The following is a 60,948-nucleotide window of genomic DNA, read 5'->3' on the forward strand; positions in this document are numbered from 1 at the left end:
AGAACTGCCTGGATTTTCCATTTCTAGATACAGGCATGCCCATAAAAACTGAGCAAACCCAGGCCTTGTGCTGGTCCCTCGCGGCCCGAGCTCTGCCTGTTGCCGGAGGCCAGGGGTGCAGCCCGAGGGGAAGGGGTCGGCCGCTCTCCTAAAGCCAGTTGTCAGGCCACTGACCCCTGGGAGGCAGCATGGCGCCTGGAAGGGCTTGCTGGGTGCTGACCGCCTTGGAGGAAAGGGCTGTCAGTCACAGTGCTGGGCGGTGAGCATAGAGAAGGGGCAGAAATAGTCCCAGCCTGGGAGAACATTGTGGTCCTGAGGTGGCAACAGCAAATTGGTAGAGGATTGAGACAAAGAGGCCAGGGCAGAGGTGGCCCAGGGGAGGCTGGGAGGATTTGGGAAACCCACCCCCACCTGCGACCTTAAAGCAGAAATCAGACTGAGCCACTTTCTGGCTTAAACTCTCACTAGTATTAAAGTGTGTAGTTGCTCAGTCGTGTCCAGCTGTTTGCGACCCCACGGACCATAGTCTGCCAGTTTCCTCTGTCCATGGAAATTTCCAGACAAGAATACTGGAGTGGGTAGCCATTTCCTTCTCCAGGGGATCTTCCTGACCTGGGGATCTAACCTGGGTCTCCCACATTTCAGGCAGAGTCTTTACCATCTGAGCCACCAGGGAAGCTCCCTAAACTCTCACTGGCATCCCTTAAAATGGAACCCAAGCTCTTTCTCTCATCCTACAACTTGGGTCTGCCCTCTCTCCACCCCCCCAAACACACTGAGCTATTTCCCACCTCAGGTCAGTTACCATCAGGAAATCTCCCTGCCCTACACTGTGCCCTCATTCAGGGCTCTTATTAAGTGTCACCTACTTGGAAGGGCCTTCCTTGGTGACTCAACCCAAAGGGGTTCCCCTGACATTCTCTATGTCAGCCCCATCCCTCAATGGATAAAACTCATTGCCATGTATAGTTAGTTCAATCATCTATTTAATTATTTTTACCTGTCTCCCACTATACTGTCATGTAAAACAGGAGCTGTGTGAGTGCTTGATAAATATTTGCTGATCATCAGAAAGATTGTATGTAGGAGGGATAATGGCTCCTCTGGCTTCGGAAGGTTGTGTGGGAACTGGGGAGGTGAAGAAAAGACAGGCTTAGCTGTAATAATAGAAAACCCAACTATCAGTAACTTAAACCACAGGACATCTATTGCTTACTTAGTGAGATGTCTGAATGTAGATTGTCCTAAGGTTGATTCTGCAGCTTAATAATGTCATCTTTCCATCTGTCTTAGTCATTCAGGCTGCTATCAAAATCCCATAGCCTGGGCAGCTTATAACAATAGTCCAGAGGCTGGAAGTCCAAGATCAGAGTACCAGCATGCTTGGGTTCTGGGTGGAAGTCTGTTGACTTCTCCTCATATCCTCACATGGCAGAAAGAGGGCATGAGGTCTCTTGGGTCCCTTTTGTAAGAGCACTAATTGCATTCATGGATCTCCATCCTCATGACCTAATTACCTCTCATGGTCCTAACCTAATTCTATCACATCGGGGATTAGGATTTCAATATCTGAAGATTTGGGGGATAGAAACATTCAGTCCATTGCATTGTCTTCCACTCTAGTACCCTCAGCATGTTGGTACTTGTCCTTAAGCTTGATCTCTCACGGTCACAAGATGACTGCCACAGCTCCAGGCATCACATCCTCATTCAACAGTGTCCAAAACAGGAACAGAGGGAAGGGAGCAAAGGTGGCTTTCTCTTCCATCAGAGAGGAGAAACTCTACCTTGAAGCATCCTGTTACTCACCACATGCTTCAGGGATTCTTCTTTATATTATTATGACTCTGAATGGCACCACATGCCCACTCAAGACCAATGAATGGTAAAGGACAGAGACCGCTCTGAGAGCCTTAAACCAAGTGGGATTCATCTAATCACCTCTTAGGTTGTGTGCGATTCAATCTGAGAAGCTTCTGTCAGTGGGAAGGAGGGCAGACAATAGCAGTGGCTGCTTCACTGTCTCTTGGGAGCCTCCCAGTGCCTCATAGGAGGCAAAGGGCTACCTACCCTGGTCCCTAGAGCTTTAAATTTTTTTGTCATTTGGGAAAGCAAGGTTCAGAAATGTGTTCAACATCACATAGAAAACTAGAAGGAAATAGAACTTAGCCTCTATCTCTTATCCCAGAGCCTAGGGTACCACCCAGGGTGCCTGTGTGGCCCCTCTGAACACTGTTGCTTGTTTAATTGGCATCCTTCCCACTAAACTGTGAGCTTCCCAAGTGCAAGGACCTTGAGTCTGCCCACACTCTGCCCCTGGCCTCTAGAACACAGTTTGCTGAATGGATAAATAACTGGGTCTTCTGTGTATAGAACAGAGGACATCCTTGACCACGGTGTAACAGTCCTGGCAGCAGGCACTTAGTGTGAAGCCTTTGGGCCCTTAGCTGGTACAGGATGATGGCATGATGATGAATTTTACTCATGTAAATCTGCCCCGTGGAAGAGCGTAAGCAAAAATGGAAGGTACGGCCAATCCTCACCGTGGGTAGAAGTTTCCAAGAAGGCGTCAGCTCTCAATCAGAGCTATTTGAAAATAAAATTGGCTGCCTCATGAGGCAGTCAACTCTGTTTTTGGAAGTGATAAGCATCTCTTGGGCTGCATGCAATGCAGAATAAGGTAGAACCAAAGACCACCTGAGGATTATGCTTCTGAGAAACGTTGACTTAAGAGTATGTCACAACAGTATGTTACACAGAATTCTCATAACAGGCCCCTACTTTGATTTTAACAGCAGAGGAAACTGAAAAACAGAAAAATGAGGTAACATGCAAGTCACACAGTTTGTTTGTGGTAGAGGCAGGATGAGAATGCAGGCCTTTAAGTCTTCTGGCCCCTTCTCCTGCCTCCTTAGAGATCTAAGGCTCTGTGACCCTAAGGGTTTTGACTGTAACATTGTAAGGGTGTATTTCTCTAAGATTCTATGAGCCAGAGCCAACTCTGTGATTCTAAGCACCTATGGTGCTGCCCTCTGTTTCGGGGATCCAGTGTGCTCCTGCTCTGTTATTGAACTTGATTTAGTTAAAAATCATTGGCTTGTTTTAATTTCTGTTACTTTGTATGGAAGGAAAAAACCCACTCCAAACCCCAGCAGATGCTGGCCCTGTCTCCCAGCCTGCAGGTCCAACCATCCATCCTGGAACTGCTGTCAGTGATCTGCCAGGTATCATAACGATGCAGGGGAGCTGTCAGAATCCTTGGATTGGACCAGACTCCAGCCAGTACTGCCCCAGGAGGGGACTGGGGGGCTCCCTGATGGCCACCCAGCCAGATAGGGACTGCTGTGGGGTTGCTGCTCGGTGGATGAGAAAGGGGGTGGGAGGGAAGAGGCCCAGAGTAAGCAGGGAGGAGTTGGGGGGACCAGAGATGGTGGGTGTGCTAGCAGGCAGCAGGTTCTTCCAAGGGTCCATTCCTGCAGACCCACACGGGAGGCCCTGAGACATGAAGCCATGGCAGGCTACGGGTGATGAGCCTTCCTATTCACACACCTCCCAGAGCAGACGGAGAAGAACAGGCTGATGGGGAGCCTTCCACGCACCAGCCCCAGGGGAGGACCTCTGCATCTATCGATCCCTTTACTCAGCTGCCCTGTTTCTAGGGCAGCAGTGCCCCGCACATGGGCTTGGTCCCTCCCATCTGCTTCCGAGAGCATCAGTCTCTGGCTTCTTGCAGCTCCCGTCTCTTCCTCTGTGGGATGCTCCCAGAGGCTCCCTTCCCATCCCTTCCTCCTCTACATGCTCTTCCTTGGCGGGTTCGTGCATCCCCTGCTTGTAGCCCCATGTCTGAGTGGATGCTCCCACATCCCCAGCCCCGGCCCAGCCCTCCTGGGCCCAGGCCTTTGCCTGAGGCCTCATACTTGATGTCTTCCCTGGGGGATCATGAACGCACCTCCTACTCAACTGTGAACCTGAACTCAGGCGAGGTTTGCCTATCGCCTCTGGACCCACGTGTGCACCAACCAGTCCACACCCTTGGCAGTCACAGGCTTCTCATCTTCCCCAGACTCTGTCAAGTGTTGAGACTAAGAGTTTCATTCGAAGCGTTACTAGGGACTTCCCTTGTGGTCCAGTGGCCAGGACTCCATGCTCCCAATGCAGCGGGCCCTGGTTTGATCCCTGCTCAGGGAACTAGATCCTGCATGCTGCAACTAAAGATCCTGCATGATGCAAAGAAGATCTGGTGCAGCCAAATAAATAAATATTTTTAGAAAACCATTACTGAACTCAGAGAAACATGGTGATATAATGATACTATTCTTTTTCTCCATTAATGAATACTTGAAGTGAACCTGTCATCCATATAGTCCTTTAGAGAGTCCATAGAGTCCTTTAAAATTGCAAAACATTGTAAAACTGGAAAATTTTGGAAACACTTCACTACACCAATCACAGTGTCATTCATTTACTATTTGTTGGCTCGTGTACCAGCGTTTATCATTCATGTGCCAGCACTGGGGCTAGAGATAAGTCAGTGGACAAATGAGTGCGATCTATGCCCTCACAGAGCTTATATTCCAACGTGGAGACAGACAGCAACACTCCAGGTAGATATGTGTTAAGCTCCCACTAAGAACTATGTGCTGTTCTAAGTGCTTGGCTGCATAAGCCCATATGACTCTCACAGCAGTGCTGCAAGAAGGTCATTTGACTGGCTTGTTGCACAGATAAGGAGACTAAAGCTGCACAGAGAGATGCAGGAACTTGGCCAAGGCCACACAGCTGATGCCAGGGAAAACTTTGTAAACTCATGCAGTCTGATTCCTGAGTCCATGCTCTTGGCCACGGCTCTCTCAGGAGGCAAGCAATGACATAAATAAAGTGTGCAATCCCAAACTGTGAAAAGTGCTGGGGAGGAAAAGCCCTGGGTGCTGGGGAGCAAAGAGAGAGGCTCAGCCTAGTCCCAGGGGCTGGGAAAGGTATCTGTGAAGAAGGGTTACCTCAGTGGAGACTGAGAGAGTGAGTGGATATAAACCAGGTGAACAGTTGTGGAAAGAGCACCACGGGCAATGGAAAGAGTCTGTGCAAAGGCCCTGAGGCAGCCAAGTTCAGCATAGGGAGGACCGTTCAAGCTAGTGTAGCAAAAATAAAATAAGAGAATACGTAGATGATGGGAAGTGATGTGGGGTGCAGGAGGATGGACACTGGGAGCAAGATTTGGGGAAGATGAAGCTGGAGCCAGCAGGCATCAGACTTTAGATTTTATCCATCCTGCATTAGGAAGGGTTGATAGCAGGGTCAGGTCCAAGTGACACCCACGTTCCCCCTGCCCCAGGGGGACACAGGCAGCTGGTGGCACGGTGGGATTTAGGGGGCTTGTAGAGACTTGGCTGGTCTAAACAGGCTCCATCAGTCACCCTGAAAGTCCACCACTGCTGAATCTGTCCTTGGGCTGGTGAGAAGCAATCCCTGACGTCTGGTCTGGAAAGTCAGACATCTCTATGAGGAATAAAGCCCGGAGCCTTTGTCAAATGCTACCTCAATGATCAGCGTCTCCATCAAGAATGAGCCCCTGCTCAGCTCCAGTGAAAGGACTTTGCCAGGACACAAGGTGATGGGGAGGCAGCCGAGTGATGGACTGCTGTGTTGGGGACCCAGGCTGTGGCCCCAGGGCGGCTAAGCCCAGTGATGTTTCTAAATTGGGAGCGATATCCCCCATGTAGAAACAGGAGGGTCTGGGAAGGCTTCCCAGCAGAGGTGATATTTGAACTGGACCCCAGGCTCATCAGGTGAAAAGGGGGAAAGGCATTGCAGGTGGAAGGCCCAGCGTGGGGGACAGGAAGATGCACTGGAGTCACGGAGAGAAGGTCGGGGAGCTTCTGCAGTCCTCAGAGACCTTCACCCAGGTATGGGTCCGGGGAGGTGGGCTTCTGAATCTAAATGACTAAAATCATCATCTTCGTTTAACAGATGGGGACATATTTTAAAAGAGTTTGTATTTTATTATTATTGTTGTTGGCTGTGCGGGGTCTTCGCTGTTGTGCATGGGCTTCTCTAGTTGTGGTGAGCGGGCTTCTCACTGCGGTGGCTTCTCTAGTTGTGAAGCATGGGCTCTAGGGCACATGAGCTTCAGGAGTTGTGTCTCATCGGCTTTATTGCCTCATGGCATGTGGAATCTCTCCTGGGCCAGGGATCAAATCTATGTCTCCTGCATTAGCAGGTGGACTTTTTACCACTGGACCACCAGGGAAGTCCCAGATGGAGAAGGTGAGCTCAAAGTTTAACTAATTTTTTCCCAAGGGCACTCTGAAGAGCTGGGATCCAAACTGCATGACTCCAGAGGTGGGGCTCAGAACCTCCAAGATACATCATTTCCCATGTATAGAAAATACCCCTGAGAAGCTGGACAGGTATTGACAAGGCAGTGGGACACTGGAAGGTCCTAGCCCTGACAGCCACTCACTCTGCAGGTCTCTTCCCTTCTCTGGCCTCACGTCCCTCATTTGCAAACAGAACAGCCTTTTCACCATTGCAGGCTGCTGTGAGAGGTCAAAGAGATGACAGAGGCCACAAGCCTTTGGGACGGAGACCCTGGCAGGGCCTGGGAGGGCCGGCTCCTGGGAGGGCAGAAGCTGCCAGACAAGGTGGGCTGAAAGGCTGGGAGGAGGGCCCTGAGATGGATGGGGCTGTCCCTCCCCCTCCTCCCCCTGCCGGGCCAGTGTAATCAGGGCTATCCATCACCCTCCCTGGGGCCATGGCAGCCTGCTCGGTAGCACAGTGACAGCATTGCCAGCTCATCCATATTTCATCAGCCTGGAGAGCGAGGAGCAAGGGAGGGAAGGATGGAGCCAGAGGGAACCTGTCCGCCAAGCACGCCAGCCTTCTCACTCCAGCCAGCCCCTCAGTACAGGCTCTGTCCAGTGGCCCAGGCCACAGGGCAGGCGTCCTTACTGGAGTCGCTCTGTGGTGTGGCTTGGGCAGATGAGACATAATAGAGACATAACGACAGTGATGATGATGATAGTGAAGGTGATGACAATGGTGATGATGACGGCAATGTTGATGAAGATAGCAATGGTGGTGGTGATGACGGCAATGATGGTGGTGATGACGGCGCCGATAATGATGGTGATGCTGCTGCTGCTGATACTGATGGTGATGATTTGTTATCACATTGGAGCCCTTGCCTGGTGCCAGGCTCTGTGTAAACACTTTGTGTACTGCATTTTCTCATCCTCTAAATTACCCCATGAGGAGGGCTCTGTCACGACCCTCATGTATAGATGAGGAATTTGAGGCTCAGAGTAGTAGGTAGCCTGCCTGAGACTCAGCTAAGACATGGCCGAGCTGAGGCTCGACTCTCATTCACTAGGGCCCCAGCGTCTGTGCTGTAATCCCAACCATCACTCTTCCCTGCATGGGTTCAGAATCAGCGGACTTGGGTTTGAATCCTGGGTCCCCCACTCCCTGGCTGAGCAACCTTGGGCAATGTGTTCACCCTCTGTGTGCTCAGTCACTTCAGTCGTGTCCAACTCTTTGCGACCCCATGGATTGTAGCCTGCCAGGCTCCTCTGTCCAAATTGATTCTCCAGGCAAGAATACTGGAGTGGGTTGCCATCCCTTCCTCCAGGGGATCTTTCTGACCCAGGGATCGAACCCACATCTCTTTATATCTACCTGCATTGGCAGATGGGTTCTTTACCGCTAGGGCCACCTGGGAAGCCCCCTAAGCCTGTAAGATGCCTTGTGGAGCTGCTCAGAGCCTTTGGTAAATTACTGTGGCTCAGAGCTAGCTCCCTCTCCCCGTGCCCCAAACCCTTCAAGTCTGCTCAAACGCCACTGCAAGACCTGGCCTGACCACCTCTCTTTAAATTGCAACTGCCCCATTCCCCTTGGTCTGTGCTCCTTGTCCTACCGTTCATGTCCCATATCACCTTTTCATCTATTCATTTACTGCTTTCTCTGTGGTTGGGCAGGTAAGCACCGGAAGGCAGGGGTCCCTGCTCAACTGTATTCCACATGCTAGGACAGAGATGGTGAAGGACAGGGAAGCCTAGCATGCTGCAGTCCGTGGAGTCTCAAAGAGTCAGACAGGCCTGAACAGCAGCAGGACAGCACCAGGATGGGCAGTTCACATGGGTTTTCTTGGGGAATGAACGCATGACGGATGTTCTTTTTCCCTTCCTCAGGGGCCTCTTAGAGGCTGGAGGACCCAGGGGATGAGATTTAGCTGGCAGGGTTGGGATTAGCTGGAGAGGCTGGGAGGGAAGTATTTGCAAAAGGGGAAGAAAACACACTAGGGGGACTTCCCTGGTGGTCTGCGGTTAAGAATCTGTTTGCAACACAGGGAAGGACATAGGTTCGATCACTGGTCGGGGAACTAAGATCCCATATGCTTCAGGGCAACTAGGCCAGCACATCATGACTGTGGGACCTGCATTATAGATTCTGAGTGCCGAAACTAAGACCCGACACAGCCTAATAAATAAAAGAACTTATTTTTTTAAAAAGAGAAAACACACTGGGTTCTGGGGTCAGGAGATGCAGTGAGGTATGGGGTTGGGATGGGCTTCTCCAGAGCAGGGCGTGGGCGGGTCTGTTTGCCATTTCAGATTTGTCTCCTAGCCACCCTCCCACCCCTCAGCTGCAGAGGGTCCATCAGCCTGCCCTTAGCCCTCTTCTGCACCCCCAGTTCCCTCCTCTCCCAAAGGCCACCCAGATGGGCCCTTGCTGCCCCCACATCTTGACTTTTCTCTGATTTCCTGCTCAACCCTTCCTGGGGTCGGGCACCCCCATGCTCCTCAGTAACGGTGTTGATTTAATAAAAGGTCATTCCAACCCTGAGTCATAAATGTCAGAACTTCTCGGACTTGGAGATTCCAATCCTCTGAGGAGGGAACGAGCTCAGAAAGAAGGAGTGACCACTCGAGTTGAACAGCGAGGTCAGCCCAGTCCTGTGTCCCAGCCTCAATGGATGAGGAGTCTCAGGGTACCACCCATGCCATTCTCTGCACCTCCCCAGCTCTCGGCTTCCGTAAATGCAGCCTGGCTTTTAAGCTCCAGAAAGAGCCAGGTGCCACCACTCAGCTTCCCAGCCCTTCGCCCTGCCCCAGAACTCCCTGCCCAGCTGTGCTCCCTGCTCTGGCCACTGCTCAGGAGCACACTCTGCCCCTAGGCCTTTGCACATGTGGTTCCTCTGCCAGGGAGCCTATTCTGCTCCAGCCAACGGCCACCCGACTCCTAGGATGCAGTATGAGTCCCCACCTCCTTCAAGAGGCCTTTTGTGTGGCCTATGGTTCATTCTGCCAGCTTTGACTCACAGGGTGCCATGTATCGGGATGTGTGTGTTTTCAGATCTCCTCTGAATTTGAAGGGATGTGGAAGGAGACAGGGCAATATGTGGGCTTATAGCTTTCTGCTCCTCCAAACCCCTGTGGTCTTGGATCAGTTACTTAACTCCTCCGAGCCTCAGTTTTGTCCTCATCTACAAAATGAGGTGAATGAAGGACTCCCTCCTCGGCCAACTCAGGAGTTGATAGAAAGAGCTGAAATATGAACAGGTGAGGCCCATCCTTGTTCTTGGGGGTCAGAAGCTGCAGTGAGCCCCCAGTGGGCCTCTATCAGCAAGACAAGGCCCTCTTGGTTGGGACCCATGTTCTTCCCCATCTCCTCCACGGGTCCTGGCCCTGAGCTGGATACTTGGGAGGATTCAGGATATACAGGAGAACTCATCTTAGGTACCAGGACCATCCCTGGAGCTGTCCATACCCACAGACTGCCTTCTCCTTGAGGATGGGGACAGAGTCTTTGGTTTTCTCTCCCCAGCACCCAGCACAGGGCCAGCTCCAAGCAGGCGCTCTGCTCCTGATCCTAGAACTAAAGGGTGGGTGCCTGTGACCCTGGGAGTGTGCTGTAGCCCAGGACAAGACCCCAGAGATCATCTCATCAAGCAGCATCACTGGGCAGATGGGGAAACCCAGGGCCAGAGAAGGGGTGGGGCAAGCTGAGCTCAGGTAGTGGCAGCTACTCTGGGGACAGATCGATCTGGGTTTGGGTCCAGTTCTCCAACTTCCTGGCAGTGGGAACTTGGGCAAGCTATTTGTCTCTCTGAGCCTCAGTTTCCCCATCTGCAAATGGGGCTAATAATGAGGGCTGTCATGGGGATGAAGTAGGATTTTCTCTCTGAAAGTGTATATACAGCACCTCACCCGTTCTAGGTCTCCAATAAAGTTTTGTTTTCTTGCCCCGCCATCCTTCACAGTGGCAGATGGCAGATCTGGGGAAGGAGGATTTGAGGTGGGTATAGAACCAGGTCACCCGTTCCCCGCCTCAGCTCCTTTCCACCCCTTTGATGAGAAGTAGCTGGCTGATCTCCCCTCTGAGCTGGCCCAGCCCAGGCAGCCAATACTTGATTCTATCCCAAGTGCCCTATCTATGGCAAGGGGCTACTGAATCTCCCCAGGAGGTTCTAATCAATGCAGTGACAGGCAATTTCTGCCAAGATCCAGGTCTGGTGTCCACACCTTCTCCATTACACGGACACGAGTACCACCTCTCAAGTGGCTTCCAGCCCGGAAACTCTGCTCACTGAAGATCAAGTCACCTCCCTCCCCAGCTCCCAGAGAAAGTGTTCCCCTCCTCCCTCCCTCCCATAGGCCCTGCTCCCCACACCAGGCACCCTGGGGAGAAGGGATAGACATATCTTAGCCACCACAGCAGCGCCAGCGGATCTAGATGACGGTGCCCCAGCCATGGAAGACAGCTTAACATGCAAGCCCAAGTGGGGTAGAGGGAAGACACTTAGCAGCCAGAGAGTTCTGGATGTGAACCCCTGCTCTGCCCCTCACCAGTTGCCTGCCTCCAGGCCAGCCTCTCTGCCTCCCTTTGAATGAGGACCAGAATTCCTACTTTGCATATTTGTAGACAAAGTGCCCAGCACAGCAGCATCTTCACTGTTGGCCACTCCTGCCCTGACTTTGGCAGCCCCATCTGCCTTGGAGGAAGCCTCATTCTCTGGTCTGGTCCTTTCTCATTGCGCAGGCCCTGCCTGTCTTGACCACCTTCACCTGCTCACCCCATCCTGTGTCCAAGCTCTCCAGGGTCGGACTCCCCTTAATGTAGCCTCCTAGCATGGCACCCGCCTCAGGGAGCTCAGATCAACTAATTTAACTCTCATAACTGTCTTATGAGGACAAGATCACCATCATCTCCATTTTGCAGATGAGAAGACTGAAGCTTAATGAATAGCTTGCTTAAGGTCACACAATTAGTAAGAGATAGAGCTGGGATTCAAATCCAAGCACACTGGTCACCACACTCCCAGACTCCCCAGCTTCCCACCACTGATCCATCCGTCTCTCTTATCACCTGTTCATGCATCCTCTTTCCATCAAGTCGTGGACCCATCCACCCGTCTGCTTACCCAATTATCAGCCATCCCTCCCTCCATCTGTGCTGCCCCAGTTGGCCATTTCCTGCCACCAGATTTTTTGCACTGACTACTGAGGCCACCATGGTGGCCAAGGTCCTGCTCTCATGCATATCAGATTCTGATTGGAAAGACTAATCAGGCGATGACAAGTCATTGCAATGTGATGAAGGGCCTCGGGTTCTGCAGAAGCACAGTGGGAGTGCCTGCCCCAGGCTGGGTGTCTGGAGAAGGTAAGCCCTGGTCTGAGCCCCAAGGGGAAGGGTGCTGAGAGGGGAAGAGCATCTCTTTAAAGAGAAGTGGAAAGGCTTGGCCTCTCAGGAGAGTGTGGCACACAAGGGTAGCTACAGGTAAGCCTTTCTCGTTGAAGGTAGAATTCTAGATGAGGCTGGGGGGGTGGCGGGGAGGCTGAGGTCAGGTGGTACGGGAGTATGGAACTGGGCCAGTGAGTGGTGGTGGTGATGGGAGCCAGTGAAGGGTTAAGTGGGGCAGTGATCAGTGTAGGGCAACACTGGGCCCCAGAGCACTCTAGCCCCTGCAGGGAAAAGAAGGTGATGCCAGAGGCAGAGAGAGGGGAGCAGGCTGTTACAGTGGGTCAGCTCCCAGTAGGAAGAACCCTGGACTGAGATGGTGCGCCAGGAAGGGGAGGGAAGTGGGTGGGTTTGAGGCCTGTTCAAGACGCAGCCTCGATGGGCTGGATGTGGGGCAGGGTATCACCTCTCCAGAGATGACCTCCAGGCCTGCCTCAGGGGCCACCCTCTGTGTCTTACACCCCCAAGCTTTTGCATAGGCTCCTTGGCCTCCTTGGAAGAACCTGACTTTGAAGGTCATGTGAAAAATGTTAGCTTAGCCAGCAAGCTACAGAGAACCACTGCCTGCATGGTCAGCTGCGGGTGTTAGAAAGACTCTGGCCCCAGGGATGGCCAAGGTCAAGTAGGTGTGGAGGGGGGATGTGAGACTATGGGTACCAGGTCCCAACAGAGCCATTCTGTCTTCAGAGCTTCCTTCCCTGATGTGCTCAGCAATCCTAAGCCAGGTTCCTCTCTTAGGATTAAACATCCCACTCTGAACTTCCACATAATTTTCAGTTGTATATTTATATGTCTCATTGGTTAATTAATGCACATGTCTCACTCTAAACTATATGCTCCATGAATATGGGGACCTTATCCTTGTGTTGTCATTATATCCACAGCAACTAGCGCTGTCTTTGCACATGTGTGTTACTTGCTCAGTTGTGTCTGATTCTTTGTGACCTCGTGGACTGTAGCCCACCAGGCTCCTCTGTCCATGGCATTCTCCAGGCAAGAATACTGGAGCGGGGAGCCATTCCCTCCTTGGGATCATCCTGACCCAGGCAGATTCTTTACCATGTGAGCCACCAGAGAAGCCCTTGGCACATATCGCTAAGTCACTTCAGTTGTGTCCAACTCTTTGTGACCCTATGGACCATAGCCTGCCAGATTTCTCTGTCTATGGGATTCTCCAGGCAAGAATACTGGAGTGGCTTACCATGCCCTCCTCCAGGGGATCTTCCCGACCCAGGAATGGAAGCCTTGTCTCTGTTATCTCCTTCATTGGCAGGCAGATTCTTTACCACTAGCACTAACTGGGAACAAGCTAGGTGCTTAATAAATGATGCAGTGTATTAAAGAGCAGAGACGTCACTTTGCCAACAAAGGTTCGTATAGCCAAAGCCATAGTTTTTCCAGTGGTCATGTATGGATGTGAGAGTAGGACCAGAAAGAAAGCTGAGCGCCGAAGAATTGATGCTTTTGAACTGTGGTGTTGGAAAAGACACTTGAGAGTCCCTTGGACTGCAAGGAGATCTAACCAGTCAATCCTAAAGGAAATCAATCCTGAATATTCATTGGAAGGACTGATCCTGAAGCTGAAGCTCTAACATTTTGGCCAACTCAATGGAAAAGCCCCTGATGTTTGGAAAGATTGAGGGCAGGAAGAGAAGGGGGTGACAGAGACTGAGATGGTTGGATAGCATCACAGGCACAATGAACATGAGTTTGAGCAAACTCAGGGAGACAGTGAAGGACAAGGAAGCCTGGAGTGCTACAGTCCATGAAGTTGCAAAGAGTTGGACACAACTTGGCGACTGAATGACAACAGCAATAAATGATGAGTGAATAATGAGTGAGTGATCCTGGCTGGAGTTTGGGCAGTGCTTGGGTCCCTGGGTACAAGGTTAACTGGGAAGAAGCTGCCAGTTGGTAGAACTCGGAGGCCAAGCTTAGACCAACTCCCAACTCCCCAACACCCACTTTGAGGAATATCTACAGAAAAATAATTTTTAGGAATTCTAAAATGCGAAATGGGCTCAAAAAGACCATCAGGCCTCCCAGAAGAAAGCTGGCAGGGCTCAGGGGCTGCCCATTTTTTCGGGATTACTCATCTGGTGCCAGCAGCCTTCTATTGGCACCGAGAATGGAGCTGCAGCCCCAGCTGTTTTGTACATAGGGCCTGGATCTGGACCAGGTACTAAATAAAGGCTGGAACAAAACGTGCCACATTTTCAATACTGAACGTATCTCAGTGTCGACAATAAAATATATGTTTTTAATTTTTACTAAACTACAAAGTGAATGAGATTTGCTTTTTAACATCTGGTGCACCAGTTGAATCCAGAAGCCTGATGTGAGGGGGAAAGAGCTCCATCCAGGGCTGGTCTTGCCTCTCTGTGCCAGCTTCCATACAGGCTGACTCTGTGGTCAGTCACTTTGCTCTGGGAGTATCCATTTTCTCATCAGTAAAATGAGCTAAGTGTCTTCTCCCCACTCAATTCACTGGTGTGGAGGCGATTTTGGAGGTTAAAATACACCGAAAACCAAAGGGCATTGGATAAGTAGGAAGTGTCACTTAGGCAAATTATTAGGTATTAATTAGGCAATACTTCAAAGGTATTTAAGGTACCTTTCAAAAGCAAGGATACTGAAGCATCTATCTCTTTCCAAGCTCTGTGGTACACGTGAATACATTTTTGGTTTGCTGGCTTCATTCTCTGCATCTCCCAATTCACAAAGAGAAACTGAGGGGCTCAGTTCACCTTTCTGCCTATGGCTACATTATTAGCCCCTAGCCAATGGGCTGGCTGCCTCCACATCAGACTCCTGCCCCCTGTCCAATCAGCTGCAGCCGATGGCTCACATGACAGGCTTTCTAATATGCTTTTCAATGGGGTCACGAAGAGTTGGACACTTACTGAGCGACTTCACTTTCACTTTCATGCATTGGAGAAGGAAATAGCAACCAACTCCAGTGTTCTTGCCTGGAGAATCCCAGGGATGGGGGAGCCTGGTGGGCTGCCGTCTCTGGGGTCGCACAGAGTCGGACACGACTGAAGCGACTGAGCAGCAGCAGCAGCAGCAGATAGGTGCTATTATTATGTCCATTTTATAGATAAGGAGAGTGAGGCACAGGAGAGCTAACCCAACCAATGACACAGAGCTCTTAAAATCCAGAGTTAGGATACATTCCTTCCACTGTCCTGTTCATCTTTATCTTCAGGGCTTCTAGGAGTGCCTGGCACGTAAGAAGCACTCCATCTGCATTTGCCAAGCGAGAGTTTAGGAATAATAACACTTATTTTACAGGTTTATTATGAAAATTAAGTAAGTTAATATTAGTGAAAGCATCTGGCCCTGGCCCTGGGATTGAGCGGTGGTGAATAAATATTGGTTTAATTCACTTGTGGATCATTTACACATCCTCCCTATGGCTTGGGGGCCATTGCTCCAGGCAATCTCAGGAGGAAGGCTAACCCTCAGGCAGGTGTTCTGCAGATGGTGACGGCTTTAGAGCCTGGTGACCTTTCTTTTCCTCTTTCCCTCTGTTCATCCTGAGCATCTGTGAAACCTATTTGCCAGTGGAGTTGGTGGTTGAGGTAAGCCCCTCTCTGACCATCCTCCCCAAGCCTGCCTCCCTCCTCTCCTACGTGACCTTACCTGCCCCCATCAACACACACTCCTGCTGCAAGACTCGTTCTGGGCTTTTCTCTCCTGCTACCCTCCTCCTGGGAGGTTTCCTGTCCAGCCTTCCAGAATATTCTTTTCCAGTCAGAAACCACCTCTCCCATTTGCTGCTCCCCTGCTTCTTGATCTACACCTCTCTTAAGATATTTTGCATTGGGGACACCACTGATTATCCCATAATGCTCATTCATGGTGGGGTGGGCATGTGTGTCTGTGCAGGTCCACACTGGCCCTGTGACTTGGGCAGGTCACCTCTCCTTCCCGAGTTCATGCTTTCTATGGATAAAAACAGAATTAAATAATCCCCACTTGGCAGAATTGTGAGGGTTAAATCAAGTGATTCAATTAGAATAAATAAGAAATATTAGTTCCTTTCTACATACGATGCTTGTTGTTCAGTCGCTAACCCATGTCTGTCTCTTTCCACTCCCTTGGACTGAAGCACACCCGGCTCCCCTCTCCTTCACTGTGTCCCGGAGTTTGCTCAAACTCACGTCCACTGCGCTGCTGATGCCATCTAACCATCCCATTCCCTGCTGCCCTCTTCTCCTTCCGTCCTTTTCTGATCTGACAGTCTACAGCACAATACGTAAAGGAGCGTCGGGTCCAGTGCTTTTCAAATTTCTTTTCCGCTGAGCAGAACCGTGTTTCCCACAGAAAGTTAAGCAGAAGTTCAGTATCTAGAAACAGATCCACTGGGACTGCTTGTGCAGAGGCGGGACCCAGAGCTCCATCCACTTGGCTCCTCCCCCTGGTCTCCCACTCACCCCAGGTCCCTAGGCACCCCCTGTGAGCCCCCAGGACCCTCAGTGATGTTTGAAAGCCTCTCAAGTGGTCTCCCCACCCAGAGGGTATCTCTAGACCGTTTGTGACACAGGATCAGGAAACTCAGAATAAGGGCGCTGAGAGCGGCGTGGGCGTCTGCTGTGGTTTCTTTTTTCTGGTTGGGAGAGTGTATATTCTCTTCACAGAGTTTGAGAAAAACAAGTGAAGAAGCTGCAGGGCTGGGTTTTTTTTCCCCTCACCTAAGTCAGGTCTAAAGAGGTATATACTTTACATAGAGTAAAATTCGCTTTTTAAAGTGTACAGTTTAGTAAGTTTTAACAAATAGATACAATCATGTAGCCACCACAGTCAAGATACAGAACATTTCCACTCCCTTAAAAATTCCCTCATACTCCTGGCAGTCAGTCCCTCTTCCCACCCCTGGAAACCACTGATGTGATGAAAGATAATTCACCAGTTTTATTTCTGTTCCTATAGTTTTGCCTTTCCCAGAATGTCACATGCGAGGAATCAAACAGTGATTAGCTTTTTGTTCCTGGCTTCTTTCATTTCCCACACGGTGTTTGGGGGTCATCCATGTGGTCACATGTATCCGTATTTGTTCCTGTTGATCACTGAGTAATATTCCATGTGTGAATGACCACAATTTATTTATGGCTGATGGATATTTGGGTTGTTTCCAGTTTTTTGGTTGTTATGATTGAAACCTATGAATATTCCTATAAAATTCTGTGTGAACACAAAGTGTCATTCCCCTTGCATAAATATTTAAGAGTGTGATTGTTGGGTCAGATAGTAAGTTTATATTTAAATTCACAACAAACTGCCAAACTGGAGTTAATTTTTGGTAAGTGAACTGTGTCCTTTGTGACCACGTGACTCACAGTTTTATAAGGGTTGCTTTGTACTTTTGGTGAGTGAATTACTGCTTTCTATGTTGTCTCTCCCAAAGACATTTGCATTTTAACTAGAAACAACTGTTCCATTCAAGAATCACTCCCCCATCACATAAGTCAAAGGATTAGTTTCTTCCTTCGTGAGGAAATGTTTCCCCTGAGCTAGCAGGTAGGAGAAGGTGATCCTAGGCAAGGAGAGATGGGAATGCCATGTGGGGTACCAGTGAATCATGTGTTAGCCTAGAACTGCAGGTAGATGGATCCCTGGATCCCCTAAGTACGCTGACACCCAGAATTCTGCAAGGGAGCGTGACCAGTGTGGAAGAAGTTCTGGAAAGAAGGGGGCTGCTGGAGTGGTTCTTCCCTCCTAACACCATCCCTTGCTGTTTTTGCTCAAGCCCCTCTCAGATCCCATGTTTGCTACCAGTGCAAAACAACCACTTTTTAGGCAAAGGCGTGACAGAGGAGAGCTCTCTGGGGGACTATCTCTCCTGTCTCAGGTTCCCTTCTCCCATGCAAACAGTGGCAGAAGCAGAGCAGAAAAGGGTGCAAAGAGAATTCAGTTTTATTTCATGCATATCCTTGACTTTGTCCATCCACTTCTCTTCGACTAACATTGAGTGGGCACTTATTATGTGCCAGGTACTGCGTAAAGTAGTGTTAGTCACATGTCCTACCCTTTGTGACACCATGGACTGTAGCCCACCAGGCTCCTCTGTCCATGTAATTCTCCAGGCAAGGATACTGGAGTGGGTTGCCATTCCCTTCTCCACAGGATCTTCACCACCCAGGGATTGAATCCAGGCCTCCTGCATTGCAGGCAGATTCTTTACCATCTGAGCCACCAGGGAAATCCATGTAAGCACTTAACATGTAGTAATTTTTTTCAATCAACATGAAAATCTATGAGGTAATTTCAATTATCAGCTCCATTTTACAGAACGAGAAGCTGAGGTTCAGAGGGGTGAAGCAAATCCCCTAAGATCTTTATCGGCTTTGACACTGCATGCCTCCATGCCGCTGCATATAGGGACTTGCTCAAATGAGTGATTAACGAATGAGAGAATGAAAGACAAAATGAACTCCCATTTTACTGGTGAAAAAGCTGAGGCCCCTCTATAGAGGAGCCACTTGACCAGGTCGTTCAGTGAGGCAGACTGGGAAGCTGGAGGGCAAGGCCTGAGGGTGGGACGGGTTTCCCTGATGCCCCCTACCCCCAGCCTCCCAACCATGTTCCACTTGAGCCAGGCGCCCCAGAGTCAGCCAGGCTCATCCCAGGCCTCAGAGTCTGATGCTTTCTTCCTGCACGAGACTCTCCTTACACTCTCCCCAGAGCTTTCCAAAGCTTGCCCCTGGGCAGCTCTTCCCAGAAAACCAGAAGGCAGCTTCTAATTCCTTCTACTCCTGCTCTCACACCCTCGAGCACCAGCCCGCCGCAATGGCATAGCCATGAATCAAGCCACCTCCTCAGTTTTTCAGTTCTTCAAATTATTCTTGCTCTCTCTTAGCTCTCTCTTCTCTGTGCAATGCAGGGAGTTCCCTCCTTGGATTTATTCTCCCGAAGAAGCTTTGTGTTCAATACAAATGTCTCTTAGCAACATCTTGTAACTCATCTTCTCATAGAAGGTATTTCGCTAATGATCAAAGGTCTATTTTTATAGACTTCTTTTCTTCTCAGGATTGCAAGAAAATTTCTGCCTCATATAGGTACAGAGTGTTTTCTTTCAGTGATCCTCATGAGAAACACAGGTGGTGGGTATGACTTGTCCCCACTACACAGATGAAGGGCTGCAGAGAGAACTGGCTGTTTGGGCACTGTGGTATGTCCAGACCCAGTTGTTGTTCAGTCGCTAATTCGTGTCTGACTCTTTGTGACCCCATGGACTGCAGCACTCCAGGCTTCCCTGTCCTTCACTATCTCCAAGAATTTGCTCAAATTCATGTCCATTGAGTTGGTGATGTTCTCTAACCATCTCATCCTCTGTCATCTTCTCCTCCTGCCTTCATCTCTCCCAGCATCAGGGTCTTTTCCAATGAGTTGGCCTCTTTGCATCAAGTGGCCAAAGTATTGGAACTTCAGCATCAGTCCTTCCAATGAATGTTCAGGGTTGATTTCCTTTAGGATTGATTGGTTTGACCTCCTTGCTGTCCAAGGGACTCTCAAGCGGCTTCTCTCACCCTAGAGGTGAATCCTGATTGGTCTAAACCAAGCCTGATGATGTCATTTCCCTTTGCCAATGATTGGTGTAGGACCTAATTCTGGTCAATGAAGTGTAAGTAACATTTTCCTTCCTGCATAGGAGAGGGGCTTCCCAGGCGGCTCAGTGGTAAAGAATCTGCCTGCCAGTGCAGGAGACTTGAATTTGATCCCTGGGTTGGGAAAATCCCCTGGCAGAGGAATGGCAACCCACTCCAGTATTCTTGCCTGAAAAATCCCATGGATAGAGGAGCCTGGGGGGCTATAGTTCATGGGGTCACAAAGAGTTGGATTTGACTGGGCACATACGTATGCACAGAAGAGAGAGAGCTACCCAAGGAGAAGGCAGAGAAGGAAACTTTTTTTTTTTAGGTAACTCCTTTTAGCTTTGCATACTATTTATAAGGACTTGATATCCAGAGCCGTGGCAACCATTTTGTGATATGAGGCAATAAGCTTGAGGGTAAAGAGTTAAAATCCCCAGAATGGCAGAGTGGGGAACTTGGATCCTTCTTGACATGGCTGAGTCAGTGGTCTCAGCTTGGGGCTACCTCCCTCCCTAGTCTCATTGAGTCAACACTAATGTCCTTACAGTTGAGCTGCCATTGATCTGGTTTTCTGTAACCTGAAGCTGAAAGCATTCTTTATTGCTAACTGAGGATTCTCTCATTGACCGCCCCCTGGCATGCCTAGGCTGCCTTAAGATGTGCCACAGGAACGGCAGACACAGGTGCTGGGTGCAGGCGGGGGGCTTGGGAAGACTGGGGAGTGGGGGTGGTGAAATGAGGAGGCCGGTGCAGGCTCTAAGTCCCACTCCAGCACACTCATCCGAATGGTGCAGGACCAAGTCACTTCCCCTCTAGTTCTTCTGTTTCCTCCCTGGTAGATGCAGGGTTCAGTTCCATCAGGGGCCTCTCCTAACAATGACTCACAAGCTTCGAGACTTTTAAGCTCCCAGACCACACGGACTGCCTGAGCTTTTACTGATGACAGCGACGAGTGGAGAGGGTCCAAGCTCAGCTCACTGGTGAGTATTTGGAGGTGACTCAGTGAAGAATCAGAAGGCCCCAGAGTTTTTATTTATTCCTCTTCCCCATTTGTCAGAAATCCTTCATTGTGCCCCAGTTTCAGGGTGTATTTTTAGTGGAAATAAACTTGAGCAGCTCAAGATGACACGATTCCTTCAGGAGTTTCAGCATCACCTGCTGGAGAGAAGGGCAGGTGGAGTCAGTGAGAGCTCCTGACCCAGTGGTTCAGGCTTCCAGGCTCACCAGAGAAATCATTTAATCTGCCAGAAAAACAAAAGAAAAATCTCCCATGGCTGCAAGCCTGGGGTGAGGTGAATACCTTCAGTCTGGGATCCAGGATCAATGCTTTCAAGACAGTTGGCATCGGCGCTTCCCTGGTGGCTGGGTGGAGAAGAATCCACCCACCAATGCAGGAGACAAGGGTTTGATCCCTGGTCCGGGAAGACCCCACATGCTGAGGAGAAGCAAAGCCCCTGGGCCACAAAGACTGAGCCTGTGTTCTAGAGCGCACGGGCCACAATTACTGAAGCCTGCATGCCCTAGAGCCTCTGCTCCATCACAATGAGAAGCCCCTGCACCGCAACTAAAGAGGAGCCAGTGCAGCAACGAGGATTCTGTACAGCAAAAACAAACAAAAAAAGACAGCACCTAGCCAGGGAAGCAGAGCTGTTATTTGAAATCCTATCTGCCCTCCTCTAAATTTGAGCCTGGATCTTGCTTGTGTTTTTCTGAGCCCTTTGATACATTTGGATAAATATGCTTGGGAGTGAGCAGCTGGGGGGAGTTTAAATCCTCTGCCTAAATAAGGGAGGAGAATTTAGAGTTTCCAGAGGCCATGGAAAAGGCGGAGTGTCATAGACACAGTTAGCGACCTGCCCAGACACCCTGGCAGGACTGATTCACCCCAGCTCCTCCTGATGTGGATGTTGACCGTACCCTTCAACGCATTTTCTTCCATCGTGAATTAGTAAGAGCAGGGCAGGACCATGTCAAATCCTTATGTAATAATCACAGCAAAGACTTACATGGTGCTAGACTCAGTTTTTTGTTTTTTAAAGGTTATACTAGTTAATTTTTAATTGAAGTGTAGTTGATATACAATGTTGCATTAATTTCTGCTGTACTGCAAACTGATTCAGTTATACATATATGTGCATTCTTTTCTTTAATAATCTTTCCCATTATGGTTTATCATAGGATACTGAATATAGTTTTCTGTGCTATACAGTAGGACCTTGTTTACCCATTTTATATATTTAATAGCTTATATCCTCTGACCCCGACCTCCCACTCCATCCCTCCCCCAACCCCCTAGGCTCAGTTCTTGATTCTTTATAAATACTAACTCCAGTCTCCCATTTTTACCATTCGGTCATTCAGCTAAGATAGGGTGGCAAGTGACTTGCTCAAGGTCACACAACTGAGCCTGCAGCTGACTCCAGAGCCAGGGCTCCCAGCCTCTGTGGCCTCCTCTCCCGGAGTTGGGAGGGGGGCTCTCTGGAGAGCTCCATATCCAGCCCTCTCACTTCACGCAGGTGAAAACCTGGCGGAATGAACTTACCCCCTCCACCATGAAGCCACAGTTTGCTCAGTAATAAACTCAGCAAAAGGTCAGGAACAGCAGATCACCCTTGACATTTCCTTAGGCATAGTCACATGGCAGCCCCAGACTGTCTCTAATCAAACCAGTACGACCTGTCTCCTCCAGATCTGGCTCTGATCCCTGGCTCCTCACCTCTACCCAGAAATAGGAGCTGGTGTGCATGTAGGGTCCAGGGAGCATCTTGAGACACTGGATTCTGGCTCCAGAAGGGGTGAGTAGGACCGGAGCTGATGCGGAAAAAGGTCGGGAGGTGCCCTCACTCTGGGGGAGGGATGCTCTGTTTGGGAGGGAGGCTGTGTTAGGAGTGGGCAGGTCTTTGCTGTGGGTCTGTCCTGTGGTTGCTGCCACCACCTGAGTATAGGTAGCGTCTCCATCATGCAACAGAGAACGTCCCCATGTGTTTCTCAATGTGCCCTGGGGAGGGCCTGGGGGCAGAGGACCAGCAACTGGAATGATGCTCCTTGAATGACATGGGGTAGAGTAGTCATCATGTTCTCTCTCTCTCTAAACACACACACACACACACACACACACACACATATGCACACACACACACACACATATGCACACACACATTCTCTCTCTCATTATCCACGGGGCTAATTTCTGTAACTCCATCCAGCTTGGGGATGCCTTCTGTCACTCGCACAAATATTAAAAAGGAACATTTATTTTACTTTCCCAAAGGTTAATTTGTTTTTATTGTTGGTGCAGTTTTTATAATATTTTGATGTTAAAAATTCTTCGTATTTCAGAACAACTGTTCCGAATGATGACGAACCTGTTCACTTATTTGGCACAAGTCCACGTGTGTTCTGTTTTGGTCTCTGGTCCACGTGTGTTCTGTTTTGGTCTCTGGTCCATTTACACTGAGAATCATGTCTCTAATGGCATTTGGGGTGGGAATTCATGCCCCAAAACAAAATAACTTCAGTTGTCAACTCAAAGGAGGCAACCTGCCACATGTGGCGTAAATTGAATGCTGGGTTCAAGAGTCCTTATTACAGAGCACCTCTCAAACTGAGCTCGTGTCAGAGCTTGAATCACCCAGACAGCTATTTACAATGCAGATGGCTGCCCTCCCCACCTCCACACTGTGTCTGACTCAATAGGTCTGAGGTAGGGCCCCTGAGTTTGCATTTCTAACAAGCTTCCTAGTCACGATGATGCTACTGATCTGAGGCCCACATCATCCTCATGGTTAACTCACTACCATAATTACAAAATCTCTTTCCTATCAATAATTTAAAAACTAGGTACTTCGTATATGTATTCATTTCAACACACGGCTTGTTCACTTACTCAACAAGTAATCATGGAGCAGCTACTGAATGGCAAGGTCTAGGCACTGGGGACTCAGGGTGGAGGAAAGAAAGCCCTTGACACCAGCAAGGACATTGACAATCAACTATCACCAATTAAAAACATCTTAAAGTGACAGGCAGTGAGAAGTGCTACCAGGAAGAGAACAGCAGGGGATACAGAGGGATGAGAGATGCTACTTTAGAGAGGATGGTCAGAGGAGGACAATTGAGAGGGGTGACATTTGCGAAGACTCAAGTGAAAAAGATTGTGAGCAGTGCAGACATCTGGAGAAGAGCATTCAAGGCAGAGGGAATGTCAGGGGCCAAACCCTGATGGGAGATACACGTTTGGTGTGTCTGGTGACTCAAGGACACCTGTAAGGGTGGAAGAGAGGGAGTGACAAGGAGAGGGGTAGGAAGAGAAGGCAGAGGGGTGCGTAGCACGGGGAGGGTCTTCTAACTTGGGGTTGGGGTTTTAGCTGAAAGAGAAGGAGTGTTAATGCAGAGGGTGACATGATCCGATTTCTGTTTCCAAAGGACCTCTCTGGCTGCTGGGTGGAGAGCAAGATGGCGAGGGCTGAGGCTGGAGGCCAGTGAAGGGGCTGCTGCTCTCACCCAGACAAGAGATGACAGTAGCTAGGTTAAGACAGGAGGAGGCTAGCGATTACTGGAAAGATTTAGGTAGGATTTAGGTTGACAGAGCCAATAGGATTTGCTGACAACCTTATGTAGGAAGTGAGAACCAGATGGAGTCAAGGGCCACTGGTAGGATTTTTAGCTAGGGCAGCTGGAAACATGGTGCTTCTTCAGCAGTTCTTAGGGTCTGGCTGTGGCTCCCAGAACAGCCAGCATAGAAACAGACAGTGAAGATGTGATGTCCGCCCTCAACACCTAACATCTACTGCAATACTCAATAAACGTTGAGTGTCTGGATAAAGTGACTCCCCAGAGCAGGGACAGTCCCTTTGGGGTCACATGTTACCAGTTTATCTGATTAGAAACATCCCTTTCTGGGCTCCACTTGGGTAACAGATGTCAGGTGAGAAGCTGCCTTGGCATCACATACATAGCTGGCTGAGCATCCGTGTAGGTTAGAGATCTGTGGTTTACGAACTCACTGGAATTGGAAAGAATCAAAGATCAGTTGAGAAGAATCAAAATGGCATTCCAGATGAACTCTACTTAGGCTTATATTATATCTATTATACCACAGGTATGGTATGCTCTAATAGATTAGTACTCTTCCAGCCATGGCTGACCAGAAGAGTGTTTTAGTTTTAATTATGCAATAGTTGCTAGCTGGCAGGACAGAGGAGGAGGATCTCAGATTTTCTTGGTATTATTTCTAGTCATCAATTGATCCTATGTAATTCAATGTCAGATGGGAGCCTTCCTACTTCTTGAAAGCTTCAAAAAATTAATATCCATCTCCAATTCCATACACAGTGGATGTCTAAATCAAAATTTCTGTGAATTTGGTGGGAGGCAAGGACTCTTACTGTCAAGGTCACTGCTGTCTCCAGACTATTGCTTCTGCTGGTACTATCTTTGTCTCACACCAAACTGATGGCCCGTGAAGCTCATTTCCTTCCTTATCCTTATTTTCTGCTGTAACCTGATTATAAGCAAGGGTCCCATGTGACCCAGTCTTGAGATGGAGTTGTATTCAGGGAGAATAGTTCAGCAAACAAAGGTAATTAAAAAGTAATTCCAATCTTTATTTGTATCTTTCCAATCAAACTTAAGAGGATCTCAATCAGATCACATAGTTTTATTTCTTGACTCTCTTATCTTGCCAGACCTCACTTTATCTCCATGTACTTCTATATTTTTTCACCTGCCAAACCTTTCTCCCAAGTTTTCCATCTTCCCTTTGGTCTTTATAGTTCTGTTTCTTTATTTCTGATCTTTCTTTAAATTATCACAAAAGGATGTAATATAAGATGCAAAAGACTGAACTTGCATTAGAGAGAATTAGAGGAAAGCTTTATTAATGCTTTTTATCCCCATTCTCTCTCCTGAAATCTGCCTACTAAAGTACTAAAGATAATTTTCTTTGTTCTCTTCTCCCCTTCTTCCACAGTCACCAAAACAGTCATTAGTGAAGCACAGTTCACTGGAGATTTGGAGGGAGAAAGGTAGGGCTTCCATCACAAAAATGCAAATCACTTTAAAATGTGCATTAGACATCTGTGCTTCTAAGAGACATTTCAGCCACCACCACCGGGGTTTGCCTCCGACATTAGCCCATCTCAACCCATTTTAATGGCTTCTTTATGCTGCTTGTCTCCACTGATCTTCAGTATGTCTCCTCTGCTTCTCTCAGGTACGTGCTCAGTAGTTCAGTGTGTCTGACTCTTTGTGATCCCATGGACTATAGCCTGCCAGGCTTCTCTATCCATGGGATTCTCCAGGCAACACTGGAGTGGGTTGCCAGGCCCTCCTCCAGGGGATCTTCCCAACCAAGGGATTGAATCTTTGGCAGGTGGATTCTTTACCACTGAGCCCCCTGGGAAGCCCACTCCTCCCAGGTGCGAACCACAAATTCTGCTCCTTATCTTTGCAAAACAGTTCGGCCTGTGAGCAAAGGGGTTGAGAGCAGGGGCACCAGAGCCCATCTGCCTGGTTTGAATCTCGCCTCTGATTTACCAGCTGTGTGATGTTGGGAGAGCTTCCTACCTTTTTGTCCTTTAGTTTCTTCATTTGCAAAATAGAACCAATGCTCATACCTTGATCACAGGATTGTTAGGATTAACTAGGTTAACTGACCTGTGGTCCTTGGGGAGGCATCTGGTGCCTTCAGGGGCTCCTGAAGCCTCAGCTCTTATGACTTCTTGGTTTCAGGGCTCACATGTTGCCTCCTAACAAAGAGACTTGTCAAAGTCTTTTCCAAACAAAGGCCATTTCCTCTCCAGGAAGGATTTTGCCACCTGTCCATGCTGCTTCACCCCGTTGCTTCTGTAAGGGACTCTGGGTTCCAATCCTGACTGCTGTTTTCTAGCTCAACCCTTCAACTCTGAGTGTCTCAGTCTCCTCTTCTTAGTTTTTCCTTAAAATATTTTTGTTTATTTGGCTGTGCCAGATCTTAGCTGTGGCATTCAGGATGTTCAGTTTTCATCGAAGCTTGTGGAGTCTTTTAGTTGCAGGATGTAGAATCTAGTTTTCAGAACAGGGATCAATCTTGGTCTCACTGCATTGGGAATATGGAGTCTCAGCCACTGAACCACTAGAGAAGCACCCCAGTCTCCACATCTTTGAAATGGGGATAAGAATCCTATGGTTGTTAGGGTTAAGGGAAATTGCATGTGAAGCATCTATGATAAGAATGGTTTTTCGAGTATTGGCTGGGTACTGGGCACTCTCCCATACACAGGTAACCCCCGCTTTTCGAAAGTTTTCATTACATTACTTCACTTTTGTGAAAGACCTATTAGAACCTGTTTCATTAACTGAAAGAAATTTTAAGAGGAGTTTTGCTTTTATGAAAAAAAAGCAAACAATGAACGTGGCCTTCAGAGTTTGTTTTGCAGGGAGCCATGCCAGAGGCATTGCATATCCCTGGGATCGAGGGGCCCCAGCCAGCTCCTTCCCAGAGGGCTACCCTCAGCCTTTCGGCAGCAAGCCACCATGACTGTCAAGTCTGTGAGCATCTGTGCTGTATCTTGATCCATTTTTTTTTGTCTGTTAGAAAGATGTGTTCTTAGGTAATTGCTTCTTTGCTTTCCATCATTTTGGCTTATGGAAGGTTTCATAGGAACCTCTGTACTTTTAGATAGCAGGGGACACCTGTAAATTCTCTGCTCAGTGACCAACACCTAGGACAGTCAACAGATGTTATATCGGCTCATCCCTGAGAGATGGGGAACATGGTTCCTTATGAAGGACAGGTGCTCCCAAGTAACATATGATTAGAGTTGGGATCAGGTACAAGGGGAAGTCAAGGGAGGGCAAGATCCCTGGGCCTTCCTGCCAGAGGAGGATGTATAATCAGGGAGGATTTGGACAGGGAACATGAGGAAGGAACGCAGAGGAGAGGGGCACCCAAGCAAAGGCTGGGAGGTAGGCCTGTACTTTGGTGCCATGTTCCTCCCCCAAACCACTCTTCTGATTCAGCCAAGTGCACCAGCAGAGCAGCTGACCTGGCCAGTCCATAGGGTTCCCATCGGGGGGCAGGTGAGCAACAAGGGCAGAACAGAGGGCTGGGGAAGGCTCCCTGCCAGGCGGAGGTGTTCAGACGTCAATGTTATTATTAATAATCATAACAAAGCAATAAGATGGAGCATCATTTGTTGTGCTCCGACGTACCAAGCACTGCCCTAGAGGGACTGGATTCTCTCATTTCTCCCATTTTGCAGATAAATGGCCTCAAGCTCAGAGAGCAAAGACCACACATCGAATCAATGTCAAGGCCTGGACTGAGTGTCAGAGTCACCTGACCCCAAGGTTCGGGCTGTGGCTGTAATGAGAGCCAGCATCAGCCTGGGGTATTAGCAGCCTCTGTGTATTTCACAGGGGTCACTCTTAAGGGAGAGTTCTCTTCCAGGATGCAAGGAGTTGGGGACAGTCTCGTCCTCTCCCCCTTCCCCTCTCTTTTCTCAAATCCCTCTGCACAAGGTCACAGGCAACTGAAGGCTCCCTCTGGCCACCCTCAGCACCCCCGTGGGTCTGTCATCCACGGAGTCGGGTTTAATAACCAGGGGGTCCAAGTGTCACAGGGCCCTTACTTTCAGCTTTCCTCATCTGAATGGGACCTAGCAAGGTGGAGATGGCGAGGGCAGGAGAGGGAGAGGAGACTCCTCTCTCTGCACCTCCCCAACCCTGCTTTGGCATTTTGTGTGCTGGGAATGAGAAACCTAGCGTTGCTATGGAAACTGCCATCCCCTGCTCCCTCTCTCACTCTCTGTGGGCAGTTCTTGTATGTAACATGGAAGTGCAGGGCTCCCTGCTACCCAGGGGGCTGGAATTCAGGAGGACCATCTCTGGGGGTGGGGATGCAGGAATGGATGGGAGCTGACAGAAGGGCCTCCCGCGGTTCTGCTCCCAGGAGGAGTTTCAGGGCCTCCGACCTGAGGGCAGCGTGAGGGGCAGCCATGGAGCTCAGGCTGCATCTCTGGAGTGAGCCTGGTAACAATGCTCATTCACACTCATTGCAAAGAAGAGTTCACAAAGTGCAGTCAGCTGGGCTGTTTAGAAAGAGCTTGGGCCCTGCAGTTCCTAAGACTCAGGCTTGAATACCAGCATGTGTAACTTCTCCAAGCTTCCATTCCCCACATCTGGAAGCTGAGCAACCTCAGAAGTGGTCACATGGGACCAAGACTGTGCCCCTGTCCCCTGCCTGGAGGCTACTTCAGAGATAGCATCGGCTTAAGGGAGGGGAGGAGTCCCCTCTCCTCTCTTCCCCATCTCACCTGATTCCACTCAGGTAGGCAGTATGAGCCCACTTTACAGAAGAGAAGACTGAGATCCAGGCCAGGGAAGGAAGGGGCTCACAGTCCACAGAGTCGGGGCCGGGCCTAGGGCTGAACAGGAGCCTTGCACTCTCCCCGGTTTCCCAACAGCCCTTCTCGCTCTTGGCACTGCTGCCTGGAGCTGGCCTTAATTGCCAGGCACGTGACCTGCAGGACTCCCTCCCTCTGAGCCACGTGCTAAGCCCCAATCCCTCTTGATGCTGTCATGGTGGGGGGGATCAAGCCTGCGGCAGAAACACCTCTCTTTTGGCTTTTAATACTAAAATAGAATAAAGTGCTGTACGTTTTCTGTGGGAAATGAAAGATGGGACTGGGGAGAAAAACAGCCCTCCAGTCCCCAAATCAACACCCCCGTCAGCACCCCTCTCAGCTTCCAGAAAGAAAACATTCCTTCCAGGTGATTTGTTAGCTCTTTCTGGGGCAGAAGAAGGTGGAAAACTAATTTTAACTTCTCAGGGATTTTTTTTTTTTTTTTTAGCTTTTATGTTTTTCAGACCAGAGGTAGGGCATCAAGTGCCCTTAGGTCCACTGATTTGGGGAAAGACTTGAAGCGGGCAGTAATTTTGCCTCCACCAGCCAAGTCCTGCAAATCTCAGTGGGTAGAGATGCCGAGAAGGTCAAGGTCGGGTGCTAACCCTCCCTAGATAAGCTCCCGCTCCTCCCTCCCCCAAATCCAAGGAAAGTGTCCCCCTAAGAGTTAGGAGACTGAAGTCAGATATGTGAATCTGTGAAACCTAGATCTATTTTTTGTCCTTGAGCAAGTCACTTCACTTCTGGGCCTCAGTGACCTCATCAGTCACTGGGGAACAATAATTGCTGTCTTGACCACTTCCTAGGTGGCTGTGAAGGTTCAAAGCAGTGCTGGGCTGATTTCTTGGCCCCAGTATTTAGACGGGCATAGCAAAACTGGTGAGGGTCCCACAGGACTCATCAGAATGGGGAAGGAACCCCTAGGCCATCCACTGGAGCAAGAGAACCAAGAGATCAGGCCCTATCTTGTGCTTAGCCCAGTGTCTGGCACGTGGAGGGTTGTTAATGCACGTTTATAAATGAGAAGTCAATGAGCATTCCCACTGGGAATGGGGACAAAGGTTAGCCTGGAGAAGAAGCTGATGGGAAATTGGTTAATTGATCTACAAGCAGCAGAATGACTGTGATGGAGTGTAGAGAAGAGATGGTTAGAGACAGGTTCTGGGACCACAAGTAGACTCTGTAAGAGGACAAATTTCAATTCCACATGCAGACTATAGGGGAGGGGGAGTGAGCTTGCATTAAGCATTTGCAATGTGTCTGGGTTCTGAAGAGAAACAGCTGAAGTCCTCGCTGAGAGGGTTGTAAAGAGGTTGTAAAGAACCCAATGGCTGGAGCCAGAGAGCCTGGGTCCAAAATTTGCCTCTGCCACTAACCAGCTGTGTGGTCTTGGGAGAGTTACTTCCCATCTCTGAGTCTGTTTCCTCATCTATAAACTGGGGTTGATGATGTTACTGAACTCAGGAGTAGCTGTAAGAATTATAGCATATAGACATATATATATCAATCCAGGAACAAAGCCTGGCAAAGAGTAAGTGTTTAGTAATTGCTTTGTGAGTGTTGGCCAGCATCATTACTTTCCCTTGGTCTCAAGCTACTTGGTTTCATCTAATCTTCGTAATGATCCCATGAGAGGTATCATTTTCATCTCCATTTTCCAGATGGGGAAACTGAGGTCCATGCACTTGTCTTGAAAGTGGCAGTATAAGAACTTGAGCCCAGTGCTGCCTTCCTGGAAGCCTGCACTCCTAACCATTGCAGGGCTCCTATCATCTCCCCGAGGGGGAACCCCGCTATGCCCCCATTTCCCAGCCTAGGAGGCAAATGCCCAGAAAGAACAAGGTCATGACTCGATGTCTCAGAGCCGTCCAGAGGCAGAGCTCAGGTTTGGCTCCAAAGCCCACAGGCTTGCTTTCCCCTGCACACACCTGCTAAGCACGAGTGCCACTGAGGGTAGAATGGGCCACCTGTCTGCCTGTCGCTGGACCAGCACAGGGAGAAATGCTGCTGAGGCTCAAGATGGCACATCGGCTCTTCCACAGCCTGAGGGTGGATGGTTACGTGAGGTGATGAGCATTGAGCTCTCCAGAAGGTGGCAATGCGATGCGTGCGACGGAAGTGAGAAAGCACGCAGCCCTTGCTCCTGCTGCCACAGCCAGCTGGGGCCAGAGCAGCCCAGAGTCCCCCCGATGGGACGTCCCACCAGCGGTCCAGACAATACCTCGCCCAACCTTCTCTCCTCTGTCTCTGTCTGGGTTTCTGTCCCTCTGCCCCCTTCTCTTTGTCTCCCGTCCTCCTTCCCTCCCTTTCAAGAAAATGAATCATGCCCCGCTCGCCAGCAGCACGCCACTGGGATGAGTAAGTATTCCTCCATCTTCCTTATCTATTCCCTGGAGTTTGGGTTACTTTTGGCCAAAATATAGTCAAAATCACGTGGTGTCCAGAGTAAGTTACAGAGTTTAATTTCTCTGCATGAAAATGTGTAGTATTCTAAAGGTCATCTTATTAAAAAAAATCCTGGATCAGTGCAATGCCACGTCAGCTCGATTGCTGTGTCAACGTAAGAAGCCAGGGCAAAAATAGATAATCTAAGACTTATTTGCTCGTCCATGTGAGGCATAAGCTATTTATCTTTTCTGGAATTGAGTTAAAACTACTTCCAAGCCATTTTAGAGAAGGATACTGATATAAAGGATGGAATAAGAGATAATAATAGGAAGTTGTGCTGGCTTCAGGGTTTCTTAAATAGAGATTCGATGAACTGGAGGAGTCTGAAGAGATCTGGCTTTCATCCAGACAAATAATACATCTATTCATTCTTTCTTCCTTTCATTCATTCAGGATGAAGGGTTTACTCTATTCCATAGCCAGAAAATACAAAGAAGACAGAAACAGACACTGACAGGCAATGGGGACATGTCTCTGTTCTTCTGGAACTCCGGGTCCAGGGAAGGACAAGGCAGGTAAACAGGAGTTAGGATGGAGCGGGCAGAATGCTGTGATGAAGGCATATGCGGAGCATGGGGGCCTTCAGAGGGGCTGTGTGCTGGCATTGTGTGAAGCCCTGGGGCTGTGGACATCGCCCCGGACAGGCTTAGACTCAGAGTGACTGATGGCACATGGGGTTCAGCTGACCAAATCCAGTCCCGTGGGGATGGTCCTCAGAATGCCCTGTGACCAGGGTGGGCTTTAGAGATAGAAAAGAAGACCATCTGGAGAGTGGTGGCAAAGCCACAGATGTGGACATGCGCAGAGCATTTTAAGGGACTGAATGAATTGTGGGGTAACTCTAGCAGGAGCTCATTTAGTGGAGTAGCAAGAGACGGGGCTGGTGAGGATGTGGGGGGTGGGGATCCTTGGGAGGGATTCTGAGCCGAGAGCTGCATGGGCAGAGTGGCCATCTGTGGGGCTTTGAGCAGATCACTACAGAGGCTGGTTCCAGCCTGGGAAACGTAAGCCTGAGCAGGTGGGAGGCTTGCCACTGTTCTCCATCTGTTGAGGAAGGGTCACATAAGTGCCACCTGGCTTTCTGGTGGGTGACAGCATCTGGGAGGCAGAGAGCGTGTCTCTGGGGCAAGATACTTGATTGGGCCTGACCATGATTTATTCAGCAGCAACAGACACCTGCAGCCTGGGGCCAGCGCTGGCCTTGGTCGTTCTCCAGGACTTGATCTGGGTGCATATACCTGTCTCTTTGGAAGACCAGGGCACGGGGTGGGTGGTGGCTGGGGGACAGAGGCCAGCCAGGAAGGAGTAGCCTCTTCCATCTTTAGCTGAATGGGGGTGGGGGTGGGGAAGAGGACGTGTCCAGCTCACCTGGAGTGAGCACCGCCTGCTCCAGGGGTTGCCGGTCCAGTTCTGTCCCCCAGGAGTTCTTCTAGGCTCACCACGAGATTCACCACCGCAAGTGATCCCAGTCACACCACCTAGTAATCCCAGACAGAACTCACTGCCCCCAACATTGGCAGACCCCACTACATTGTATGTGTGCACACACGCACGTGCCGTGTGTATGTGGGCATACACGCACACGCTGTGTGCTTGCAAATACAGGTGTGCTGTGTTTTTCATAAATCCCAGGTAGCATGATGTTGGGCTTCCCTGGTGGCTCAGTTGGTAAAGAATCTGCCCCATGATATAGGAGACCTGGGTTCGATCCCTGGGTTGGGAAGATCCCCTAGAGAAGGGAACGGCTACCCACCCCAGTATTCTGGACTGTTCCATTATGTTAATATAGACTGAGTAATGGTAAACTGTCAGTAATACCTAGTTAGTATTTGCAGGTCATTCTGTATTTTTCCAGAACCTGCTCACATCTATATTTTCCTCATTGGTCTCATTGTAATCCTGAGAGGTAGAGAGGGCAGGTAGTAGGCAGCCCAGAGGTCACCAGGTTAGTTAGTGACTGAACCAGGAGAAGCCAAACCTGCTTGACTCCATGTTCCTAGTGCAGTTTAAAGAGACGAAGATCTCTCATTATCTGCCCTTAGAGGCATGGCAAGTACTTTTCCAGGCCATCCTACCAATTTTTAACACTGCCAATTTAATGACCATTTTGTTTAAAAAATTGTTTTTATCCAGCTAATGGTTTAATCGGGTGGCTCAGACAGTAAAATCTTCCCTGGTGGCTCAGACAGTAAAGAATGTGGTCTTTGCAGTGCGGGAGACCTGGATTTGATTCCTGGGTTGGGAAAATCCCATGGAGAAGGAAATGGCAACACACACTCCAGTATTCTTGCCTGGAGAACCCCCATGGACAGAGGACCCTGGCAGGCTACAGTCCATGGGGGTCACAAAGAGTTGGACATGATGGAGCAATTAAACACAGCACAATGGTTTAATACTTTGGCCACCTGATATGAAGAGCCAACTCACTGGAAAAGACCCTGATGCTGGAAAGATTGAGGACATGAGGAAAAGGGGGCGACAGAGGATGAGATGGCTGGATGGCATCATCGACTCAATGGACATGAGGTTGAGCAAACTCCGAGAGATAGTAAAGGACAGGGAAGCCTAGTGTGCTGCAGTCCATGGAATCACAGAGTGGGACATGACTGAGCAACTGAACAACAAATGGCTTAATAGTAACATGGAAACTCAGTAGCCAGTCATGTTAAGATTAGCCATGGAAAGTTGATATTGGCCAAAGTTTGATTTTTCACTGTGCACACCAAAACCTAACAATGTTTCCCTCCCTATGTCCCACCCTCCTGGGATGTGTGGCCATGAAGCCTGAGGCTAGCCAGTGTCAGGCCTCTCCCCAGGCCAGCTGGCCACTCATGATGGGCCACTCACTCCCTAATGATGATAAACTCCTCCCCCTTGACACACACACATTTTTTTTAAAAGCAGACCCTAAGCTAACCACTTTGCAGGTACCATCTCAATGAATCACAACAACAGAACTATAAAGTAGCTATCAGTATTATTCCCATTTTGCAGATGGGGAAACTGAGGTTCAGAGAGGCCCAGTGACATACTGACAGTTACACAAGTCAGGAGAAGGGGTGCTGAGAGCCACACCTGGGCTATTTGTCCCCAGCATCTGAGAGAGTAATCATTAAGCTCTATTGTCTCCCTCTACTCCGGCTTTTCTGCCAGAGCAGGGCTCCTCCTCCACTGCCAGGACCCCAGGTGGGAGGACCAGGGACTTGGGAAGTGTGCCTGGAGGGAGGGTGAGTTCTGATTTGCAGCAGTGGCCACCCAAGGCCAGGGCAACTGGGCGATTAACCTACATTAGGCTCCCCATCACGGCTGCTCCCTCCAGCTCCTCGTTAGAGTCCTTAATTATGAACTAACAGTGGTTCCCAAGTGGAGGAGGAGGGAGGGATGGGTGGCAGAGCGAGCGTGCAGATGGCCTTTCTGGCGAGCGTGGGCTTCATCTGGTCTTTATGTAACAGTGGCTCTGCTTCCCAGATCGCCTTCGAGGCAGACGTTTAAACACTTGTTTTGTGTTTATGATACAGAGGAAGAAATTAAAGGCCCCCAGGGGACAATGAGGAAGAAAAAATTTTAAAAACCAGGAGTGACTCTGAGGGCTTGTCAGGCAAGATGGGGAGAGAAAGCAGGTCTGGGACTGGTTTCAGGATGACAGCGGGCAGGTGGCTTTCCTGGGCTTGGGTGGTGAGATCCAGGATTCCACAGTCACGAGCAGGGAGGAGGGTGTGTCTCCTTCTGCAGACACAACAGGACCAAAGCACGCTGATATTGAGGGGCTGCTGTGTGCTGAGCACTGTGCCAGCCGTGGTGCGCTCTCCTGGATTCTCTCAGCATCCCCCTTTTACAGATGGGGAAACTGAGGCTTAGGGAGGCTCAGTGACTTGGCCAGCATCAGGTTGTCTGACAGCTAGACTGCTGGAAGGGACTGGGATGCCTTCACCCATTCAATCCTGCCTCTTGCAGAAACCTCTCCACACAACCCAGCCTCACCACATAGGCCTCTTTACACTGAACTTCTCAACAGCACAGCTTCCAAACTAGATGTCTTCTGCATCTGACCTGCTGTTGCCTTTGAACTGCTCCTAGTTTCCTGGAGTCTATTGCAAGAGGCCTCAGCGGCCATCACTCCAAGTCACCATTGGGCTTTTATTTTTTTATTTAAAAAATAATTTTATTTATTTATTTTTGGCTGTGCTGGGTCTTCGTTGCAGCGAGCAGAGGCTCATCTCTAGTTGCAGTGCACAGGCTTCTCATTGTGGTGGCTTCTCTTGCGGAGCACAGGCTCTAAGGTGCTCGGGCTTTAGTAGTTGAATCACATGGGCTCAGTAGTTGCGACTCCCAGGTTCTAGAGCACAGGCTCAACGGTTGTGGTACATGGGCTTAGTTGTTCCATGGTAGGTGGGATCTTCCCAGATCAGGGATGGAACCTGTGTCTCCTGCATTGGCAGGTGGATTCTTTACCACTGAGCCACTAGAGGAGCCCTACCAGTGGGCTTTTAGTTTCTCTCTAAGGCAGAGGTCCCCAACCTCTGGGATCTAATGCCTGATGATCTGAGGTGGAGCTGATGTAATAATAATAGAAATCAAGTGCAGGATAAATGTAATGCACTTGAATCACCTCATGGGACACTACAGCTTTCACGGAGGTCCATGCATGTTGCATGGGAGCACTGTGGAGACAGCATTTTTAAATCTGCCAGGAGGAGCAAGACCTGAGGCGGGGCCAAGGCAGGGAGACACTGGGCTACGAATCAGGCTTGATTCTAGTTTCTGCTCAGTCCTCAGCTCACTGTGTGACCTTGGACACCCCCTCACCCCCGCCATTCTGGACCTTAGTTTCATCTGTAAGAAGAGCTGGTGACTGTATACCCTGGCAATCTCCCTTGTGGCGCTCCTGCCAAGTCTGAGTGGGCCCAGCTGTGCTCGCCCAAAGGGTATAGACAAAAGAAACCTTGGTGCAGCCCACTAGGAGATTCTCATTCCCTGTTCGGGCAAGCATTCAGGCAGAGGTGGGGATGGCTTAAAGCTGTGGTCCCCAACCTATTTGGCACCAGGGACTGGTTTTGTGGAAGACAAATTTTCCCATGGATCAGGGGGTGTGGGGTAGGTGGTGGGTAGTGGTTGGTTTCCAGATGATTCAAGCGCATTACAGCAGAAAGCTGGAAGAAGCCTAGACCTCTCTGGCTCTGTGGATCAGCTCCTTCACCTCCAGAATTTATTTACCTGAGTAGGAAATAAACTCTCTGCTGTAACCCACTTTTATTTTGGATTTTTGGTGGCTTACAGTTTAATAATCCTAATCTTAATGATACAGCCTTGGGTGGGAAGAGGAGAAAGTGTCTAGGAGACTTGCTTTTCTGCACAGCGTGAGATGGTCCCGTGGCCCCTCAAAGAGGCAGAGGTTGCAGCCATCATGTGTCTGGATCTAAGCTATGGAATGGGACAGGATCTGTTGGCCTGGTGGCTAAACTGGATATAGTAGCAGTCACTGGATCTCCACTCATTCGTTTACCTTTTCATTCATTTACTCAACCATCCCACCATTCTCTCATGAAGTTCATTCACTCATTGATGAGTCCAATAAAACATCATAGCAGGCAGGAACCCCCAGGCTGGGAAGCGAGTCTGAGCTGGGCAGGGAAACAATGAAGCTTGTCCTGGGGACTAGCAGCCTACCCATCTCTGAGCTCCAGCTCTCAACTCCGATCGGCGGCATCTCTGAAAAGTGATCACATTCCAGGAGCGTGCAGTTCCTGGGGGAAGGGCATAGTGACAAACATGTTGCCGGGCTGTCCCTCATTCTTCCTGTGAGAGAAGAATAAGAGAGCAGGGAGAAGGTCTCTGTAAGCACACCTGCACATTCATGATGTCATAAGAGGGGATGGGTATATTAGCAAGAGGCGGGTTCACCTACCTTGTAGCCTCTGAAAAATCTGTAAGACGTAACACCTTTGCTTAGAACACAATGTTAAGAATATTCTAGAAAACAGTCGGCAACTCATAGGCCTTGTATGTTTTCTCCAAAATTGGGGCAGGATCCCAGGGGAGGGTGGGCGTAAAAAGATCCCAGAATTTGAGGCGGAGTGAGTCGGGAGAAGGAACGGAGAGGCGGAAGAGACCCACAGGCGCTCTTCTGAGGCATCTTTGATACTAAACAAAGTGACCTGGTGGGGAAAATAAGGATTCACTGGATATTCATGGTTGGCCCGAATAAATCAGTTTTCTTTCTGCTATTTGATGGGGCTGTATATCTTTGCAGACACTGTGGTCAAAATTGAGGTTTGAGAGAAGACAAAAAGCAAATGGATCTATTTCTGTTGTCTTTTGTTATGTAACAGACTATCCCAAAAGTTGGGGCTTAAAATAACAGTGGTTTTGTGATTCTTCTTGCTCCTCTGGTAGGCTGGACACAGCTGATGTGGACGAGACAAGAGAAGTACCCGGTGCCGACAAGACAGGGAATGGACGGGACATGCAGGCAGCTGCGTTCAGCTTGTGGCCTGAAGGACCTAGAAGGGGGTGTCACATAGCCTTTCATCCTCCACATGACTTTTCTCACCCCCTGGTTTCTTCTTCCCCCAGGGCAGCCTGGATTTCCTTACTACGTGGTGGCTGGATTCTGAGACAGTGAAAGCAGAAGCTTCCAGGCCCAGAAGTGGCATGGTGTCACTTCTGCCATATTGTCTTGGTCAAAGCAAGTCCCCCAGACAATAGGGAGGAAATAGACTCCACTTCTCCCCAGGAAGAACTGTGAGTGGCCATAAGGTAAGGTAAAGTAAGGTGAAGTCACTTCAGTCGTGTCTGACTCTGTGCGACCCCATAGACAGCAGCCCAACAGGCTCCCCTGTCCCTGGGATTCTCCAGGCAAGAACACTGGAGTGGGTTGCCATTTCCTTCTCTAATGCATGAAAGTGAAAAGTGAAAGTGAAGTCGCTCAGTTGTGTCTGACTCTTAGCGACCCCATGGACTGCGGCCTACCTGGCTCCTCCATCCATGGGATTTTCCAGGCAAGAGTACTGGAGGGGGGTGCCATTGCCTTCTCTGGTGAGTGGCCATACTTACAGGCAAATTTCTGCAAGAAGTTGATAGGGATCATGGAACCCAGATGGAATGTAAGATGTGAAGTACAACAAATTTGGCTTATGCACAACTTTACAGAAGCACATTTGGTGTGCAGAGTGAGGCTCATGGTTCATCTGCATGGGGCTGAAGCTGGGGTTCTGTACGGCTGGCTTGGCTTGGCTTCCACTACCCTGCTTTCCTCTTCTTCAAACAGCCCCATCAGCAGGAGACCACTAAAGGAAAGAGAAATACACCAAGGCCAAGGTCATTAGCATCCCGGAACATTGGATTCTATTTCTGGCAGATCCGAGGTAGTTGGCAAACCTTTACCCCCTGCTTCCCAGCTCAGCACTCAGAGGTAATGAGCCCACTGTATTATGTGGCATTAGGAGAAGTGCCGGGTACCAACCAGGAGAGGAAATAGACTCCCCACTCTCCACGAGCATCAGTCTGCACCTGGGGCTTGGGGTTCAGCTCCGGGCTCAGGGAAAGGCAACTCACATTGATTGAGTGCCTACTGTTTGCCAAATGCTGCTCAGCACGTCCGGCCCCTCCTTTTCTCCTGAGCCTCATCTTGTACTATTTTCCCTTTCCTGGCTTTCCTGCCAAACTGCGTGTATTTCTGTTCTTCCACTGGGTGACTCTTTCTCTTCCTTTGCATGTCCTATTTCCTCTGCTTGAAACTCTCTCTGGTCAACCCCAGGGCATTCCACAAATCGCAGGCTCTCTCCAGGCTACTAGCCAGTGTTCTCTAAGTGTCTGATGAATGACTGAATGATGGTATGAGTGACTCCTCATAACAGCCCATTTGACAGATGAGGAAGCTGAGGCAGATGCCATCAAACAGAGAACCAGCTCACCCAAGGTTGAGATATGGCGAGAGGCAGAGCCAGGATTTAAATCCAAGATCATTTGGTGGCCAAGCTTGTTTCCTTTCTACCACACCTGGCTCAAGAGTTGAATGAAGAGGTGGACAGTGATGGGGAGGGGGGAGTGGGTGCCAGTGGAAAAAGTGAGAACTCAAGCACCTCTCTGCCCCATTACAGGGAGTAATGCTAGAATCAGAGGTGAAACCTGGTCGCGCAGTGTGTGGCTGAGTTTTTGTGAGTTTGGCCTCCCATAATCTCTCTTGAGGGTTTAAAGGCTCTTCTCTGTAGACGAGAGGTGCTAGACCAGCATCCCAGTTGACTGTCAGGATCCAGAGAGCCATGCTAACTCCCAAGGTCTTTGGCACCCTCTGGTTAAAGGGTCTTCACATCTCTGAGCCTCAGTCTTCCTTGTTCAGAAAATTAAGGGTTGTTGAAAAAGTTAAAGCAGTTAATTGTGCAGCATGCTTTGTTAGGCCTGCCCACTCCCAACTTGAGACTCACCTAAGAGAAGCAACTGATAAATATTAAGCTGGAAGGCCTATTGTTCTTCCATTACCATTGAACCTCTTCTGTCTCAACTTCTCTTCTGTGTCATGTTTTGTTCTGTTTCCCAGGGAGGATCAGATGTGATAGAGGATGGGGAAGACATCAGTGGAGTCCTATCCAAAGGACAAGGCTAAAAGAAGTTGGGTTGCCCTTCTGCTTCCACCTGGACCACACCAAGTCAAGGCTAAGGGGCCCAGTAAATATCTGGAGAGGAGCAGAAGTTCCATGAGCTTGGGAGATGATGTGATGATAATGGTAATAGGTATGATAACAGAGATGATGAGGGAGGGGATGATGGAGATAAGCAGACAATGATGATGATGATAGATATGATGGCAGAGATGATGATGGAGGAGACAATGATGGAGGAGGAGATGATGGAGATGATGATGGAGGAGAGGGAGATGATGATGATGATGGAAGAGGTGATAGAGATAAGCAGATAATGTGATGATGATATGATGATGGGCAGATAGGTGCCCAGAAGAGAAAGCTTGTAATAGCATGTTCAGGCCAAGCATTAAGAAAGAAATAAAGGTACCATAGAAAGATCAAAGGACTAATTGTTCAAAGGCCTACAATCCAGGCTCTGCCTCTTGTCAAGTGACTTTGGGCAAGTCATTTGACATCTCTAAGCTTCGGTTCTGTCACCTCTAAAACAGAAACAAAAAGCCTTCCCTGCTTACCTCACTGGGAGCATATGTGGAGAGCAAAGCCATGGTCATAACTTACACACGATCAGCTGTGGTTGTTGCTACTGCTGTAACTGAGAGCAGACCGCACCCGCAGGCACACACTGGCACTAAACGGGCTTAGTGCCAGTGCAAGGTCTTCCTCACCCACATGTCTTTAAGCCTCAATTTCCTCACTTACAAATGAGGATACTAGCCATCCCCACATAGTGATGTGGCCTAGTTAAAATGGGTTCTTTTGATGACTGGATTAACCCAGTGCCTTCGAGAAGTGGGGGCTGTATAAACAATCCTTGTTGTGATTAATGTCTCTGGTTCACTCTAGCTTTTTCTTTTCTGGCCACAGCCTCAGCCTGGCCTGACCTGGTATAATGATCACACCCTCCTGGTCATCACTGCTCCCCAAAATACTTTCACAAGGGGCTGCCCTCTATGGTTGCTGAGGTTGCTCACTGCTCAAGTGCACTCAGCTAAGGAAATTCAGCTTGTGTTTTTCCCTCCCAAAGCTGTGAGCCTCAGAGAGGGGCTGCCTCTGCCTAGAACATGTGCCTTTTTCTAAATCTCGTGAAAACTATACGTGCTAGAAGGCACCTGAATCACCTTATAGTGGGATTTATTCAGCTTAGAAATGTGGACTCAGATGGAGCTTCAGAGGGGATCTGACCCAATATTCTTGTTGTATAGAAAACTATTCATTCAGTCATTCATTTATTGAACTTTTACTGGATACCTGCTATGTGACAGGGTTCCCCCGTTGCCTCAGTGGTAAAGAATCCACTTGCAATGCAGGAGCCACAGGAGATGCAGGTTCGACCCTGGGGTCGGGAAGATCCCCTGGAGGAGGACGTGGCAACCCATTCCAGTATTCTTGCCTGGAGAATCCCACAGACAGAGGAACCTGACGGGCTACGGTTCATGGGGTGGGTCGCAGAGTCAGATACACCTGAAGTGACTTGGCACACACACACACTATGTGACAAGTAGCATCTCTCCGCTTAGCAGGAGGCAGAAGTGTTCATAAGAGGAGTAGGGCATGGGACGTGACTGGTCCAACTGTGCTCCTGCCGACCTCTGACCTGGGGACACCCCATGTCCTCATTCCTCCACCTCCAGAGCTGCGGGCAGGATCCTGAAATGCCAGGTATGGCGCCAGTTTACTATTACTTGCTGTTCTCTGCACTTACTGGCACCTGACCCTGTGCCTTTGATCCAGCTGGGCTTGTACACTGGTAACCCACTGTCCTCTGCTCAGGGCTCAAAGCTGATTTAGATGCCAAGGCCTGCCAAGGCTGGAAAACCACTTAGGGGCTGCATGGCCCTGGATGGTACATTCAAGCAGGAAAGAGGAGTCAGAACCTGGCTCTGGGTTGCCTGTCATTAACATGCATTGAGTTTGGTCAAGCCACAAACTATCTCTTTGTTTGCAAGATAAGAAGTCTGAGCCACAAGACATATAAGGTTTTGCCAATTCTAATCTTCTGGTCACTGGTTCTCAAATTTTGGCATGGGAATTACTAGGAGGGCTGGTTAAAATCAGCCCTAGAACTTCAGATTTGGTGGATCAGGGGTGGGGCCTGTATTTGTCCCAAGTCCTAGATGCTGTGATTCTGCTAGTCCAACCACTGCTCTAGCAACTCTGGCTGCACATTAGAATCACCTGGGGGAGCTTTAAACTGTGTGGATTTCAGGCCCAACCCCAGAGCAATTAAATCAGCATCTCCAAGTGGGAGCTTGTGCTTTGTTATCATTTTAAAGCTACCCCTCCCCAACCATCGCCACCCCGGGTGATTCAAGGATAGAAAACACTGTTCTAGAAAAGTGTCCAAGGATGTGACAGCACATTGATTGGGTAAATGTCTGATTTCCCTTTGAAGAAATGTCTCTGAGATCCCAACTCAGCCCCTTATTGGCTGCCTGGCTTTGAACAGTCTCCCTTGAGCCTCCATTTCCCCTCCTTTAAGTGGTAGCTGTTAGGACCAAACTAATCTGCCTCCCCATGTCTGCCCTCCCCTTCCTCTTGTCTCCAAGGAGAACTTGTGCATTTCTTCTGCTCTGAGGCTGTTCAGCTGAGCACAATTCAATAAGCATTTATTAAAAACTCACAGTGTGCAAGATGCTGGCCTTAATGATGTGGGAACACAAAGATGAATCAGGCTCCGTCCCCTCTCCAAGGAGCTCACATGCAAGTAGGGGAGATGAGGCATGTGTCCAAACGTGAGGCAGGATGTGTCACAGGCCAGAGAGGAAGTAACCGCGGCGGGGACCACTGTATGCAAGGCCCGTGGTGGAGACCCTTTATGGTACATTACATGATCCTCCCAATAATCCATGAGGTAGCTTCAAGTGTAACACCCACTTTACAGATGAAGGAACTGAGGGTTAAAGGACTGGCCAGTTACCCAGGGTGCAAGAGCCAGGTTTTGTTGCCACAGGAGCCCAGAGCAGGATGAGATTCACACCATGAGAAAGGCAAGGAGGCTTTGTCAGAAGAGGTGTGGACACTGTGGTTTGAAGGATGTGTAGAAGTTCAAAGAGTAGACAGAAAAAAAAAAAAGGTAGAGAAAAAGGTAGAAGGATCAGCATCACAAAGGATTGGAGGAGGGAAATCCAAGCTTCTTTAGGGACCCAGAAGTGGTTTGATTGGCTGAAATTCAGGCTAATGGTGAGGCATGGTGGGAATCAGATCCTGGTTGGAGACCTTATGTACTGGGCTAAGGGGTTTTGATTTTATATCTCAAGAAGTGGGGAGCCATTGAAAATTCTTGAGCAAGGGATGGCATTTTTAGAAAAAGATGAAAGTGGTCATGGGTTATGAGAGAGGGAGGGTGATGAGAACCCAGTAAGGAAAGAGATGGCTATGATAGGTGGTCCATGTGAGACGGTACTGCAAACGGGGCTTGGGGGGGCAAGGAAGCCTAGGAAAGTGAGCACACGCAGGTGTCCTGTTGCCACGTGAAACTTCCTTGGGCATCCATTCCTCACGTGCACCTGTTTATTGACTGAGCCACTCTGCACTGGTTGGGGGGGGGCGCGGCAGGGGCAGGTGGGTCTCCTGGGGCCCCACAGCTCCATATACAGCTCCCCTCAAGATGGGGACATGGTCAGTGGAGCATGACCCACTCATGGTAGAGAACTGGGCTGAAGCAGCAGGTAATGGGTTCCTGGGCCAGGTGAAAGCTGGCCGCCTGCCATGTTTCCAGGATGGGGGTGAAGGAAACAGCCCCGTGGCCTAAGTCCTCCTGACCCGAGCTATCCAGGTGAGACGTACCACCCTGCCCACCTCCTGCTGTGAAGTTCACAGCCAGCTCAAGCCTCACGGCCTCTGTGCATCAAGCTGAGCACAAACCCTCCTGGGCTAAGCCAGTTCCTAGAAGCAAAGTCTAGGTGAGGAAAGAGCACTGGGCTGGGATTCTGCCACTTGCCAGCTGGGTGGTCTTGAGTATGTCCCCAAAGCCTTTCTGAGGTCTAGATATTCCATATCCTCTGGATAGGGGACTGATCACAGTCAAGGAGTGTAAGTGCTGAGTCCTCCATCTAGTCCCTCCACCTCCATCTACCCCGTCTTCTCTGGTTAACTTCCCTGAAGAATCCCAAGATCACACAGAGACAAGAAGAGCAAGCCACTATTCACAGTCAAAGGCCAAGATCATCTTTGTACGTTTGTCACTCTGTGGACCTAGCATAGCATACCCATTTTATAGACGACATAACCAAGCCCAGATAATTTCCACAACTGGCCCAATTGGGCTCAAATATTTGAGCAGACATAGAGGCAGACTGAACACTAATGTCTCACCCAAAGGGGCTGGAGCCTCAGCTTGGTTCCCCCCAGACCCCTCTGCCTCTCATGAGGTCTGAGAGCAGATTGGCAGACATCCCCCAGGTCCAGTGTTCTGGAAGCAAGGCTATAGCTCCCTGGAGGATACAAATGATGGTTGGACAGACACAGAACTGCATCCCTTCATTGTCCCTATACCTCATCATCAGTCAGTCAGTCAGTTCAGTCGCTCAGTCATGTCCAACTCTTTGCGACCCCATGAATCGCAGCACACCAGGCCTCCCTGTCCATCACCAACTCCCGGAGTTCACTCAGATTCACGTCCATCAAGTCAGTGATGCCATCCAGCCATCTCATCCTCTGTCGTCCCCTTCTCCTCCTGCCCCCAATCCCTCCCAGCATCAGAGTCTTTTCCAATGAGTCAGCTCTTCGCATGAGGTGGCCAAAGTACTGGAGTTTCAGTTTCAGCATCATTCCCTCCAAAGAAATCCCAGGGCTGGTCTCCTTCAGAATGGACTGGTTGGATCTCCTTGCATCATACAGAACATTTTTTCCATCTCTTGATAACCCTGGAGGAGAACATCACTGTTGGGGGCTGCTGCTAAGTCTCTTCAGTCGTGTCCAACTCTGTGTGACCCCATAGATGGCAGCCCACCAGCATCCCCTGTCCCTGGGATTCTCCAGGCAAGAAGGTCTTTAACACCTCTCCCAAGCTGGCCCACCTCCCTTTTACACAGAGGGCACATCTCAAGCCTTGGAAGGCTAGTTTCCTGCTAGAATTTAATAACCTTGGTTTGTTTCCCTTGTGTTTATTTTTGTTCTTATCTTCTATTTATGGCAAGTGATACTGGTTTCCCATTTAAGGCAGTAATATAACAATTCTCCAGAAAACGTGTTTGGGGCAAGGAGGAGAGGAGTGGGTCGTGGAGCCAGAGACAATTCTAAGTAATAAAGATTGATATCTGCACTGGTTCAAGGTGGGGAGAAGCGAAGAAAACAGAGGTGCTGCCCAAGACCTGCGTGTCGCGCGGATCTCCATTCAGGCGCGCTTAGGTCAAGGTGACTCCGCGGCCCCTCCTGATGGCACGTGCACGGCCCATGTGTCATCCTGCGGGGTCCCGCGGGCCCGGAGACCTAGGGAGGAAGGCGTTGGTTCGGGGCGGGCAGGCAGGGCGCCCGGGAGGGCCCCTGGGGTTTTCGGCGGAGGAGGAGGGCGCGGGAGCCGTGGCGCGCGGGTTGCCATCTGACCGGGAGCGAGCGGCTGGGGTCCCCGGCCAACCCGCCTCGGGATCCTGGCGGGTCACCTGCGGCTGGGGCGATGTGCGTGTGAGTGCGTGCGCAGACGTCAGCCTCCCAGGCCCGCTCCGCCTTCTGCTCACCGCGCGCACCCCGAGCCCCCTGCCGCCCCCACTCTGAGCTCCCCAGCCCCACGCGCCCGTGCACGCGGAGCGCCAGACTGCGGCGCCCGGGCGGCCGCGGGCGGGGCCGAGGGGCGGGACCAAGCCGCGGGGCTCGCCGCCATTGGTCGAGCGCAGCACCCGGGGCGGGGCGTCGGGGGAAGGCGGGTGGGCGCGCTTGCTGAGGCAGAGGCGGGCGCCGAGCTGCGGGACTGGCTGCTCGCTTGATGCGGAGAGGGTGAGCGGGAGCCGCTCGACGGGTCCACGGAGAACCGCTCGTAGAGGCGGCGAAAGGCGTCCAGGCCTAAGCTGGGCTTCTGCCGCTGGAACCGCCATCTGGAGCTTGGGCTCTGATCACTTTTCGGAGGAACCTTTGACCTCGTCCGGCAGGAGGAAGAGGGGCGTCCGCCTCCAGGAGCAGGAAAGAGGGAGGAGCCAGAGCCCCGCAGAAAGTTCGCCTCCTCTGGGGGACCGAGAGGGAGAAGTGGGAGGAGGAGCCTGTGTAAGGCTAACTCAGAGCTGCGAAATCTTAGGGCGGCGTTCAAGGCCCCCTCCCACACGCGCGCGCAGCAGAGTGCCCTGCTCCTCTTTCAGCCGCTGGCTGCGCCTCGCAGGGAAAAAGAGCATACCCTCGGCGCCGGGGGAGCGGCAGAGCTGAGGTCGAGGCCGAGCCGGGCACGCATCCTCCACCCGAGCGATCCCCTTTGGAGCTGGCGGAGTAGGTGGCATAGGCAGTCGGGAGGATAGGTTCGCCCACCCCGGACACGCACATACGCACGCACCCGCAATCACTTCCAAGGGACTCTCCAAGAGTCTCTAAGGACCAGGAGACACCCCTTCTGCCCTCGCCCCCCAACCCCGGAGCCCCAAGCGGGGACCCCGGGATCAGACGTCCCCACGCCTCCGGGCACCTGGCTCAGCAGGAGTCCCCCGGGTCCGGGCAGGGCAGGGCCGGCGGCGGCGAGCCGGAGCCCGCCCAGCGCCCGGGCCCCGCCGAGCCCTCGGAACCCACTCATGGGGCACCGGCTCCCCGTGTCCCCTCGCCCGGCCGCGCCCAGCCCGGCGCCCCGAGACGCGCAGAGGAGGATCCCGGCGCAGTGACCCGGGAGCCGCCGCAGCCCCTGGAAGCCTCGGCTGCCGGAGAGGAAGGCTGCTCCCCGCACCTCCAGGCCCTTCCAGGCATCCCTCTGAGCCGCGCCAGAGGCCCGGCCCGCCATTCCCAGGTAGGAGGGAGACACCCCAACAGAACTGGGGAGGCGGGGAAGCCGGGGAGAAAGGTTTGAAGCTTTGGGGGGTAGGGTTAGGTGAAGCCTTACAGGAAGTGGAAAAGTCAAACTGATTGAGCCTGTTATGTGCCAGGATCACAGGGCAACTTCACTTACCTAGAGAAAATGAAATTAGTTGAGCGCCTACTGTGTGTCAGGCTGGATGCTTATCCCAGGAAAGAAAGACTTAACTGAGTTTGTGTTTTAAAGAGATCTGGAGTAACAGCCTGTTTGAATATAAGGAAACTGAGGCTTAGAGAGGAAGAGGCACTTCCTTTCCCCAAACACTCCCCTCCTCCTTCCTAAACTGGCTTCAGCCTGCAAACCTGGCTAAGGGTGGGGCTGGGGTGGGGCCAGCTGGTGGTGGCCTTGGTGAGGACCTCCTCTGAGAGAGCTTAAGGAGCACCTTCCTTGCTTAGAGTTCTTTGAGCTTTGGGGGGAATTGGTGCAAGGAGTGAGTTTCCTGGGCGATCCCCTTCCCAAGATGGGTTTTCTGTGCTCAGCTGGCCAGAGGGCCTCCAAGCACCTCTGCAGGGTTCTGTCCTCCCTGTGCCCCCAGCCCTGGGAGGATGACGAAGGGTGTAGTCCTGGACCTCATGGGAGGTGGGAGGCTGTGCTGTGAAGGAGCAGCCAGATCAGGAGCCCATGATTCAGGTTTCTTCTGGCATCAGAGGGACACGATGGGGTCCCCCAAGACCTCTGCCTGCACTCCAGCCCCTCTGCACCTGACTGCTCCAGGCAGCCCCTTGACTGCCAAGAGGAAGTGTCACAGAGAAAGGAACCTGCTTCCTGTGTGCTGGAGCTGTGTGGGCCTCTTGGCTTCTCGCTGAGCTCTCAGGGCCACTCTGTAGGTTTGTTTCTACCATTTGGTAGATGACCAGCCCCACCAGGTCCAGTCATTTGCCCAGGGCAGCTGGACTGGTGAGAGGCAGATCTGGTCTGCCCCCTTCCTGCCACCTCAAGGGTAGTGAGATTGGCTTTGCAAAGCACACATGACTCCCCTCAGTGGGGGCATGGAGGCCAGGGAATACGTGTGTGTGTCCAGAGTCTGGGATGTGCCCTAATGGTGGAGGCTTGGGGTGTGTGGGAGGGAGGGAAGGAGGGAGGGCTCAGGGTATCACAAGGAGGAGGATGTGGCCAGACTCTCATCCTCTGCTCTTGCCCCTCTGACCCTTCCATCTTCCTGGCAGGCCCTGGGAGAGGGGCTTGAGGGAGAAGAAGGGGTGAACCCACAGACGCATGGGGCGGGAGCTGGCTGCTCAAGGTCTGGGGGGTTCCGGGCAGGGTGCTTGACCCCAGCTATCTGCAGCAAGAAACAGAGGGAATTAGAATAGACCTCCAGGCTCATTCCCCCAACCCGATGCCAGCTGAGGCTTCTGACACTGTTTTGAAAAAGCCTGATTTTGGCCAGGGGGTGGGTTTTTATAGAGGTAAAAGCCCAGACTTTGGAGCCAACAGCCTGATTCTAATCCTGGCCTGACCAGTCATCTGTGTAAACTGGGGCAAGTGACTCAGCCTCACTGACCTCCCGTTCCCCGTGGGGTCCAGCAGGTTGACGGTGGGCCCCTCTTCATGGGACTGCCGTGAATTCACAGGGATAAGGCACACAGGCACCCAGCATAATGGAGAGCTGCTGGGCTGTGGCGACCATTCCCCCAGCACGGCTCCACCACCTCTGCTTCAGGCCCTTCTGCCTCCCAGGTGCCCATAAAAAGACCCTGGGGTGAGTCACAGAGCTTGCATTCGGGTACCCATGCTCCCACTAACCATTCTCTGGGCCTCCAGGGGGGAAATCTACATTCTCAAAGGGCCCTTTGAACTCTGACCCCTGCCTGCTTCTCACTGTAGGGTCAGCCTGGCTGAGGATGGAGAGAGGGGAACAGGAAGTGGAGGAGGAGAGAAGCTGTGCCCACAGCATACCCACAGAGCCTCCTCTAGGGGAGGAGAAGGGAAGAAGGACGTGGGGGGGAACCCATGGAAGTGCTGTCACCTGACGGCCAGGTGTCTGGGTACTTCACACAGCCCCACGTGGCTGGAGCCATGTGCAGACTCGAAGTCTTCTCTCGGAGATGAAAGCCACAGATTTTTTTCCTCCTTTGCCCTTTTCTGATCCCCTGCCTCCTCTCTCTGACTTCCTCATGTCTGTTCAGTTGCTGATGTTAACACGTCTAATACTAAGAACTCTGAGCTAGAGGCTGGGGCAGGCAGTGATGGAGACGTACTATCCCTGGGGGCTGCCAGCCTTCTCTATCTCTGTAGACAGAGATGACCAGCAGCAGAGTCAAGCTCCAGGCAGAGGGACTTGGGGAGGAGGCTGTCCTGATGTGGGGGCCTCTTCCCCCCGATCCTGGCCTCCGTTGAAGGCCCAGGCTGGCTCTTTCTCAGCGTGGGAGGAGATTGAAGAGTTCAGTGCTGTTGGCTTGCAGCTTCCTCTCCCTTGCTGCCAAGCCAGATGTGTGCTCAGTTCACGGCGACCCACCTCAGTGTAGCTCCTGGGCCAGCTAGACAGGGTGGAGGTGGAGGGAGAATACCCCAGAAGGAAGCTCTGAATGATCTCCGAAAGGAGAGTCATTTGCTTCTTTCATGCACAGGTCATTTATTGAGCACCTGCTGTGTCCATGGCGCTGAAAGCCTGCAGTGTAAGCTCAGAGTTGGCTTCAGGCACAAACTGGGTGGAGATATGTAGGAGTTGTACGTTTGGAGTCACCATCCTGGCTCCCTTATTAACTAAAAGGGCCAGTCGTGTAGACTTTTAAGCATCAGGTCCTTATTTGCGAAACAGGGAAGGGAATGCATACTTCATAGAGAGGTGGTGAGGGGAACCCCAAGGCACGGGGCAGACTGCCTGAGATTGAAGCCCTCCTTGGCTGGTTACTGGCTATGTAACCATGAGCTAAGTACTAAACTTCTTTGTGGTGCTTCAGTTTCCTCATCTGTAAATTGGGGTAACCACCTACCTTCTGGGGATCCTGAAGGATGAAGTGGGTTAGTACACATTCAACTTAGAGCGCTCTGCATATATTAACTGCAAAATAAATGTCAGCTGTGATTATTGTTCTATACTTAGCACAGTGCTTGGCACACTGCAGGGCTTGGTTACTGCTGATTGTCGTCACAGCTCCAGGGTCAGCGGTATGCTGAGCTGGCTTATTGTGTGCGTCCCTTTGCAATTCATTCATTGAGATCGTCTTGGGAGCTTGGAATGGCCATGGTAGGAGTATTTTGCCATGAAATTGACAAATGCTGCCAATCAGAGCTTTTATGAAGGTCTTTTTAAAAAACCACTTTACTGCATGGTGGCTCTCAACTGGGCAAGGCGATGACACTGACCAGGTTGTGTGCAATGGCAGCCCACTCCAGTATTCTTGCCTGGAGAATTCCATGGATGGAGGAGCCTGGTGGGCTACAGTCCATGGAGTCACAAAGAGTCGGACATGGCTGAGCAACTTCACCCACTTGGTGGAGTGGGAGGCAGAGGAGCCTTCAGAGAGGAGGTGACATCTGAGCCAGACCCTGATAAAGAGAAGAGGGGTTCTGGGGGACGGGCTGGCATGAGTTGAGGGCTGGTCCCAGCAGAGCTCAAGCTCACTAGGGGTTCCAAGTCAGGGGGAATTCTGGTGGGTGTTGAGAGAGGAAAAAGGAGGGTGGCTGGGCTATGAATGGCCTTTGGGTGGGCCTGATGGAGCCCCTGGAAGTTACTTATCTCTAATTGGGCTTTGGAGCTTGGATCCATTTCAGCCTCTCCCACAAGGTCAAGAGGTTCCTGTAGAAAGTTTTGGGTATACCCCAGAACCATAAACCCTTGGAGCTATGAGGGACCTGAGTCATTCTTGTGTCATTTCTCTGACCTGCATCTCATAGTCCAGGCAAACTCCCAGGATGGAGGATGTGGTCTGGACTTGGCCTTTCTCTTCTTTCTGGGAAGGCCAAATGGCCATGGCACCCCCTTGCTTAAGAAATGCTCTCTAAAACCTTCCCCATGCCATGTCCCAGAGTCACAGGCTCCCAGGAAGCCAGAACTGCAAAGGACAGATGGTCCAGGCAGAGAACAGAGTCAGCATCTTTGAGACCTTGCCATGTGCTGAGCCCTTTACAACAGCCCTATGAATCAAGTCCACTTTATAGATGAGAAAAGCGATGCCCAAGGATGTTAAGCTCCTTTCCCCAGAGGAGTAGTGAGTTAGGGGTAAATCGAGGAGTCCAGCTCCAACAGTCCCATCTGGGAATAAACAAGGGGTGAATGAACCCGGGGTGAGTGAATGAGTAAAAATGGGTAGATAAATGAAGGGGGAAAGAAACAAGAGAGGGGTGTTCAGGCAGAACTCCACGGCCCTTAGAGAGACCCCAGTCCAGCTTTCCCATTGTACAGACAGAAAAGTTAGTGAAAGTCGTGCAGTCGTGTCCGACTCTTTGCAACCCCATGGATTATACAGTCCGTGGAATTCTCCAGGCCAGAATATTGGAGTGGGTAGTTTTTCCCTTCTCCAGAGGATCTTCCCAACCCAGGAATCGAACCCAGGTCTCTCGCATTGTAAGTGGATTATCAACTGAGCTATCACAGAACCAAGTAAGAGGCTGACAGGGGAGGCCACAGCCTCCAGCACAGGCTGCAGGGCCAGGCCCCCGGCTTCCTGACACTCGACCCCCTCTCTCTGCTGCAGCCCCGAGCCATGATGAAGACCTTGTCCAGCGGGAACTGTGCACTCAGTGTGCCTGCCAAGAACTCGTACCGCATGGTGGTGCTGGGCGCCTCTCGGGTGGGCAAGAGCTCCATTGTTTCCCGCTTCCTCAATGGCCGCTTCGAGGACCAGTACACACCCACCATCGAGGACTTCCACCGGAAGGTTTACAACATCCGCGGTGACATGTACCAGCTGGACATCCTGGACACGTCCGGCAACCACCCCTTCCCCGCCATGCGCAGGCTGTCCATCCTCACAGGTGGGTGCCGGGGGGCGGGGTGGGCATGGGAGCTTGGGTATGGGAGTGTGTGTGCTCGGCACTTGACAGTTTGCAAAGCCCTGCCTCCATCCGAGATGAAGCTCGTGAGCCCCCGTGCACCGCACTGTGAGGTCGGAGAGGTATTGCTGCTTGCCGACAGAGGATGGAGCCAGGGCCCCAGAACCCTTCCCTCTGACTCTGGTTTAATTCCTTGTGGCTGCTGGTGCTGCCTTCCAGATCTGTGGCTTTACCTAGGAACAGAGGGGCTCCTGCCTACTTCCTGCTGCGGGTGACCCAGCAGAGCTCCAGGGCCCAGGGTCAGTCTGTCAGACTCAGATCTATTGACACCCGAGGCCTTTGCCTCCTCTCAAAGAGGCAGGGACAGGACCCAGACTGTGATCAGTCAGAGAGGCTGGTGGGGACCTGCTCATGCTGGGAACTCAGTAATAATCACAGTAACAGCCATGGCGATTGCTAACTCTTATCAGGAGCTGCATGCCTGGGCCTCTTTATAGAGCTCAGCATGTATTTAATTAATCCTCACAACTAACCTAGGAGATGGGCATCTGCCTCCATTTTATATGTGGGGAAACTGAGGCCCCGGGAGGTTGAGTTACTCCAAATGATAACACAGCTGGGAAATGGCAGTCGGGCTGTCAGGCTTTAACCCTGGGCTCTCCTGTAGCTTCTCAGCCAGGCTGGGAGCCAGGGAGGGAGGGGAGCTTGTGGGGTACTAAGCGGGGGCAGATGGAGATGTGAAACTGGGCCATGCTTTTCGTCACTCAAGCAGTTTTGTGTGGTAGCTAAGAGCACAGGCCCAGAAACTGGTCTGCCTGAATGCAAATTCTGATTCTGCTGCTTCGTGGTTTTGTCCCTCTGAGCAAGTGACTTGACCTCTTTGGGCCTTGATTTTCTTATCTGTATTGTATCTGTACCCATCCTAGAGGCCTTCATGAGAATTAAATGAGTTTACATAGAAAAAGAGCTTGGCGAGTAGGTGAGTGCTCATGAAATATGGGTCTTATGCGAAACCTGCATTTGCAGTGTGCTTGCAGTGGGCTTTGCAGTCATTTCCTAAGCCACGCCCTGCCATTGCTGGGCAGCTGATGAAGGAAAGGAATCAGCAAGTAGTCCCCCAGCCATCACTAAAACAACCCCACAAATCAAAATACTTCTGCACCAAGAAACCCTTGCTATGCCCATCCCTCCCCCTACAGCCCAGCTAAGATCCCTCCCCGAGTGCCCTGGGCAGATGGCTTCCTTTTCCAGCTGTTCTCACTGATCATCTGATGCAGATCACACTCGGCCTGCCCCACTCCACATTTTGCAGAAGTTTGTGGACAGAGGGAGCCTGGGCTGACCTGGGTTCCAGTCCTGTCTCCACCACTTGGTAGCTTACATATGGGACCAAAGGTTCAGATCTCAGTCTTTCTAGCTACACAATGGGTATAATGTTGCTTCCTCCCGGGGTGTCTCCTCAACCTACAGGAAAGTGCCAGGAGAGGAGGGCATGGGGGCTTTTCCAACACAGTGGGGATTGCAGGAATGTCAGCTCCCCCTACCATGGGGAGGGGACACAGTGCCCACTGATAGAAATAAAGCTAACTGAGGGAGGGAGAGAGAAGATATAGAGAGGAACCATGTGCATATTTCCAAACTTAAGTTTTAGTTACACAAATAACACACAAATGCATGCTCCCCTAAGCATATAGATAAGGGTAAAAAGCCCCCTTGACCCTTGCTTCCACCCCCCAGGCTCTTGCCCCCTCCCCCGAGGTACCATCCCATCAGTCTTCCAGACACCCCATGAACACATTGAAATTCATGTTTGGGTCCCCAGAACAGAGTGTTTTCATCTTTTTTACATGCATGTGTCATTCTGGGCACATCTGTCTGGCCACCCGTATTTTTGCTCGCCAGCCTGTGCCTCATTTTCCAACCTGGTGCTGATGCACAGCGCATTCTGAAAGCCATTAATTCTGCCGCCAGCTATCCTTCCAGCTGCCAGCCAGGCGTCTCTGAAACTTGGCATGCAGCTTTGCATTTGAATGTGTCAAGGCCACAGAGTCCTCAGGGGCCTGGGATTAGCCTACCAGGGTGGGTTTCACAGCCCAAGCAGAAATGGTTGCCAGCCCGGCACTGCCTTGCAAGTGCCTTTCTCAACAGCCCACACCACCCTTCATCATATCGCATCCCATCCATGCGGCCAGCTTTATGAACACCCACTGTGCATCGTGACGAAGCCTCCTTTTGCTCCGGAGCGTGTCATCGGCAGGAACGCAATCCTGAATGTGCTGGGTGCTATTTTGGGGGGACAAATGGTATGCCCTGGGGGTCCAGAGAAAGGAAGCAGCGGGGCTATCAGAAGCTGGAATTGCTTGATTTTCCTCTTGAGAACATGGGCTGGTCCCCGGCGCCTCTGAGCCTCAGTTTCCTGTAAAACAGGGATCTTAACATCTCCCCACAGGTTCTCAAGAGTTTAAGCCAAAGTGTAAAAGGTGCTTTGAGTGTGAGATTGTGATCACTGTAGTGAGATCTGACAATCGAGGTAGAGGCACTGGTCTTCTCTCACCCTCCCCACCTCCCCATCATCCCTGTTTCAAAGACCTACACAGAGGGATACAGCAAGTTGTAGCAGGGGTAGCGTGGGCCTCAGAGGCTAGTGTTCACTTGTTCACCCATAATGTATTCAAGAAGCAGCGGGCACCTGTGTGTGCCAGGCACCAGGAATCGGGTCCATGTCTCAGCCCAGCCATGCCTGAGCTGTGTGATCTTGGGCCAGTTGCTCACCCTTTCTGAGCCTCAGCCTGCCCACCTATCACGTGAAGGTAATGAAATGTCCCTCACAGAGGTTTCATGAGGAATCAAGGGGTACTCAGGTGGCTCTTACATGTGCTTGTTCTCATTATCCTTTTGAGATACAAGTCACTGAGCACATGTCACTCTCCATTTATTACCTCATCAGTCCCTCAAAAGCATCCTGCATGAGACAGGTGGGGAAACTGAGGTTTAGGGAGGTGGCATGACCCACGCAAGGCTGAGTGAGGGGGCAAGAGATAAACCTAGGCCTGCCTCCTGCCAGCACTCTCGGCTCCTACTGTATACCCGGGGCTGCTCCAGGCCCCGGGGATGTGCACTGAGCAGCAAGATCCTTGCTCTTGTGGAAAGTGTAGTAATTACTATTCTAACACAGTCCACACAAGCTCACAAATCACTCACTCTGTCTACAGCCCTGCAGGGAAATGTAGGGTGGATCCATTGTGTTTGAACCAGGCTGTGCCACGTATTAGCTCCATTACAAGTGATTTAACCTCCTGGGCCTCAGTCTTCTGCTCTGGAAAACGGGAATAATAGCAGCTCCCCCAGAGGGTCGCTGTGACGGTCAGGTCAAGGAGTGGGGAGAGGGCAAAGGAGCTGCCTGTAAACTTACCTCCCAGGGTTTCTGTCTCCACAGGCGATGTGTTCATCCTCGTGTTCAGCCTAGATAACCGGGAGTCCTTCGACGAGGTCAAGCGCCTCCAGAAGCAGATCCTGGAGGTCAAGTCCTGCCTGAAGAACAAGACCAAGGAGGCAGCGGAGCTGCCCATGGTCATCTGCGGTAACAAGAATGACCATGGCGAGCTGTGCCGCCAAGTGCCCACCACCGAGGCCGAGCTGCTGGTATCTGGTGATGGAAACTGCGCCTACTTTGAGGTGTCGGCCAAGAAGAACACCAACGTGGACGAGATGTTCTACGTGCTCTTCAGCATGGCCAAGCTGCCGCACGAGATGAGCCCCGCGCTGCACCGCAAGATCTCCGTGCAGTACGGGGACGCCTTCCACCCCCGGCCCTTCTGCATGCGCCGTGTCAAGGACATGGACGCCTACGGCATGGTCTCTCCCTTCGCCCGCCGCCCCAGCGTCAACAGTGACCTCAAATACATCAAGGCCAAGGTCCTCCGGGAGAGCCAGGCCCGCGAGCGGGACAAATGCACCATCCAGTGAGCGGGAGGGATGCTGGGCTGGGGCTTTGGCCGGGCCTTATGGAAGATGGCCCCAGCGCCCGCTGCCCACATCCCCCGGACGAAATCCCAAGAGCAGTCACATTCCGAGACCTCTGGGGGGCCAGACCGGAGTACCCCAGCCTCCAACCTCTGTATAGTTTCCTGCCTTCAACCGCTTCCCTCTGATTCCTCCTTTCCGCCGCTCCCCTTGGGTTTCAACTTCTCCATGGGGGGGTGGATCTCTGCTGGGCAGGAGGTGAAGCTGGGTGACATACGGACTTTTGTCAGGACCCGAGTCAGAGCTTGCTTGTCCTTGCAAGAAACGCTGATGCCAGACGGGCCAGGGTACCGGCTTCCAACAGAGACTCCTGGAACATCAGAGGATGAAAACAACACCCTAGTCGGCTGGGAGGGGGCTCTGCCCTCCTGATGTAAGACGCAGCTTGGTTCAGGTGGCAGCTGGAAGTTTCTCCCCCTACTCCGTCCTGAAACATTAACCCTCTGGCCCAGCAGTTTCTATCCCCTACCCCCTGAGTTGGCCCCCAGCTCTCCCTGACACTGAGCCAGGGGCGTCTCTGTGTTCAAAGTGGGTGTGGCCACGTCTGCTGGACCACGTCCGTCTCCGGGACTGCCTCCCTCAGCCTCCCCTCCCAGGTTCCTCTCGTCTGCTGGTTGTGCCTTGTTGCAGCTGTTACATCGTGTTCCCAGTAGAAACGGAAATCATCGTACTGTAAAAGCCTAGTGATCCCTCGTTGGCCAGGACCTCCCCCCAGGTTCAGGTCCGCTGCCTCCACGGGGGACACCTTCCTCCTCGGCTCCCAAATGGGGTTCCTGTGGCCTGTTCGCAGCTGGACACTGCCCTCCTCCCGAGCTTCACGGTTTACACTGAATGCAGGCCGGGGCTGCATCTCCTCCTGCCCCCATTTCACAGAGGAGGCAGCTGAGACTCAGAGGGCCAAGGAGCAAGCCCCAGCTCTGCCTCCTGGCTAGTTCAGGATGGAGCTCCATCTGGAAGCTGGCTGTCCTCTGCTGTGCTTGTTCCTCAAACATTTATTGAGCACCTGCTGGGTGCTGGGTCCACTGTGCTAGAAAACAAAGAGGGTAAGCAATGCGCTTGACGCCCCTAAGGCCGAGGCTCCATGGCTCCAGCCTCTTTCCTTCCCCCAGCCTGGCCTCTGACTGCCCCTGCTGCCCTACTGTCTCTCTGCACGCAGTTGTGGGGAGATGTGGAAGAGCACCTGGGAGCTATAGCTGAGCTCAGGAGAGGCAGATAAGAAGAGCTCCCAGGGGGCCTTTTCCTGGCACCTGGGATGGGGTTGTGCTGGGTACCAGGTGTGGTGGGATTTGAACCTGTGGACCAAAGGCTCTTGTCATCAGCTCTTAACATTTTGTACTTTAAATCTCCTTGAAACTATTGAAGTTTAGAGCCACAAGGAGCCTTAATGATTGTCTAGTGAATCCAAGGCCCAGAGAGGGTAAGTAACTCGCCTGGGGTCACACAGCAAGCCTACGAGTGGCAGAAGCAGGGTTAGGTCGGGGCATTCAGCACACACTATGACGTGCCCCTCCTGATCCTGCCTCAGCCGTGGGGCCTTCGGGGATTTGAGGTGTCGTCTCCCCGAGCCTCTCCCCAGATTGGCCTTTGAGGGCTTCTGTAGATCCTGTGTACATTGTACCCACGTATATACCTGTACACACACGTGAACACACAGAGAGACTCGTGCCCTGGCCTCAGCTCTGCACTCCCCACACCTCCCACCCAGCCCTGCTGCCCAAGGCAGCTGCTCTGACCCTGCTTCTGACGCCTGGCCCGAACCTGAACCCTCTAAGCAGACCAGGTACCCTGGCTAGGACAGATGTGTGGCCCGCTTCCCTGTATCTCTGTGTACACTCTCGATTAAAGTGGGTTTGTTTCTAAGCCGTGTCCTTGGCCATGTAAGTTTTCTGTATTTCCAAGAGGAGGCGTGGCTCTTCTGCAACCATAGCTGGCCTCTCCCTCCCCAGATTGCACCTGCCTGGTGCCCTCGCCCTGCGGGTCAGCGCTGAGTCAGCCGTTGAGGTTAATTAAGTACGTGGTGGGACTGGGGAATAAAACCTGCAGATAGGAGGGAATAACTACCCTGGCCCTTCTGGGCCCTCTGAGGACTGTGTGCTGAGGTGTCTGTGTACCTCTGAGGAGTGACCAGGTCAGACAAAAGCCTCCTCCCTGTGGACCATCAGGCCTTTGTGGTCACCATGCATCTGACTCCTAGGTGGCGCCCAGAACCACGCGGAGAACATTTGGCAATAACGGCAAACAGTTAACAGAACTGCGGAGAGGGGCGGCATGCTATTAGCTCCTGGTGGGGGATGTTGCTGAACACCCTCCAGGGGCCAAGGGCAGCCCCCACCATAAAGAGTTACCCTCTTGAAGGTCGGCAGTGGGCAGCCTCCCCACTTGGACTGTCAACCCTTGAGACCAGGACACGGCCCATATCTATGTGTGGTTGATAACAACCTACAACTTTCAGGACAGTACTTAATAAACACTGGACAAGCAGAATGGCCCTTGTGTGAAATGACACAGGACGTGGGTGGGGATGGCAGATGGAAGTGGGGGGAGGTAGAGTGGGGGAGGCTACGTGTCCCTGTGTAACCCCAAATGTGGCACCTTGAATGGAAGTTCTCCTCGGACGGAGGGGAGATGATCAACCATACCCCTGCTGGGTGAATGAAACCCCTCCTCTCGCTCCGTCGTCTTCTCTTCCAGCCCCATGAAAAACATGCTCGTGTTCACCCTTCTTGTGGTGGGGAATTAGGCTCAGAGCGGTCAATATCTTATCCACAACAAAGGGGGATAAGTGGCACAACAAAGGGGGTGAAGTGGCAGATCATGGACTTGAAACGAGGGGTCATCTGAGCTCCATGTGGGGGAGGAAAGGATTTTGCATCTGGGAGACGGAGACAGGTCTGTGCTTTTGATGGGTCAGCAAGTACCACTGAGCAGGAGGGCCAGGCCTGGAGAAAGAAGTTCAGAGAAAAGGAAGACAGGGTCCCTGTGGGCCAAGGGCTCATGATCCAGAGGGCGAGATCCCTGTGCGGGCATCCAAGTGAGCCTGGCTATGGTGGAGGAAAACCAGCCTGGGAGAGCTCCCAGCCTCCACTTATGGAGGAGCCCAGCTTCCCTCGCATCCTTTGCCCATGCCAGCCAGAGATGGTCCATGTGGGAGGCAAGTCACTGTGATGCTCTATCAATTCTGGGTCTTGTAAATGTGAGATGTGGAGGTGAACATTTCTTTCTGCATTGCAGGTCAGAACTGCACCCTAAGAAGGGCTAAATGGGGAGGCAGTTGGGTGCACCCACCAGAGCCCAGGCACCTCTGCCACGCTCTATCTCCGTGGCGGAGGCGGTGGGGGGGTGGGATGCTGTGAGTACATCCTATCTCTTACCAGACTTCAGTTTCTTCAGTTCTTAATGGGAAGTGGCGAGGAGGACAGCTGGACCAGACAGCACATGAATAGCCCCTTACAGCTCTATGTTCTCTGCAAGAAGGAATTAATATTCCCACTATATAACCCACAACATTCTGATCGTTACTAAACAGAACACGTTTGCTCCGAGTCCTGGCCCTAGCCCCACTCCGTGCATCCCACAGATTCACCCTGGAATGGGGTTAACAAAAAGCTGTGGCAGAGGAGGGAGATGTCCCAGAAAAACAGCCCTGGGATGGAGGGTGGAATAGATTGTAAAAAAGTTCCTCTCATGCAGAGAGCATTCAGAGATAAGCCCAGAGCAGCCAGCTTAACTCCCATCCTAGGAAGGGAGCACTGGGAATCTGACTTCTGAGAATTCTAAGCAGCAGACTGTAAGGACTCATTCTGTTCCACCTCCCTGAACCTGTCACTTACTCCAAAGAAAAACTTCAGTCTGCATCCTGGCTTGGTGGGGGGCTGATGAGAGGCCACCGGGGCTCAGCGGCAGAGGCTACTGGGAACTCGGAAGGGAAAGGGAGCCGACCTTTGTTGCAGGCCCGCTGTGCGCCAGATACCATGCTCAGCCTGCTTCCACATCCTCTCATTGCATCCTCGAGGCAAAGCTATATGAATCTTCATAGGAGGGACCTGAGGCCCAGAGAAATAAGGTATGCCTGGGGTTGCACAGCCAGTTAAGTGGCAGAGCTAGGCTAGAATTCATGTCTGATTGCAAAACCTGTTTTATCTCTAGAGCTTTCATAGCTGAGCCAGATAGAAGCTGCTCTCTGGAGGGAGAAGCCAGCAGGTTCCCGTGTAATGTGCGAACATGGTTCAGAGAACTCGGGTTGATGTCATTCACAAGGAGTGAGATGCCTGCCCCTCATAACCAAGGGCACAGCCACTGTAGCTAAGAAGAGCTTAGCTTCTCTCTCATGGAGAAGCCCAAGGTAAGCGGACTAGATCAGAGGATAGCTCTGCTCTACGGGGTCATTCAGGCATGCAGGCCTCAGGCTCCTCCATCTCTAGGATTGTGTCACATCTGCAAGGTCAAAGCCACCGCCATGTTCCGGTTCAGCCGGAAAGTTCAGGGAGGAGAGTGCAGACATTGCACCTCTGCTGTTCTCAGATCCCTGTACATGTCCCGTCCGCTCACTTTCCACTGGCAAAACTCAGTCTTGTGTCTGAACCTCCCTGTGAGAAGGGCTGGGAAACACTGTTCCTTGCTGGCTGGCCCGGTGTCCAAGGGTGACTCGTAGAAAACGGGGAGCAATTGGCCGGCCAGCTAACAATCTCCACCCAGCCATCCTCGCACAGTGGTCTGGACCTCAGGACTCATGTCCAGCCTGTCTTCCAACAAGCTCCACACTGCAGACATGATCAGAAAGCAGCTCTGACTCCCCAAGGCTTTTTTCAAGTGCCTCTGGGTTTTGCTTTCCTCCTCCCTCCTGAGACCTGGGACTGTCCCATGACTTTTCTCACCTGTACCAGAGAAAATTTGGATGGCAAATTTGGTTGAAAGAAATGGCAACCCACTCCAGTATTCTGGCCTGGGGGATTCCATGGACAGAGGAGCCTGGTGGACTGCAGTCTATGGGATCTCAAAGGAGTCGGCCATGACTGAGCGGCTACACAACAACACGGACTCAATTAAAAGTCATTTGTCATGTGATGATCGACATTTTTGTCTTCATTCAAAGGAAAGACCTTCTCCCCTTCCTCCAGCTGAGCTCCGCTCTGCACAGACAGCTAGAATTCAGGGAAGAGAAGGGTGGGCAGGTTATTTTTTTACTCTCCATCTTCTGT

General features: G+C 51.2%; 1 protein-coding gene and 2 long non-coding RNA genes across 4 annotated transcripts; 2 read left to right on the forward strand and 1 right to left on the reverse strand.

The window, feature by feature from the left end:
• Window positions 1–21,891: 21,891 nt before the first annotated feature.
• LOC133247887 (uncharacterized) lies at window positions 21,892–41,344 on the forward strand. Of its 2 annotated transcripts, none has more exons than XR_009736547.1 (4): window positions 21,892–31,683; window positions 37,742–37,924; window positions 38,436–38,579; window positions 39,705–41,344. It is a non-coding gene; the product is annotated as an uncharacterized LOC133247887 (long non-coding RNA). The 2 variants fall into 2 exon arrangements; XR_009736548.1 differs by having other exon boundaries at window positions 38,436–38,532.
• On the reverse strand, window positions 36,417–37,742 carry LOC133247888 (uncharacterized). Its single transcript, XR_009736549.1, has 3 exons — window positions 37,074–37,742; window positions 36,836–36,964; window positions 36,417–36,589 (listed from the first exon to the last, which is right to left on the reverse strand). It is a non-coding gene; the product is annotated as an uncharacterized LOC133247888 (long non-coding RNA).
• A 4,891-nt stretch (window positions 41,345–46,235) lies between the features above and the next one.
• RASD2 (RASD family member 2) lies at window positions 46,236–57,610 on the forward strand. Its single transcript, XM_061417258.1, has 3 exons — window positions 46,236–46,726; window positions 51,430–51,709; window positions 55,164–57,610. The coding sequence occupies exons 2-3, from the start codon at window positions 51,439–51,441 to the stop codon at window positions 55,691–55,693; spliced, it is 801 nt and encodes a 266-aa protein (XP_061273242.1). The 5' UTR covers window positions 46,236–46,726; window positions 51,430–51,438; the 3' UTR covers window positions 55,694–57,610.
• Window positions 57,611–60,948: the final 3,338 nt, after the last annotated feature.

Source organism: Bos javanicus, chromosome 5 (genome assembly GCF_032452875.1).
Source record: "Bos javanicus breed banteng chromosome 5, ARS-OSU_banteng_1.0, whole genome shotgun sequence".
Taxonomy (NCBI): domain Eukaryota; kingdom Metazoa; phylum Chordata; class Mammalia; order Artiodactyla; family Bovidae; genus Bos; species Bos javanicus.

Excerpts from the sequence above, each read along its gene's own strand:
- RASD2 (XM_061417258.1), top strand. The coding sequence starts at position 51,439 with ATGATGAAGACCTTGTCCAGCGGGAACTGTGCACTCAGTGTGCCTGCC. Across the intron at positions 51,710-55,163 it reads CAGGCTGTCCATCCTCACAG|GCGATGTGTTCATCCTCGTG; the intron begins GTGGGTGCCGGG and ends CTGTCTCCACAG.